Raw genomic sequence first — 72,089 nt, forward strand, 5'->3', positions numbered from 1 at the left:
AAGAGGAGCAATCGGAGTACTAATAAAATCATTGTTGTTGGTATTAGTAAAGTCACACAATTTGGTATTATCTTGAGCCATCGTGACAGGCAAGCAATCCAACACACAAGCAAGCAAGAAAAGGGCAAAAAAGAGGCAAATAGGGAAAAAGAAGGAGGACGGAGAGAGAGAGCAAATAAAACGGCAAGGGTGAAGTGAGGAAGAGGAAAACGAGATGCAAATGGCAAATTATGTAATGCGGGAGATAAGGGTTTGTGATGGGTACTTGGTATGTTGACTTTTGCATAGACTCCCCGGCAACGGCGCCAGAAATCCTTCTTGCTACCTCTTGAGCACTGCGTTGGTTTTCCCTTGAAGAGGAAAGGGTGATGCAGCAAAGTAGCGTAAGTATTTCCCTCAGTTTTTGAGAACCAAGGTATCAATCCAGTAGGAGGCCACGCTCGAGTCCCTTGCACCTACACAAACAAATAAAATCCTCGCAACCAACGCAATAAAGGGGTTGTCAATCCCTTCACGGTCACTTACGAAAGTGAGATCTAATAGATATGATAAGATAATATTTTTGGTATTTTTATGATAAAGATGCAAAGTAAATAAAGCAAAATAAAAACGACAAAAGAAATAGCTTGTTAATGGAAGATTAATATGGTGGAAAATAGACCCGGGGGCCATAGGTTTCGCTAGTAGCTTCTCTCGAGAGCATAAGTATTACGGTGGGTAAACAAATTACTGTTGAGCAATTGACAGAATTGAGCATAGTTATGAGAATATCTAGGTATGATCATGTCTATAGGCATCACGTCCAACACAAGTAGACCGACTCCTGCCTGCATCTACTACTATTACTCCACACATCAACCGCTATCCAGCATGCATCTAGAGTATTAAGTTCAAAAGAACAGAGTAACGCTTTAAGCAAGATGACATGATGTAGACGGATAAACTCATGCAATATGATATAAACCCCATCTTGTTATCCTCGATGGCAACAATACAATATGTGCCTTGCTACCCCTACTGTCACTTGGAAAGGACACCGCAAGATTGAACCCAAAGCTAAGCACTTCTCCAATTGCAAGAAAGATCAATCTAGTAGGCCAAACCAAACTGATAATTCGAAGAGACTTGCAAATATAACCAATCATACATAAAAGAATTCGGAGAAGATTCAAATATTGTTCATAGATAAACTTGATCATAAACCCACAATTCATCGGTCTCAACAAACACACCGCAAAAGAAGATTACATCGAATAGATCTCCACAAGAGAGGGGGAGAACATTGTATTGAGATCCAAAAAGAGAGAAGAAGCCATCTAGCTAATTACTATGGACCCGAAGGTCTGAAATAAACTACTCACACATCATCGGAGAGGCTATGGTGTTGATGTAGAAGCCCTCCGTGATCGATGCCCCCTCTGGTGGAGCTCCGGAAAAGGCCCCAAGATGGGATCTCACGGGTACAGAAGGTTGCGGCGGTGGAATTAGGGTTTTTGCTCCGTATCTGGTAGTTTGGGGGTATGTAGGTATATATAGGAGGAAGAAGTACGTCGGTGGAGCAACGTGGGCCCCACGAGGGTGGAGGGCGCGCCTGGGGGGGTAGGCGCGCCCTCCTACCTCGTGCCTTCCTGGTTGCTTTCTTGACGTTGGGTCCAAGTCCTCTGGATCACGTTCGTTCCGAAAATCACGTTCCCGAAGGTTTCATTCCATTTGGACTCCGTTTGATATTCTTTTTTTGCGAAACTCTGAAATAGGCAAAAAAACATCAATTATGGGTTGGGCCTCCGGTTAATAGGTTAGTCCCAAAAATAATATAAAAGTGTATAATAAAGCCCAATAATGTCCAAAATAGAATATAATATAGCATGGAACAATCAAAAACTATAGATACGTTGGAGACGTATCACCCGCTTCTGTAAGAAGCAAGTCAATAAGTGCATTGTCATAGATGGAGATTTCCACATGCAGGGTGACAAAGGATATATTGGCATCACCACTTGGTTCCCTCTCACCCCTGCTTTATGTGATTTGCAATCTTTTTCTATAGAACAACAACTAATGAACAAATAAATATATAGACGTAATGATGGGACATGCATGGGCAAGTGCAGTATTGTAGCGACCTGACCCGAATGGATCAAGTCTCTGTGCTTAAGTGTCATCCCTGGATCGGTATGCTGACACACACAGTACTCGAGGATTTATAACAGAGGTAAATCACATGTGTAAAGTAACGTAAATACTATTACCTCAATCCAAAAAGCGGAAGTAACAAGGTTGTGGATTCCCATCAACACCAACGGCAAAGTTGAGTGTAGAAATCGTAACCCTAACGTATCACTTACTCGTCGTAAGAAATCCTGCAACATGAGATGTTGCAGTCACAGAGGGTCAGTACATTGAATGTACTGGCAAATTCACACCATAGAGAATGATGAATAAAGGCTATCACTACATGCATATTTGGCTGGTGGAAAAGCTCTATGGTTATAAGGTTTTTGCGAAAAGCTAATTTTTCCCTACTGCAAAGGAATAAATTTTATTTAACTATCATGGTGGTCATTAAACATTGAGAATGGTTGACAGCATTCTCAATCCCAATTAAGTAACATCATTAAACCCAACAAAATTAATTTAAAGTAACGTGATGAGATTCACATGATAATCCAAGTACTAGATACTCAAAACGTCCATAACCGGGGACACGGCTAATCATGATTAGTTTATACACTCTGCAGAGGTTTGCACACTTTTCCCCACAAGACTCGATCTCCTCCGTTGGATTTCTCGCACTACATGGTGTTTGAGAAACGGATGACCGAGACATAGTCTTTCAGAAGCGTTTGCACCTTACGATGGGTAGACCATACCACCTACAACCCCTACATCTGCTAGTCTACCACTGTAAGAGTTCACACGACTTAATCAACTATGCTAGAGCCCATAATAGTTTGTGGCTGCACACGGAAGTTTCTAGTATGAATAATCTCATGATCCCTTTGAGCCTGGGTGGCGGTCCATAAAAAAACAGGCAATCCTGGAATACCCAGGTGCCTAAACAAGCAATCGCTGGAATACCCAGGTGCCTCAATCCACCCAGATGTGTATTTAAGTTGCCACCTTAAGTTGAACCATTAATTAACAATCTCACATCTGTCATGGATTTCACTCACCCAAACCACGTCTACGAGCATAGCATAGCAATATAAGCAATTCGGATAAGTAACTCCCAAGGGTTTGAATGTAACAGAGCAATAGGTTCTATTAAAATCACATCCTAACCATGCAATGTTTGAGGATTGGAACTAATGCATAAAAATTGGGTGATAAAGGGGTATGATCAAAGTGTGAACTTGCCTGCAATGTTGGTGAAGATAATTCGCACTCAAAACTCCTGATAGTTCTACTCGTCACACTCCGGTCAATCTATCGTAAGCAAGCAATAGTAACCACACATAAGCAATCGCTCAAAAGATCAGGAAGAACGAAGAAGACAATTCAAAAAACGTCAAAACCAAGCAAATAACTCTTGCAACATAAAACAATTTCTAACATTACCAAAATTAAGTGAATTTGGCCTTATCAGAAAGTTTAGGTCAAGAGCTTCGATTTGCAAAAAGAATCAACTAAATCGGATTTACGAAACTCAAGTTATGTTCAAAAGAAGTTTGAATATGAATCTGAACAAAATTCGAAATTTGAAAATTTCAAAAGTTGATGTGACAGGTTCACTGGATAGGTGAAAACGAGACGAAACTATAGGCGCTGGTTTCATCTAATTTGGATAAAAGAGTGAAAATTTATGGCTATTTGAGAAATCAGGGCCAAACTGTTTTACAGAAGAAAAATAGCTACGGTTAAGGTCTAACGTATAAATACGTAGACTAATTGATAATCTAATTATTCTATCGTATTATCTAAAAAATAATAAACTACGAAAGTATAAGAAGAAGAAAAAAACAAAGAAAGATACCTTTATAAGGCAGAGAAAAAACGACTTTGGAGAGAAGAGACAATTTTCAGAAGTCGCGCCGGAGAGGAGAAAAATATTTTTCTTAAATGAATCTAGTCTAACCAAAATATTGATTTAACCGGAATCGGATGATTTTCGGAGGCTCTATGAGTCTATATTTATTGGTGGAAAAGAGGATTAGGGGTTAAAGGCTAGGCAATGTGGGACTAAACATAGACGAAAATATACGAAACAGAGAAGAAAAGAGGCGGATGGGCATAAAGGCCTTCGGCCGGCCGCACGCGCACGCTGCGGCTGCGGCTTTTTTTTTAAACAAAATTGGCTTAAGAAAGAAAAAAAAATAAAAAAGCTGGCTGGGCTGGCCCATTTAAAAGAGAAAAAAAAACAATGGGGTGCCAGAAGCTATTATACTGCGCATGTAGGCGATAAATAAATATGGGCCGCACATACAGTTTTTTTAAATAGAAACAGAAGGAAAACCGAATAACAAAAATAAAATAACACTTTTTATAGGCATATTACATATCAAAATTTCCAGAAAAAGATTTTCCACGATATGATCATTTTTCTAGAATTAAATAAAATACACACAAATTCTAATAATTCCAACAGTGCTCCTGCTCTAATAAGATCCAACAAAAATCATTTTAAAAATACCAAAATGAAATCAAATTTATTTCTCTCTGATTTTCTACTGTAGGGAATCATGTTACCCTATTTTCCATAAATTTTATTTTTGGAGAAAAATAATTTGAATAAAACTCGAATAACTTCAAATTGAAAATAATTTCAAAAGGACTTTGAATTTAATTCTTTTAAAACTTCCAACTCATATTTCATATATTTTGAAGAAGTCATATTATCTTCTTTCGTGAAAATCATCGAGTTGCATGAAGTTTATGAATTGGAAATATTTCCGAATGAAATTCAAATCTTTTCGAAACCCTTTTCATTTAAATAAATGGAAGAAGTCATGTCATCTTCTCTCCAGGGTTTTGTGGTGAAAAGAATTTGAATTCACGGAGATCATAAATGCAAAAATGAAAGTTTGGGAAAGTCCTTTTATTCCCTCTCATTTAACTTTCAAAAAGTTCGAATTCACTCACTTTCAGTCAATCAATCAAATCTATCTATTTATTATAACATTCCAAAATTTAGAATTTTGGGATGTGATAAGTTTTTATATACTCCCTTCATTCCCAAATATATGTCTTTCTAGAGATTCCAACAAGGAGAGTGGATGATCTGCATACGGGGGCATCTGCACCCGCTTTTTAAAAATGTACTTTTTACACGTTTTGTAATGTTCAAAAATTCTAAAAAAAAATTATGCATACATATTGGCAAAGGTATGTCCACGGCACAAAGTTTTGTGTAAAAAATATTTTTGTTTTGTTTCAGTAAAAAAGGTAAATTTTAATGCTTCTAAATAGCGTTTCACGGCATAAAATTTTGTCTTTCTTGCACAGGCTACAAAAAAAGTTGTTTTTTTGAAACTTTATGCACACACATAGAATATGGAGATGTCTGCGCGCACCTTTTTTCAGAATTTTTTGACATTGCAAAATGTGTTTTCCAAAGTGGGTTCATATGTACCCGGGTTCATCCATGCACTTCTCTTCCAACAAGTGACCACATACGGAGCAAAATGAGTGAATCTACACTCTAAAATATATCTACATACATCCATATGTTGTAGTCCATTTGAAATCTTTAAAAAGACTTATATTTAGGAACGGAGGGAGTATTTTGAAAGATTCAAAAGTTGCCTTCTCCGGCTACAAGAAAAGCCGCAAAAAGAATGTCACATCATGCGTGCTAACATGTGTTTCATTTAAACAAAGCCCCATGGACAGGTGACTTGGTCTGCAATCTGTACTAAAATGGCAAGAACAGATGGTGGTGGTGGTGGCTAAGGGGAGAGGGAGCCAGAGCGGTGATGTCGGTGGTAGAGGAGCAGTAGGTCACCATGCTCATATTAGTTAGCACGGTCGCCGATTAACTTATGTCAGTGCACTTTAGCTTATAAAGTTATATGATTTTCTAGCGTACTATTATAGCATTACTATTATGTCAATCCAAGGCATTGTTTATTTGTGTCACACTACCTTCCCTATGGATTAAAAGGCTCACGCATATCCGTAAGTCGACAATGTAACAATCCTAAATATGAGTTCTGTATCACAAAAAAAACACCATTACAAACTTCAAATGTTATATTTTTTTGAACTAATAAAATTAACAATTTAGGGATAGGTGTGTGACCTATAAATGGAAGAGGGGGAGTAGCTAAGTAATATTGCATTAATTATACTACATAGTTAAATTAGCTAACAGTTGTATCTCCTCCCCCACTTTTTACACTACTAGCCAGCCCTACTTTATGTAAACTTTCTCCTCCCCTCCTCCACTAGTAGTGTCACATGTTTGAAAATTTTGCATAATTTTGAGATTCTACAGCATGTACAGCCGTATAGGAGGAGTAGGAGATTCTTAATGTGACAAAGTTGGGAAATATACTTATTCTCCAGGTATTATGTTACTAATGAAATTACTTTCTAGTAAATTGTTTGTTTGACAATGATTTACTGGACAAATTGTACAATAATGTGGTTAATGATTGCACTATATACTTGTCCTTTTGTTAGTTAAACTTACTTTATTTCTACTTCGAATATATCAACTAAAAATGGATATGTCCCTCTCAAACCATGCTTGTTTGTATGGGATGCCGTATTGAATACTGATTTGGCTCTGACATGCCTTCAATACGCAAATAGTATAGGTGATTAAATGAAAAAAAGAACTCTTTTTATTAGAGGTGCATGATGGATACCTCTTCAATACATTTTTTTATATGCCTCAGCCCATGTTACTAAGCAACCCTAGGCATCGAGCATTTGATACCCGTGTACCATGGTGTCCATTAGAAAGTGACATGTGGGCATGCCCGGAGGTGCCCGTCTTTGAGCGCCCTTACTAGTAGTAATTGCAGCCATCCCGCTACGCCACGCAGAAAACAAATAAATTTATATCAGTTAGCCCATCAAAACTTTTCACTCACCGTCATCCTAGCCCATTGATGACCCAAGTATAGGGGATCTATCATAGTCCTTTTGATAAGTAAGAGTGTCGAATCCAACAAGGAGCAGAACGAAATGGCAAGCGGTTTTCAGCAAAGTATTCTCTGCAAGCACTGAAATTATCAGTAACAGATAGGTGTGTGATAAGATAAATCGTAACGGGTAACAAGTAATAAAAGTAAACAAGGTGCAGCAAGGTGACCCAATCCTTTTTGTAGCAAAGGACAAGCCTGGATGAACTCTTATATAAAAGCAAAGCGCTCCCGAGGACACATGGGAATTGTAGTCAAGCTAGTTTTCATCATGCTAATATGATTCGTGTTCGTTCCTTTGATAATTTGGTATGTGGGTGGACCGGTGCTTGGGTGCTGCCCTTCCTTGGACAAGCCTCCCACTTATGATTAACCCTTCTCGCAAGCATCCGCAACTACGAAAGAAGTATTAAGGTAAACCTAACCATAGGCAGAAACATATGGATCCAAATCAGCCCCTTACGAAGCAACACATAAACTAGGATTTAAGCTTCTGTCACTCTAGCAACCCATCATCTACTTATTACTTCTCAATGCCTTCCCCTAGGCCCAAACAATGATGAAGTGTCATGTAGTCGACGTTCACATAACACCACTAAAGGAAAGACAACATACATCTCATCAAAATATCAAACTACCAAATTCACATGATTACTTATAACAAGACTTCTCCCATGTCCTCAGGAACAAATATAACTACTCACAAAGCATATTCATGATCAAGATCAGAGGAGTATTAATTATCATTAAGGATCTAAAAATATAATCTTCCACCGGATAAACCAACTAGCATCAACTACAATGAGTGATCAACATTACTAGCAACCCATAGGTACCAATCTGAGGTTTTGAGATAAAGATCGGATACAAGAGATGAACTAGGGTTTGAGAGGAGATGGTGTTGGTGAAGATGTTGATGAGATTAACCCCATCTCGATGAGAGGATCATTGGTGATGACGATGGCGATGATTTCCCCCTTCGGGAGGGAAGTTTCCCCGGCAAAACAGCTCTGCCGGAGCCCTAGATTGGTTCTGCCCAGGTTCCGCCTCGAGATGGCGGCACTTCATCCTGAAAACTTCCTTCTGATTTTTTCCACGTCAAAACACACCATATAGCAGAAAATGGGCATGAAGGCCTGTCAGGGGGCCCACAAGGACGGGGTGCACGCCCAGGGGGTAGGGCCCGCCCTCCACCCTTGTGGCTGGCTGGTGGCCCCCCTCGGGTACTTTCTTCGCACAATATTTTTTATATATTCCAAAACTATTCTCCGTGAAGTTTCAGGACTTTTGGAGTTGTGCAGAATAGGTCTCTAATATTTTCTCATTTTCCAGTCCAGAATTCCAGCTGCCGGCATTCTCCCTCTTCATGTAAACCTTATAAAATAAGAGAGAAAAAGGCATAAGTATTGTGATCTAATTGTGTAATAATGGCCCATAATGCAATAGCATATAAGCATGATGCAAAATGAACGTATCACCCATCTTCGGCTGCACCATCATGAGCCATTTCCCAGACTCGCTCACTCCGGCCTCCACCAGACCACTATCGTGTCGCTCCCCTTTGTCAGCCTCTATCGGACCACTGCGCCGTTGCTCTCCTCCTTTGGCTTCCATATCAGACCACGACTGCTACGCTCCCCTCTAACGGCATCCACTAGAACACCGTTGTTCCCTCTGCTCCGCTCCTCGTGATCGCCTTTGACCCGCTGATAGCAGGCCGGCAGCGAGCTCCTACAGGTTTCTCCTCTCCTTCCTCAGTTCTTTCCCCATTCCCCGACTCCACCCTCAGCCCTCTGGTCCTCACAACCTAGGGGCAAATCTCCAGGGTAGACATGATACGTCGTGGCCCACACTTGACTTTTGGGTTGTTCTATATGGGCGGACCTATGTCTCGCCTGACGCAAGCCAGTAGGATGCCTCGCTTCAGATAGCCATCCGATTGGGCCGGCCCTGCGCGGACAGGACTTCGATGCTTTCTTAATTCATTTACATATTTTTTTGAATTTCATTTTGTTTTATTTTTAACTTTCGTTTATATTTCAAAATATTCTGAATATATCTATTATAAAATAACTTCATATACAATAGTTGAAAAAAAGTTAATCCTGCATTAGAAAATGTTAAACGTGTATAGAAAAAAATATTTGTAACATACACCAAAATTGTATAATGTGTATGAAAATAATAGACATCAAAAAATATATATGAAAAAAATGTAGTCGTGTATTTCAACAAAAACTAACGTGTATATAATTTTTTTTCATGACTTATACAAGAAATATAGAATATTTATGGGAAAAGTAAGCATAAATAAATATATGTGTTCAAATCTGATAACTATGTATTTGAATTTTTTTAAACATGTATATAATTTTTCCCTGATGCACACAAAAAATACAATGTGTATGGAAAAAAGTAGACATCAAAAAATATATTTTATATTTGGAAATCTTATAAGGGTATATAATGTTAATCATGTATTTGGCAAATATTAAATATAAATATAAAAAATATTCCTGGCGTAAGCAAAAAAATGTAGAATCTGTCTGGAAAAAAGTAGACATAAAAAATACATGTTTTCAAAAATGTTAATCATGTATTTGTAAATTGTTGAAGGTGTATATAAAAATTGTTGCTGATGTATACAGAAATGGTTCAATGTTCATGGAAAAAGGTAGACATAAAAAATATAAATTTTTCAAATATGATGCACATGTATTTGGAAAATGTTAATCCTGTACATAAAAAATGTTCCTGATGTATACAAAAAAATGTCGAATGTGTGTTTAAAGGGATGACCTCGAAATATATGTTTGAAAAAATATTAATCTATTATTGCAAAAAAGTTCAACTTGTAGATGATTTGTTTAGGTATATGAAAAATGTTTCATGTAACTTCATTTTTTTAATGTGTATAAAAATATATTCCCGTTCTATAAAGAAAGAGAAAGAAAAACCAACAAAAAATAGAAAAAAAACCAAGAAAACAAATGAAAACCATTGAAAAAGAATGAAAACAGTAAAAACCCTAGAAAAAATTCAAGAGAAACATAGGAACCCAATGAAAACTGAGAAATAAACAAATAAATTTGAAGAAAAAAATAAAGAAAATAGGAAACAAGGTAAAAAAAACCATTGAAAATGGAGAAAGAAACAAAGAAACCAAACAAAGACGGAGAGAAAAGAAAGAAAAGTAAAAAAATGCAAAGAACAAGAAAGAGATAGGAAAACCAAGTGAAAAACAAAGAAAACTGAAAAACACAAAAACCGATGAAGAAACAAAAAACCAAGAGAAACAAAAAAGACAAAAAGCGAGAGGAAATTGAAGCGAACAACATATTGGCGGCTAGCAAGTGGGGAATGCAAGAATATTGGCTGGCGTAGGTCGCAGGAAATCCTTCGGGCGAGATTTGCTTGCATCTCTCGTAGAACGAGATATAGGTCTCGCGGTTCTATATTGCGTTTTTTTAGACAATTCACCGAAGCTTTGTTAATTCGTTACAATAATTACATGGACGAAAGGAAGATTCCCCGGATGACCTAACCAGACATGGCGGCCCCCAAGGGTAAGAGCATGCTTCACTAAATTGTGAGGTTCAAAGTTTGAGCTCCGACGTTCATGAACTATTTTACAAGAAGTAAAGGGAGTAGAATAGATAATGATCTCCGAATTACTGCTCCATAACTTGCCAGATTTCGCTACTGAATGTCATCGACCGCCACCTTGCAATCCGATGCAATATGTATTCTTTGTATATAAAGATCGTCCGCTAGGGCCAAAGCCTCTCTGACAGCAAATGCTTCAAGTGTTGTTGGGTCTGAGATGTGCCTGAAAACAATAGCAGACACACCTAAGAAAGCTCCTCCTTGGTCCCTGCAGATCGCTCCTATCGCACCAAAACCGTGACAAGACACGACTGCGTCCGCATTTAGTTTCGAACAGTCAACGCAGGTTGGACCCAGTGTGCTACATTTGGGATCACCGGATTAGCGGGTACTACCGGATGTCTCGCATTGATCACCTGCAACTCTAATACGCATGAGTTGATAAAACCATGTACTGTATGCGGTGACTGCAATATGTCTTCATGAATAGCCTTTTCCCTTGCTCCCCAGATTGCCCTTAGAGTAATCACAACACAAACAAAATCGTAGGTAGGTATTATCTCATGTATTGCAAATAGCCAATCATTCACGATCTCCTCGGTGTGGGTGCACATCAGTTCAACAACGTGTTCTGGAGCGAGTGCCCAAGCACTCCTCGCCTTCGAGCAGGAGAGTAGGGCGTGCCTCCAACTATGCCTAGCCCCGCACAACATGCAAGTCTCCGTTGTTGCCATCTTCCGGTGATTTAACAAAATCCCATAGGGTATTGGTTGCCTTGCAAGCCCTCATACAAAAACGCGGAGTTTAGAGGGCACTTGAATGTGCCAAATGGAAGTCCATTGATTATGCTCTGACTGTGCCATCGAAGTTTCTTCCTCGATCCAGTTTTCTCTGCTGAGCTTGGTTCTATATTGCCTAGAAGAATATATATTTTTGAGATTCTGAAGAATAGTAGATGCATCCGCAAAAAAGAAGAAGAATATCAGATGGGATGGACGTGAAAAAAACCAGCATGTCGTCCCGGCCCACAAGCAAGCTGCCATGGCGTCCCAGCCCACAAGCACTCGTCCTGTCCCAGTCCATTCCCCCACCCCGACCCGTCTTTGCTCCCGATCTGAACTCGCCGCCAGCCGCCTCCCGCCCGCCTCCGCGCCTCGCCGGTTAATAGCTGTCGACGCCTCCCGATCTGAACTCTTTGTATTTTGTAGCAAAATTTGATCATACATTTAACTAACAAAATGGAATGCATGTAACCAAAAACTATATCGTTGAATTTGTATTTAAACATAGCTTCCGATGATATTATTTTTTGCTATGTATAACTTATATTTTATTAGTTAAAATTATGATCAAAATATGAGTATATGACCCTAAATGTGAGGGGCTAATAAACCAAAACCGAATGCTCAATGCAGTACAGTTGAATTGTCTAGAATTGTGTAAATCTGCTCCACAGAAAATGATGTGTCAAATCATGTTTGCACTGATGTACTCGATAGCGTCCATTACTGTCTAGTTGATATGAATCATGGGACACGGCTGGTGATCGGAGTTCAGACGGCTTTGAGCTTCTTGACGGTGCCGGCAAAGTACTTGCCCTGGTGCGCCGCGAGGGCGAGCTCGGCATCGCTGGGCACCCTGCTGCCATCGGCTCCAGCGAAGGTGCCGGCACCGTACGGGCTGCCACCCTTGACCTCGTCCATGGCGAACATGCCGGCGCCGTGCGTGTACCCGACCGGCACGAACAGCATGCCGTGGTGCGTCAGCTGCGTCACGGCCGTGAGAGCCGTGGTCTCCTGCCCGCCGCCCTGGGTGCCCGTCGCGAAGAAGACGCCCGCGGGCTTCCCCGAGAGGCTCTGTGCCTGCCAGAGGCCGCCGGTGGAGTCGAAGAAGGCCTTCATCTGCTGCGCCGCCATCATGCCGAACCGCGTCGGGAAGCCGAACAGGATGCCGTCGGCCTCGGCCAGCTGGCTCGCCGTGATGATGGGGTGGTCCTCGCGTCGCGCCCCGGTGCCGCGTGCATCTTCCCAAGCACCTCCTCTCGCAGCGTCTCCGGCACCCGCCAGACGGTGACCTCGACGCCGGGGACGGAGTCGGCGCCCTTCTTCATCTCCTCCGCCAGCGTCGCGACGTGTCCCCAGGTCGAGTAGTACCTGCAGAGATTATAAACAGAAATGGCACAAATCAGATCAATCTGCTAGCCACCGGGGCAATTGATAAGAATTAACAAGACTGAGCGAAGGCGGATCATTACACTATGTAGATCTTGGTCGCCATTGCTCATTGCTGTCTTCTCCTTGATCTGTGTTTCTAATTTGCTCTCCTTGTTGTCGCTGTATGGCTATGGCTGGTGAAGGAAGAAGACACGGAGGCACTGGTATTTATAGAGAAAATTGAGAGGCTGCCAGGTCCCAAGTAAACTGATTCAATACTGTTAAGATAATCCTCCTCACGCTCTCTTCCAAAGATCGACTCTGCTAGGGCGATCATTGAATATTGGGTTGAGAAATGAGTGTGGCCGGTGGAGAAAGAACCTGGACACTTCCAAAGCATCAGCTGGTTGAGCTGCGCGCGTAACCATGGCGTCCGTACTGACGTAAGCACGCCCTCCGTCCTGGCAAGCTGCTTTCAAAAGAACAAATGTAGAGAAAATACACTCTCTTCGAAAAGGGAGAAAATACTCCTTGTCCGAGAAATGATAAAAAGTGAGACACCAAATTAATACTAGTAATTGGCACGTGCTTTGCACGGTTTATAGCATGCATGTCAACGATTCATGTTGACTTCTTCAATTTTTAAATAGCTATAACTCATTATTTATTTTTCCTAGTCATGCAACCATTTATGCTTTCCATTAGCTATAACTCATTTTCGGGATGTTGCTTTCCATTAGCTTTAGATGTTTTTAGCAACTATTTATGTTTTTTTAGCAGCATCAACGCGTCAGACATCATCTTATTTTGTAAAATATATATATGCTTGATAAACGTGTAGCACTTGACTATAATTATCCTTTTTGCTTATATACAATTTCTTATGTCACATTTTCTGTTTCTTTGAGTGTATATTGTGGAAAATATTATGTCGGTGCGGATCTTTGAAACATGGCGGCCAATGCATCCGAATTAAAAAATCAATTAAAAAATGAAGATTTAAATTTTTCTGAATTTATTTAACTAACACGACCTAGCATAATACTCGTGTAAAAAGTTGCACGGGGGAATGACTGTCGTGGTATCCTCAGCAATAAAAAACTACAAGTCCAAAAAATATGAATAGTAACTTTTATATAGTACGTATCAGTTTTGTTTTTTCCCGTCCAGGACACCACGCTTACACGTGCAATGCACGTCTTACATTTGTTTTTTTGAGAAACTTGCCCAATGTAAGTATTGCTTTTTTTTAGGCAATTTAGCAAGTATTGCTGATGTAGAGTACGGAAGCCCAGCTTCATGACACGGAGAAGAATTTGCAAATTCTGCCTTGGGCTTAGCACGTCCTCCAATCTGCAACATGGCCCAAGATGTATCACGTATTGGGCCTCTTTTCTGGGAAGTGGGAGGCAATGGTTCCAGAACATCGTGGAGGTTGTTACGGTCTATTGTTCATCACGAATCCCACTGCTGTCAGCCGTTAGATTTAGCACACCAACGGTTATGATTGATGCTGCAGATCCAATTCAAAACTGGTACACTATATAGTAGTATAGATTCGTACGGTATAACAACTCAGCATGACGCTTGCACCACGTATATATATATGAATCACCAACTCATACGTGACTGTCCGAGGCTTTCCGCCGGCGGCCGCGGCTCCCTCACCAACCTTGAATTTGCGTTTGATTTCGAAGTTGAGCGATGCGTCGATGATGCACACTATGCATCACAGGATAAACCGTATGTACTCTCTCCGTTTTATAATATAAAAATATTTTTGACATTAATACAGTGTAAAAAAATACTCTTATAGTATTATGTCAGCACGGCAATGGTTACCAACTACCCGCGAACCCGACAGGTAAAAACCTTATTAGGGTAAGGGTTTGGAAAAATAATTACCCATGGATTTATAAATGGGAAAAAAATTATACGTAAGCCGGGTACGGGTATGGGAAGGCAATACCAATATCCGTGTGCCCGCATACCTGTATGCTTATTTGTGTCATGAACCAATTTGTCATTTCTATGTTGAACCTATTTGTGGTCTCTAAGTTATATGTTTGTTGATTTATTTGTGTGTCAAACTTTAAATTGCTGAAATGACTAGGTGTGTGTGCTGAAATGTTAAAATGTGACATGTTTATGTGTTGCAATATATGTGCTAAAATGTCGTGATGTTGTGTATATGTGGTGAAATGCTGAAATATATATACATATATACGTTTAACTGCTGAAATATATGTGCTGAAATGCTGGAATGTGGTATATATGTGTTGAAATGCCGAAATGTTATGTTTTACATACTAAAATGCTGAAATTATACATGAAAAAATATGAATTGAAAGATCATCGAGATGGGTATTTTTACCCGCGGGCATTACCCGCCGGGTACGGGAACAATATGAAACCCAAGGTGCGGGTATGGGTATGGGTTTGGGCAAAAAATATTGAGACGGGTGCGGGTTTGGGCAAGCATTACCCGCCCCGAACCCTGCAGGTGCCGTGTTTATTTATGGGACAGAGTGAGAACGTGATAGATAGATTGCACATTAAGTCGACTTGGCTTAGTAGTAGGCTTGCTGTTGTGCATTCTGATCACCTGGGTGCAATTTTTAGAATTGAAATGTGATGCGTTTTCTTTTTTACATTTTACGTTTTTGAGGACCAAGCTTGGCGCGTGATGGGATCGTACGTTAAGATATTCTTTTGGGTATTCATAAAAATATCCATGAGGGACAAGCTTGATAGTCGAGAGAAGTGAAATTATCTCCCAATTTTGAGGACTGCACGAGCGAACACACGCACGCCTGCCTCCTGGGTTGGTCCTACGATTTCGCTGCTGAATGTCATTGACCACCACCTTGCAATCTGATGCAATATGTATTCTTTGTATATAAAGATCGTCCGCTAGGGCCAGAGCCTCTCCGACAGCAAATGCTTCAAGTGTTGTTGGGTCTGAGATGTGCCTGAAAATAATAGCATATGTGCCTAAGAAAGCTCCTCCTTGGTCCCTGCAGATCGCTCCTATCGCACCAAAACCATGACGAGACACGACCGCGTCCACATTTAGTTTCGAACAGTCCAACGCAGTTTGGACCCAGTGTGCTACATTTGGAATCACCGGATTAGCGGGTACTACTGGATGTCTCGCATTGATCACCAACCCTAATAGGTATGAGTTGATAAAACCATGTATTGTATGCGACGACTGAAATATGTCTTCATGAATAGCCTTTCCCCTTGCTCCCCAGATTGCCCTTAGAGTGATCACAATGCAGACAAAATTGTACTAGGTGGTATTATCTCATGTATTGCAAACAACCAATCCTTCGCGCTCTCCTCGGTGTGGGCGCACATCAGTTCAACAATGTGTTCTGAAGCGAGTGCCCAGGCGCTCCTCGCCTTCGGGCATGAGAGTAGAGCGTGCCTCCAACTATCCCTAGCCGCGCACAACGTGCAAGTCTCCGTTGTTGCCATCTTCCTGTGATTTAACAAAACCCCACAGGGTATTGGTTGCCTTGCAAGCCTTCATACAAAAACGTCGAGTTTAGAGGGTACCTAAATGTGTCAAATGGAAGTCCATTGATTATGCTTCGACTACTGTGCCACCGAAGTTTCTTCCTCGATCCAGTTTTCTCTGCCGAGCTTCGTTCTATATTGCCTAGAACAATAGTGTTTTCTTTTTCGAGATTCTGAAGAATAATAGATGGATCTGCAAAAAAGAAGAATAATAGTAAAAAAAAATTTGAGACAAGGAAGAATAATAGTAGATGGGCTGCAGGTGGAAAAAAACCAGCATGGCGTCCCGGCCCACCATCATTCGCCCTGTCCCAGTGCATTCCCGCACCCCGATCCCCCTCTGCTCCCGATCTGAACTCGCCGCCGGCCGCCTCCCGCCTGCCTCCGTGCTCCGTGCCTCGCCGGTTAATCGCCGTCGAAGCCTCCCGCCTGGATCCGTGCCTTGCCCTGCCCTTCCCCGCACGCTGGACGCGCGCCGCCCCCCCCCCCCCCCCCCCCCCCCCCCCCGCCGCGGCCGCCCGCCGGTGTGCAGGCGTGCACCTTGCCCTGCGCTACAGAAGCTACCAAACACCCCAGTTTCTGATTCAACCCTTATATTGATCGATTCATTTTCTGTTGTTCAATGATGATTGACTCGATAGAATACCGTGACTGCTAGAGTGTAATTTTTTTCTAGTAGACTTGTTGAAGAATTGGTATGTATGTACTACTATGTAGGCTTCTTTTATGCAAAACTGAGGCTTAATTGAGAACTTTAATGTGCCTGTAAGAACATATTGATTTATTTATCTGTTTGGTTAAATAATGAGCATGTTCACATGTCATATTTGTTGTCAATTTTTTCAGGTGGACCACCACGTTTTAAATTCTTAGATCCACCATTGTCTCAAGCAGCAGGCTAGTCAGCAGCCATCAAGTGAGGCACAGAGACAGGCAGGCTAGTCAGGAGCCAGCAAGCGAGGCACGGAGGCAGGCAGGCAGGCCGGCATATTAAGTTTCTACTTTGCTGTGCCGTCCATCCGACCGCTCCATAAGCCGCACTTCAGCGGAGATGCAGAGGCCGGTGGATTTCAAGCTCCCCCACTTTTTCAACTACCCGCCATACTTTACGTAATCTCACTCCCCCTCCTCCAGCAGTACTGTCACATGTTTGAACATTTTGCATGTTTTGCGGTTCTGCAGTATGTATAGCCATATAGGAGTAGGAGATTCTGGTGACAAAGTTGGGCAGTCAGCTTCTGCTCCAAGTGCTATGCTAGTAATGAAATTACTTTTTAGTGAATTATTTGTTTGACAATGATTTATTGGACAAATTGTACAATAAAGTGGTTCGTGATTTTGGTATATACGTGCCCTTTTGTTTGTTAAAATTATTTATTCCTACTTCAGATATATCATAAAACCATGTGAGCACATTCTAAATCATGTGAACTTCCTTTAATCTCTTCCCTTGTTTTATTCTGAGCTACCTTGTTAATAAGGCATAAAATGGCACTTTATAGATTCGAAATGAAAAACACGGGGTGGTTAATGTTATTTTGTAAGTGAAGAACTGAATATGTATGAAGGATTTGTACATCAGGATCACTAAAGGAACTATGTTAGTAAGCTTAAGCACAGGGAACAAACCAGCAATCTTACTCGAGGGGGGCAATGGAAGATATAAAATGTTGAGCGGGGCCAAACATATAAATTTAAAGCACTTGGAACTAACAACCTAACACGCCCCCCACTGGCTCTGTCCCTGCTTAAGCACTTGTTTCTTCAAAATCTGCCTTTGCTTAAATCTCAATTGTCTCTCTTCACAAATCTCTACTTTATAGCATCCCATTATAACACAGTATCAGGTTCAAAGTGTGAGACCTGGCATCGTTCTTTCATATCCCAACAGTATGTGTAACAGTTGAAGCATTTCCTTGCTTTACTTATTCTTACATTTGGTTGAGTAATGTAAGGGATCTTTTGTGTATGTCATCTTAAAACTAACTCTGAAAGCTTCTGTTAAACACTTATTTAGATATGTACATGGGCTGATAATAATATCATGACAATATTTGTTACCAGTTTGCAGCCTGTGAGAGAAACATGTGAAAAGCAAGTGCAGCTATGGAAAGAGCTGATACTTGATTACTGTAGAAGTCAAAAGATGTATATAATCTCCCTGGAAGAAGATTTTCCGTTGTTCTCCAATACAAAGATTGAGAGTAAGTCGTATTTATCTGAACCTTGTGTTTTGACTACTACTCTTCTGCATTTCAGAAACAAAATGTCTTGCTGTGCTAAAAATGTTATGTCATAGTGATCTGGCATGATGGTAATGTGTTCCTAAGGCCTACCATGGAGCCTTTTGAGCATGGCAGACTAGTGTATACATGAAAATTTAATTTACTCGACTAGTTTATTATGCATTCGGACATTTCTATTGACGTTGCACTGAACTTACATGCTTTATATTATTCAGGATCTCTAAGCTATGAAGCAAAGGAAGCTTTCCTTGCAGCTCTTGTTAGTGGAGGTTTATTCTGCACAACATGAAATCTTTTAGTTATTGTTTTAGCTGTGTGTAGTTTTGTTTTTCTAGATGAGGGATGCTTTTATTATCCCTGGCCTGTGTTTAGTTTTGTGTTGTGAAACTACTTAACGCTAAGTTCAACCTGCAGGTCGCGCAGAGTGGATGGACAAAGGTCACAAGAAGTGTCTCATCCTTTGGCTGCGGATTCAAGATTGGGCTAACTACATATTAGACTTTGTAAGACTTTGTATGCTATTAAACATGCTCCTTTCGAAGCTATCAGGTTATCAATGAATAGTGGCAGTGACTTAATATTTGTCTCTGTGTTATATGCTTGTAGGTCAAGGAAAATGGGTTGGAAGTAACAACAATTGAAGATATACGTTCTGGAATTGAAACACATGGGACCGGTAAGTATACAAACTTGATGGTGATGAGATTAGATTTACCATTTTTAATATTTTTGTTATGCTAATGGTTTTGCTTGATGAAAGCAATTTGCGGTAGAAACGGTAATATACATATAGGATATAGACTTAGTTGTTGGATAAATATTTTAATGTTTACCCAACTTGTCATGTGGATTTCGCATTATTGTAGCCGCCACCAGCCTCAGGAGGAGCCGTCTAGCTAATCCTAGTCTTAGTGATAAGTTTTTTTTTTTTCTGATTCCCTGGTTGGTTAATTTGACAAGAATCTATTGGAATTATGCAGTTACAGTTTTCCTTTTAGGTATGACTGTTCTATAAAGCCAGGGATAATCTGTGTTATACAAGAATGAATAAACCAGAGGTTATCCTCTGAAAACCCTATTCCTGCTTGTATCACGCCATGATGCAACCGAAGCTTATGCCATAACATAAGTTGGCGGCAGTGCCTCGTCAGTAATGCATAGGCCATACATAATGTGCAAAAAAGAGGAGTGATACATAGCATAGGCCATGCCTGCCCCTTGCTCATAATAAATAAAATTTGTCTTATGGTATTAATTGTGGCTAGTTTGAATCCTCATTTTATCCTGTGGCATGTGTTGCAGAACTTGCGGGGATTGATCGCGGTGTCCTGATGCGAGCTTTGAGGCTGTTGGAACAAAAGGGAAAGGCGGTTATCTTTAAGGGCACTTCAGCGGACGATGAAGGCGTCAAATTTTCTGTTTAAACTTTGTGCCAACTAACAGATGGATAATAATCTTGCTGGGTGTCCTTGAATGATACATCCCCTCTTACCCGTATGTACGTACACTGATGACATCTGGCCGGCATCGTTCAAATGTCAGTCAATATTTTATTTATCTTCCCGGGCTGTTGTAATTAGCCAGCCTTTGATTCATTTCTTGAGCAGCATATATACCTATAAAACCACATGTTGTGTGTCTCATAAGGGGGCTCAACTAGTGCCTCCAATCATAATCAAATTTCAGATATATTCAGAACCAACTGATGTTTGATATATTAGGGTTTGTTCGAATTTGAACAAAAAACCGAAACTTATCAAGAGAGCACGCGTCATATGTGGAAGAATCTGGGAATACATGTGAATTTCTTGCACATTGCAGCAGATTCTTGTGACGACCTCTTTTGAACCATTCCCCCCCTCTCCATCTAACAGTAGAGCCTTAGTGTTTTTTTTTCAACCAATGTTATATTTGTGTCCAGAACACTGGCTATATTAGATCTAACGAGGCCAGGTAAAGTCCCTTTCTTATTTTGCAGCGACAGCATCATCTTTTCAACTTGATGACACCAAAAAATTGAAAAGAAAAGAGACATATTAAGTTGTTACTTATAGTTCTAGATAAGTTGTATAGATGTAGAGTGAAAAATGTAGGGTACAATCTCACCCATGTACGTAATAGACATGCTACACGATGGATGCTACAATTTGAATAAATCGGTTGGTTGTGGATGGGCGGAGTGTGGAATTCGGCTTCTCTGCGTGCCATTATGTCTGACAGAAAATTCTTTGGATCACTGTAAACGGGAAGAGTTTGCTTGGAAAAAAACAATAGTTCAGTGACAGCTGGCCAGCTATAGTCCAGTGTGAAACTAATTTTCTTGACATCGTATATTTTTTCTTCTTATGAACCAGTGGAGCATTATTTGAGCATCGTATATATCAGTTGTATGACCTTCTAGGGTAACTTAATTATCTGATCACCGAAGGTTTCGTGGTGTAGTTGGTTATCACGTCAGTCTAACACACTGAAGGTCTCCGGTTCGAACCCGGGCGAAGCCATCCTAATAATTTTGTTTTTTTTCCGCACTTTCCATAGTGTTAGAAAAAGAAAATGGCCCATACAGGTCTCGAACCTGTGACCTTCGCGTTATTAGCACGACGCTCTAACCAGCTGAGCTAATAGGCCTTTTGCTCCTTTAAATTTTATTCAAGGGCTATATTATACATTACTTGTAGACATTTATATTTGTATAACCTGAGTAAAACTCGTACACCCCCGTGGTGAGAAGAAGGGAGTAAGAAAATCACTAGAGACTCTTTTGGGATCTTATGAATCACCAGGAAAGAAAACATCTTTGATCCAAACCGATCTGCGTAACGCAAAAACAAATCTTGGCCTTTGGCTATCTAGATTCCCATTTTCACTGCCCACGTTTGTAAGTATTCCTAGCTGTTGTGGCATTTTTGTCATTGTTTTTGTGATGGGATGGGTATGCAAATCATCTTGGAACAGCTACGTAGTGATAAAAGCAACTATATATGCCCACTATAAGTGATTCAACAGAAAATAATAATTCTCGACTTCTGCATCACACGATGCACATAGCCAAATTGCATTATTATTATTTTTTGACTGAGTACACTTTTATGGAAGAAGAGCAACCTTTTTCGCGGTATTTCTCCATTTGTATTCCTGGACAGGAATATAACGGCTGGCATGGAGCACCCAAGACACTATATGGAATACTGGTCACCTCACTTAATCGACCATCATCATGTCAATTTTTTGTTTGCGCCGTTTAAAATCATGGACGTATGCATGGGGATAAAAACAATTATATCGATCTTATGATGAGAAGAAAAAATTAAGAGGATGAACCAAAAGAAAAATCACCGGAGGGAGCAAGTAGGAGAATCATATTTGCTTGTAGGAGCCATCTACAAAATATAGCAATAAATCTTCGTCCTTGTCTTGTTTCCCATTTCATTGCCCATGCTTGTGAATTTTTGTCTTTGTTGGAATCTTTTTTGTCACTGTTTTTTATTTTAATGTGATGTGTGCGCAAATCATTATGCAACCATTACATAATAATAAAGCCATATATTATTATACAAAAAGAAAACAAATACACAAGATTCCTTTTTTAATTTCATTTTTGTTTCTCTGGCGGTGATGAGCCAGCTAGCATGTCATGTACAACTGAGAATTGTTACAAATTTTCTCCCTTACATTGATTTTTGATCATATACTGATGTGTCATGTGGCGCTCAAAGTCTTACCATGTGTGTATGTATTTTGAAAAATTATGCATTGTATATGTTGTTGTGCTCGGTTTGATTCTGAAGAGAAGGGATACCCCATATGTATCAAGATCCAATGCTCTAGCCCTTCCCGTCATCGTTGTGTCCCCTCTAATGATGTCTTTGCGATTGAAAAACACGATAATCTTTCCATGAGAAAGAAGCAGCACCGGGAGCGCGTGTTCTAGAGTTAAACAAGCAGAGCGAGGCGAATCAATCGGTGTTCATGCCAGCCAGCTTGCCAACCTGCAATCTGGAGGTTTCAACTTGGTTGTCAAGACCTGAGGCCTGCCTGAGTGGGTGCAGCTATGCGGGTGTTGTCTTGCCAGCTTCAGTTTGCAAGGAAAAGACTCGCCCTGCTACAGAGCAGCATGAATGGTGCGAAATTCGTGCAATTACACACGAACAAGCACCAGACCTGCTACAGGTTTAGAAAAATCAGCGAGTGAAATCTTTTTATTCCAGAACCAGAAGAAAAATAAATAAAAAATGTCCAAAAATGGAAAATTTCAACCTGCTACAGGTTTACAAAAATCAGCGAGTGAAATCTTTTTATTCCAGAACCAGAAGAAAAATAAATAAAAAATGTCCAAAAATGGAAAATTTCAACCTGCTACAGGTTTACAAAATTCAGCGAGCGGAAATTTTTATTTCAGAAGAAAGGATGGTTGGAGGAAAAAAGTTTAAATAAAAAAACTCAATAAAAGGGAAACCTTCAAAAAGTTTAGGGCGAGAGAGGCTCGAACTCTCGACCTCAGGATCACTCGCTTTAGCTATAAGACCTACGCGCTAGCCAACTGCGCCACCGCCCCTTGTCATAGATTTTCAAATCTATCCTTATTGTACCTTTAAATTGCTTGGTCGATCAGTTCATGGAGGCATGGAGCCTGCTTCGATACAGATCAGGTGTTCAGTTTCACGTCCCAGCAAATTAAAACAGATAGTGGCCGGCAGGCTGCAATAACAAAATATTTGCTCATAACATGATCCATTTGTGGATACATCGATCCCATCTCACCTCGCCACATCAAGATAAACATTAAGCAACGACACGATACTCACCTGGAAGCGGCAGGGAGCTTCGATTTAGGGTTGTTCTGTCGATTTAGAGGAGGAGCTCGGAATGATTTGGGTTGTGCTTCGACAATCCTTTGTTTTATTGGTCTGGGAACTCCGCTATGCGTGAGATTCTGAATTTTTATAGTTTTATGCTTATGTTCAGAGTGCAGTCGTCAATGCTTTGAAGTACTTGGACATCCACCATCAACTTGAGATTGAAGAGGGGGAGAGGTGTGGCTGCTCCCGGGAGTAGGAAATCCAGTCTCGAATTACAATCCACTCAAAACTTCTTTTTCAAATTTCTGTGACTTCCCTATGATGCATCAAACATTACTTGCTGATTCCTACTAGCTACTCCCTCCGTTCCAAATTACTCGTTGTGTTTGAACTAAAACCATGACGAAATTTGAACTAAAACCACGACGAGTAATTTGGAATAAAGGGAGTACAATCTTGTAGGATTAAAGATGTCATGACAATAAAATCATATGAATCAAAGAGGCCTTAATTCAGGCTGTCTCCGTTCGGCAGGAGAAGATAGTATAAATTACCTGTGGTGGGGCGTCCTCGGCCGCACGCTGGATGGCGTGCTGGCGTACCTCGACGGCGACAACAACCCGCCGTTGACCTATCCTGCGATGGGGCCGCCCCGTCGCAACACCGACCCGCATGGGCGCCAAGGAGGTTCGCCTCCTCCTCGTCTTCCTCCTCTCGCTCATCTTCCCACTCCTCCGGTTCTCCGGCGCTTCTCGGCGTCAAGGCCGAGCCCGCGACGGAGACGCCAATCGGTCGGCGCACTCGCAGCGTCGGCATCGTCATCAACGAGGGCGGCCGGCGTGCCTCCTCCTCGTCGGCTCCTCCGCGCTTCGTCAAGTCAAAGATGGAGCCGGGGCTGGCGCCGGTGAAGACGGAGCCGGGGCTGGCGCTGGTGAAGGCGGAGTTCGACGACGACGACGCGGCCCTAGAATGGGCGCGCCAGAACTCCATTGCGATGGAGAAGGCGTGCCGGGAGAAGGAGAAGGAGCGCCAGCGCGCCGCCCTGCGCCGCTTCGAGGAGCGCCGACGCGGCCGCGATGAAGACGGGGTCATTGTCTTATGCGACAGCGACGACGACGCGCCGCCGCCAGTCCGCCATGGCGACGCCGGGCAGGGGTCCAGCAGGGGCGCCCGCGTCAAGGAGGAGAAGGCCGACGACGACGATGGCGGCGACGACTTCAGCCCCTTTCTTTTTTAGATTAGGTTAATGTAATGAAAATGCGCGAATTTCATCGAAATTTGCCATGTTTGGCCGAAATTTAACTAGTTTTTATCATAACTTTGCCGAACAGTCCTTTTTTTATTTTAATACGCGCCTGGGGCGGCCCTGGGGCCGACGGTTGGGGACCGACTCGCCCACAGGGTCATTTTTTGCGCCGGCTCATCCCTAGGCGGCGCTTTTAGACGCCCCCTGGGTGGCCAACGGCTGGAGATGCTCTTAGGAGCAGCAGATTTTTTTTTGAATGTTCACGCGGGGGGGGGGGGGGGGGGGGGGGAGTTTCCCCCACCTGAATATATTGATTTGATGGTTGGGCTAGGGCTATTAGGAGGAGCAGCAGAATTATTGGAAACAAGTCAAGTAGCATGAAGCGTTGATTCATCTACCTGCTTGAAACATCCAGGTAAGTAGTGGGCCCTGATGTAAGTTGGACACGCTGTTTGACCCTTGCCAACGTTGAAAAAATCGATCTGACGCAGCACCGAGGATGGTGTCGCACCACTCGTGGGACGACAGCTCTGTGTCGGGCCTCGGGTACGACTACGAATCAAGCGGCAGGAAGCTCCGATTTTGGGTTGTTCTGTCGATTTAGAGGAGGAGCTCGCCGGTCGGAATGATTTTGTGCTTCGACAATATTTGTTTTATTGGTCTGGGAACTCCGCTATGCGTGAGACTCTGATTTTTTTATTGTTTTATGCTTATGTTCAGAGTGCAGGTGTCAATGCTTTGGAATACTTGGACATCCACCATGAACTTGAGAGTGAAGAGGGGAAAGGTGTGGCTGCTCCCAGGTCTCAATTACAATCCACTGAAAACTTCTTTTTCAAATTTCTGTGATGTATTGGAAGATTACTGAACACATAGCTGTCGTAAAATTTAGAGGCATAAAGGTTTCGTGGTGTATTTGGTTAGCACGACGCTCTAACCAGCTGAGCTAATAGGCCTCTTGTTCTTATGAAATTTTTTCAACTTATACATTAGAAAGAACTGAATACATTATCTCCCTCCTGGTCACAGGAAAACCGGAGGCCTTTTTTGGACATTACTTATACTGAAGTTCAATAATTACTAAGGAAATTGATCAGTGGCGGATTTTGCGCCCGTCAATCATTATCTCCTTCCATTTTTAAGTACTCTGCGTATTAGTTTTGCCTAAAGTCACATTTATTAATCAAGTTTATAAAATAGTTATTAACATATACAATACCAAACCAATACTATTAGATTCATCATTGATTATTTTTCCGTATCATATACATTTGTTATTGTAAATGTTATAGAATACGTATTAGCGCACTCCCAATGCATTATCTCTTAATGTGTCCTCATATGTAGCAATCCTTTTTCTTAGAGACAACCACTTCAATGCATTGTCTCTTAATGTCGTATCTAGATAATATTGCATTTAATTAGTGTAGGTATCTTTTTGAATCTTAGTATTGTGGCCTAGTTATGGATAGAAGGGAAGAAGAGAAAAATAGTAGGGAGATAAGCGAGAAATTATCAGAGCACTAATTACACTTCATAGGGAAACAAGCCCAAGAGCCTTACCTCCACCAACATACAATACCCCTTCCTGTTTTCCATAGTTACAGTGTCATGCCATCATTTTGCCCATTAGAACATGCTAAGAGGAAAGCATTGAGAGTGACCCATACAACACTCCTTTTTCTTTTCCATAACTACAATGCCATATCATCATTTTGCCTATGCAAACATGCTAATAAGAGCCAAGCATTAAGAGTAAACTTAACACAGTTGGTATATTTGTTTTTGTTGCCTCCAGGCCCTCTACTACCTCACACGGTCTCCTTACCCACATCGTTTTTTTCAAACTGACATCGCACATCCTCCCCATTTCTAGCTTTTATTACTGTTTTTACATTATACGTTGTTTTTTTGCCATTTACCTACACCGATTTCTTGGCCCCTAATGACTTCCCACCTCCTTCTCGCCGCCTTTCCTTTTGAGCGCTCGTTCACCCCCAAGTCGCAGCTAAGAGCAACTCTAGCAGAGTTATCATATTGGCAGCCTTCGTAACACATATGGAGCACGCTACATAATGTTTAGGAGGCTACGGAGGCTGTGCGCAAACACATAGTCACCATAAATCAGCATGCATAAATTCCCCCCAAGTAAAGCCCACATGTCATTGGGTCATAGATTCTTCGGCAATAATCCAAATTTCTAAAGAACACATAAAGAAGCATCGATTCCATCCCTATAAATAGGGTAGTAAATTAGTCGCACTACAACACTAACTAGCTGTGGCCATGAATACGGTGGCTGGGGCGGGATTGGTGAGAAATTCGGCAACTTGGGCCTTGATAGCCTGGAAACTTGCCTGGATGGCGGCGACATTGCGAATCTCAATGCCCGAAAAAGGGCATCGGCGCTCTTGTCCCAGGCCCACCATGCATCGGTAGGGGCAGGTACGCGGTCCCAAATCCCTCTCTTTCTTTCGACGTCTTGCTTCCGACCCTCCACTAGTAGAAAAAGGGTCAAATGTTTAGCTCATTAGTCCCGGTTTGTATTTGAGCCGGCACTAATGTGACCAATAGTGCCGGTTCCAACGACTAGGCGGGCGGCGCTCATTAGTACCGGTTCGTGGTGAACCTTTAGTACCGGTTCGTGCCACGATCCGGTACTAAAGAGGAGGTGGCTGATACGTCTCTGTCGTATCTACTTTGACAAACACTTTTGCCCTTGTTTTGGACTCTAACTTGCATGATTTGAATGAAACTAACCCAGACTGACACTGTTTTTAGCAGAATTGCCATGGTGTTATTTTTGTGCAGAAATAAAAGTTCTTGGAATGACCTGAAAATCAACGGAGATTATTTTTGGAATATATAAAAAAAATACTGCGGAAGAATCCACATCAGGGGGCCCACACCCTGTCCACGAGGGTCGGGGGCACGCCTACCCCCCTGGGCGCGCCCCTGCCTCGTGGGCCCCCTGGTGCTCCTCCGACCTCAACTCCAACTCTATATATTCGTGTTCAGGGAGAAAAAAATAAGAGAGAAGGATTCATCGCGTTTTACGATACGGAGCCGCCGCCAAGCCCTAAACTCTCCCGGGAGGGCTGATCTAGAGTCCGTTCGGGGCTCCGGAGAGGGGAATTCCTCGCCATCGTCATTATCAACCTTCCTCCATCACAAATTTCATGATGCTCACCGACGTGCGTGAGTAATTTCATCATAGGCTTGCTGGACGGTGATGGGTTGGATGAGATTTATCATGTAATCGAGTTAGTTTTGTTAGGGTTTGATCCCTAGTATCCACTATGTTCTGAGATTGATGTTGCTATGACTTTGCTATGCTTAATGCTTGTCACTAGGGCTCGAGTGCCATGATTTTAGATCTGAACCTATTATGTTTTCATGAATATATGTGAGTTCTTGATCCTATCTTGCAAGTCTATAGTCACCTATTATGTGTTATGATCCGTTAACCCCGAAGTGACAATAATCGGGATACTTACCGGTGATGACCGTAATTTGAGGAGTTCATGTATTCACTAAGTGTTAATGCTTTGGTCCGGTACTCTATTAAAAGGAGGCCTTAATATCCCTTAGTTTCCAATAGGACCATGCTGCCACGGGAGGGTAGGACAAAAGAAGTCATGCAAGTTCTTTTCCATAAGCACATATGACTATATTCGGAATACATGCCTACATTACATTGATGAACTGAAGCTAGTTCTGTGTCACCCTATGTTATAACTGTTGCATGATTGATCGCATCCGATATAATTATCCATCACTGATACAATGCCTACGAGCTTTTCTTATATTGTTCTTCGCTTATTTACTTTTCCGTTGCTACTGTTACAATCACTATAAAACCAAAAATATTACTTTTGCTACCGCTCCCACTACTATCATATTACTTTGCTACTAAATACCTTGCTGCAGATATTAAGTTTCTAGGTGTGGTTGAATTGACAACTCAGCTGCTAATACTTGGGAATATTCTTTGGCTTCCATTGTGTCGAATCAATAAATTTGGGTTGAATACTCTACCTTCGAAAACTGTTGTGATCCCCTATACTTGTGGGTTATCAGTGGCCTTTAGTACAGGTTGGTGGCCCCAACCGGTAATAAAGACCCCCCCCCCTTTAGTACCGGTTGGAGCCACCAACCGGTATTAAAGGTGATGCGCTGCCACCCGTAGTGCACAATGTTTAGTCCCACCTCGCTAGTTGAGAGGAGCTAGCACCGGTTTATAAGGCCCGCCGCGGCTACCGTGTCGAGCTCCTCTCTAAGCAGGCCTTTGTGGACCTATTGCAAGTCTTCTGCCCTGTGGGGCCTACTGGGCTGTACGGGCCTGCATCCTGGCCCAACTAGATGTTGGGTTTCTAGTCGTATGCAGGCCGTGTCGGCCCAGTAGACGGGCTGTTTTTGCTTTATTTCAAAAAAAGAAAATCAAAAACAAAACCGGGACTAAAGGTCCCCCAGACCACGGCGCGCCTCGTGCCATGTGGTGGGCCTTTGGTCCCGGTTCGTGTTGAACCGGGACTAAAGGGGGGAGGGGGGACCTTTAGTCCCCACCCTTTAGTGCCGGTTTCAGAACCGGTACTAAAGGTCCTGATGAACCGGTACTAAAAGTTGTTTTTCTACTAGTGCTCGTCCATGGCCACTTCGTGAAGTCCGAAAAGGGGCCTGTGGATCCAGCTTCTCCTGCTCCCCCTCATCCCCAAAACTGAAGATGAGAGGGATCACCTTCCGGTGGGCCATTTATGAGGGAGTGGTCGATTGGAGGCGATCGAGAGGGGATTGGGAGGCATCAATGAAATAATTGGATAAGGGAGAGATCGCCACCATTTTTTAAGCCGTCGCAGGCTCAATTAAGTGGGCAGTTTGGGAGGCAATAGGCGGCAGGCAACCATCTAGGTGTGCGTTTTCTAATGAGAAACATTTCCATGCTGCTCACATGCTTCTTGACCTCACAAGCAAGCTAGAAGATGATGTCGCGTGGTGGTCATTCGATGGTCTACTAAGCGAATTCTAGAGAGTGATCGCGCCATCTAATGGATGCTTGGTTGATGGTCACGTCTCCCACCGTCGGCGGTGGTGCATGGGGCGGGGGGGGGGGGGGGGGGGTCACACAACTTCAAATTCCACCTATAAACCGAGGAGGAATAAGATGAAATATCCATCCCCCGCTACCAGTTGACTTTGGAGCAAGCTCCAAATGACACCTCCACAACCTCCAGATATGGAGGAGACCACATATGGAGGGAGCTCAAAAAATATGGCGATTGGGGTGGATGCTTTTATTACCCGTGGCCTGTGTTCAACTTTGTGTCCTGAAACTACTTAAAGCCAAGTTCAAAGCAGGTTGTGTAGAGTGGATTGACAAAAGTCACGAGAAGTGTCTCATTCTTTGGCAGCGAATTCAACGATTGGGCTAACTACATATTAAACTTTTTAAGAGTTTGTATGATGTTAAACATGTTTCTGTCGAAGTTATCAAATTATCAACGAAAAATATTTTTCTCTGTGTAATGCTTATAGGTAAAGCAAGAAGTAACAACAATCGAAGATATACGCTCTGGAACTGAAGCATGGGATGGGTAAGTACAAACTTGAAGGAGATGAGATTAGATTTACCATTTTCAATTTTTTTGTAACGCAAAGCTTATTTTCTTGCTTTAAAGAAACTTGAGATAGAAACAATAATATACATGTAGGATTTAGACTCAACCATTGGATAAATATTTTCATGTTTACCCAACTTGCCATTGAAACAATTCCTTATATAACACTATCTTAAATTTTGTTTCCTTATTTGACACTGAATTTTTTTTTCTTCCTTATCTAACAACGAGTCTAAAATTTATACCCTTTATGACACTTTCGTTCATTTTAAATCTAAATGACATCTGAAAAGATCCTTTTGCCCCACATGTGGTATGTCTGTGTGCGGGACAGTAGTACACACACAACATCAGTACGGGGCAGTAGCACACAGACGCAGCGGCAACACATACACACATCAGCACATACACATGCAGCGGCAGCACATACACACGCATCAGCACATACAAAAGAACACAACACGCACGCACGCAGCACACATCAACACACCCACGCATCAACACACATACAGCTGCACGCACGCACGCACACGCAGTCACGCAACAGCACACACCAAGCAACATGCGCAGCAGCACACACGCACGCACGGACACACAAACATGCAGGCACGCAGCAACACATACGCATACGCGCACACACACAACATTAGTAGAACACATGTGTGCGCGCTCACACACACAGCAGAACACGCACGTGTGCACAAACATACCACATGAGGGGCAAAGGGGTCTTTTCAAGTGTCATTTAGGCTTAAAATAGACAAAAATGTCGTAAAAGGCATAAAATTTAGGCCGGTTGTTAGATAAGGAAGAAATCATTTGTCAATTTCAAATAGAGCATAAAATTTAAACACGGTGTTAAATAAGGAATTCTCTCCTTGCCATCTGGGTTGGAATTATTGTAGTCGCCACAAGCCTCAGGACGAACCATCTAGCTAAACCTAGGCTTAGTGATGATTAGCTTGGATAAGAATCTATTGGAATTTTCCTGTTAGAGTTTTCCATTTGGGGATGGATATTATATAAAGCTAAGGATAAGCTATGTTGTGCGAAGAATGGATAAACCAGAGGTAATCCTCGGAAAACCCCACTCCTGCATGTATCAACACACGATGCAACCGAAGCTTATGTCGTGACATAAGTTCGTGGCGATACCTCATCAGTAATACATACACAGGCCATATATAATTCATAAAAAGAAAACAAAGTAACACATAGCAAAGACGATGTATGCCCCTTGCTCATAATAAATAAAAGTTGTCTTATGATATATCATTTTTTGCGGGTGGTCTTATGATATTAATTGTGGCTAGTTTGAATCCTCATTTTATGTTATGGCTTTTGTTCCAGAACTCGCGGGAATTGATCGTGGTGTTCTGATACGTGCTTTGAGGCTGTTGGTACGGAAGGGAAAGCGAGTTTATTTAAGGGCACTTCAGACAAAGGCATTAAAATTTCTTCTTAAACTTTGTGCCAACTAACAGATGGATAATAATCTTGAATAGATGTCCATGAAAATAATACATCCCGTCTTACCCGTATGTATGTACATTGATGACGTACTTCTGGTCAGCATCGTTCAAACGTCAGTATTTATTTCCCGTGCCGAACTATTGTACCTCATAAGGAGGCTCAACTAATTCTAATCAAATATCAGATATATTGAGAACCATACTTACCTATAAGGAGGCAGATTCTTGTGACGAGCTCTTTTGAACCTTGATCGAACCACGCTAGTAGTACTAAAATGTAATTCGTACAGAAGAGAGGTTTTCTTCTTGTGTTATTATTATCACTATCACCCAAACATAGAAAAGCTTCATTTGGTTTGCATGAATTTGATCTCTCTATCACCCGTCACTGACTGATCATCCGCACACACACACAACAGTAACAAATTACCCACTGCAGGAATATATCGATACACATCTTGCATTGATCAAACATTAATTGATCTCACAGATTTCAATAAAAACTAACCAGCGTGACAAATCCATCTCAGGCTTATTATTACATAATCCATCAAACGCGACAAACTTCAATTCAACTAACCCTTGGCAACCCTAATCAAAACATAATCTAAGGTGTTGCCAAGCCAGAGATGGACAAATGTGCGGATGATCTAGTTGGGAGCAAAGAAGATCTCAGAGTCGAGCCTCTTGGAGCGGAACATCTTTTCCATCTCTGGCGTGGTGTTGAAGGCCGTCTCTAGCACCTCCGGCGATATCGCCTTCCACACCGACGTCCTACCAGCCAAGTGGCTAAAGATCGGGGAGAGAAGTGCATTTTTCAACCCCGAACTCTTGCCCTAGTCTAATTTACAACCCCGAACTTCAATACCATCTAAATTACAACCCTCAACTCTCAAAACCGGTCAGGATTCAACCATCCCCTCCTTGTTGACTGGTTTTGACCAATCATCGGGTCCAATCAGCATGCCACATCAGAAAAAAATTCAAAATTTCAAGAAAATATAATTAAAAATCTGTAAGATCGAGAAAAAATCCGAAATAAAATTTCCTGGGGAAAAAGTTTGCGAAAAAAATTCAAGAACTTTTCCTGTAATTTTCAGGAAAAAATAAAAATAATAATTTTTTTGGAAATTACTTTTTCTAGAAATTTTAACTTTTTTATTTTACATTTTTAAATATTTTTCTTGGGAATTTGAAATTTTTCCCTGGAGTTTTTTTATTTTAAGTATTTTTTGGTTTTTCATGGAAATATTGATAATTTTGTTTTCGGAAATTCGTTTTTTTATTTTTCCCTGATTTTTTCCTGCAAATTTGATTTTTTTATTTCTTTTCCTGGATTTTTTTCGATTTTATAGATTCAAATTTTTTTGCTGACGTGGCATGCTGACTGGACCTGTTGACTGGTCGAAACCGGTCAACAGAGAGGAGAGGGTTGGATCCTAACCGGTTTTGAGAGTTGGGGGTTGTAATTTAGACGGCATTGGAGTTTGGGGTTGTAAACTAGACCAGGGCAAGAGTTCAGGGTTGAAATATGCACTTCTCTCAAGATCGGGCTGCATTTGTTTTGCACAACACAAACATTAGTTGGTCAAATCGATCGATATAACTAGATAAATGCAAAACTATTGATTAAACTTGAATATGTAGGAAAATTACATTTTGAGAAAATGCAAAACATGCCACAATATTGTGCAACTAAGGGCATATACAAAAATGATAAACAAACGGGAGGAATCCAGTCTATAAGAAACTTTCCTAGTTGGAACTAGAAATAAGTTCATACTTGATTGTTGCAAAACTAAAACAGAATATGTGGAACAAAAATAATGCATCAGATCTGATATACGCATGCATGTTTACCTACATTTTTACTATCAAAATGCGGTCAGAAAAGATACAGTGGCATTTTTTAATCCACAACTACTGAATGAACTTGAATATGTAGCAGGAAACTTTAATGTCAGACAGGGCAACGAATGACACAAAATTGTGCAACTAATTAGGGCCATATATACTTGAATTTCGCAAAATTGAAACATAATATACCGAACAAAAATAATGCTAGAAAATATGATGTACACATGCATATCAAAAGTTCTAGCTGGTCAACTACTAGAGTAAAATACGTACTTTGGCGTGGTGATGATGGAGAACCACTCCATGCCGGTGTCGTCTGCGATCTTGGAGACGACGAAGAACCTAGGCACGATGAAGAGGCAGCCCGCCTCGGCGCGGGTCTCCAGTACACGGGTGCCGTCGATGCCGACGACCTGGACGCGGCCGCCGCCGCGCACTATGTAGGTGACCTGGTAGGCCGAGTCGCAGGAGAATCCCGGCGAGCACATGGAGCGACCGTCGATCCTCACGAGGTCAGAGCCCAGCCCAACGTCCTTCACCGGTGGCAGGTTGGCCGTGTTGAGCACCACCACGCGGCCGCCGCCCGGGATGTCCACGTCGAGCGGCGCCTCGAGGCAGTTGAGCACCACGCCCTGGCGGTCCTCGGCGCGAGGCTCCGGCATCCGGTGCCCCGCGGCGATCTTGACGATGCCGGAGCCAGGCTGGGTGGAGACGATCTTGGCGGCGGCGTCCTGGTCGAGGTCCCAGGCGCGCGCGACGAACTCGGTGGAGAAGCCCGTGAAGATGCCGGTGGCGCCGGTGAGCTGGAAGTTGGCGAAGCGGCCGGGAGTGTGGCCCTTGGAGGTGTCGCCGAGGAAGAGCACCACCAGCTCCGCGGAGGCGCCCTCGGCGTTGTGCCACCAGGTGACGGCGCCGAAGGGGAGCGCCAGGGTGTCGCCCTCCTTGACGGGGATCACCTTCTCGCTGGCCGCCTCGGGGAGGACGAGGCCGCAGGCGCCGGCGCCCTGGAGCACGTAGGCGATCTTGGACGAGTCGGAGTAGCTGGGGAGCGCGAGGCCGCCGGCGGAGAGGTGCAGCTTGGCGGCGCCGATGGAGGCCCCGCCGAGCATGGGCAGGTCGGCCGGCGACCAGTCGTAGTAGGCGCCGCCGTCGCTGCCGTAGGCCTTGGCGGGCTTCTTGGGCGACAGGTCCATCGACATGACCTCGGCGTTGGAAGTACGCTGCACCATGGTTGTCAAGATGAGATTGTACTACGTGGGCGAGGAGAAAGATCGATGTGAATGGGATGGAGGAAGTGGATGCGGAATGGTGCACATTTATAGTTGAGGGTTAGATCGATAACGATTAGTTGTTGGAGCTAACTGATCTTGGAGATAACGATTAGATGGATAATGATGAGTTTCTTGCGGGTTGGATATGCAAGCATGCAGGAACGGATATGCAAGGAAGCCGGTGCGCGCGCGCACGAATGGGTCTAAGCATGCACGTTGTACCACTGAAAGTCAATCAATTAATTTATTTATATATTAGACTAGTAAGTGTGCACGTGCAACGCACGTCTATTTAAACTAATAAGTGTTTACGTATAACACGCGTCTATTTGAATTAACACATTATACTAAACTTAATACAAGACAATTTATTCATAAATTTAAATTTTCTTTATAAAATACACAATCTTGTACTCCCTACTCGTACAAACAATTTGAAATATCGTTTCTCCTTAAACAACATATCTCCTGTATTAAAAGACCACCCAGTGTTCCCAATGTATAAAACTCAAAATTATTTAGAAGGTTCATCATGATTCTTCATATGCACACATTTATGCAAGTATAATCACACATAAAAATGTCACTTAGGACAAGCTAAGGAGCCGTTTCAGTGCCAACAAACTCCAGTCAAGAATTATTATTACAAGACAAAAGCATTAATACGACAACTTGGAACAGTTACTTGAGTACTACACATTTCTTTAAGGGCTCAACATTCTAAAATTTTGACAATATAACAAATATCCTCTCAGTTTGTAGTAATAATGATACGAAGATAAATAATTTGAAAATGGTCTTCAACATGCGTAGGCTACCACTTGTAAGAATAACAGTGGCAAAAAAAGCCAACAAATGCCGGTTTAGAAAGAAAAAAACTGCAGACATACTTCCAATTTTAGCAACTCTAGTGGATAAAACATACCTTACCTCTCAAGTCAGGAAATAGTCAAATGAAAAAATGTACTTCTTATAAGTAGTAGAGATGAAGTCATAAGGATCATGATTCAAGATATTCGGAGAAACATGGTTGGTCTCTCTGTATGATGTGAACTCGTCACCTCTACCAAAGTGGTCGTGCGTAGTATTTAATGTAGAGTGCAATAATGAAATAAAATAAATGATATGAGAATTTACCATGACCACAAAATATCCTACATTCGCCATGGTCATAATCAACATGCATTTTTTGTTTCTCTTGTATGTGGTCCAAGTTTTCTATCAGGAAAACATGTTAACTCAACTGTAGATAGGGACGGTATGAAAATGCTCATGTAAAATTACAATTGCCATGTATCTGCTAGACAAACAAATACACTTATGCAAACTTTAGGGTTTTTAGTAAAACTTATGCGAACTTTATTTTTTTTTCACTAAAACTTATGCAAACTTCTGGGTTTTTTTCATGTAAGTTCATGACTGCAAGTAAGGTCTTGGTTCAGCGAATTTGTCTGTGAGTTCACTATGTAGTCGTGAGTTGGCCATGTAATAACCGGTAGTCAGTACTTAAAAAAACAGGGATGTCTGTTGCAAGTACGCAAAAATCAGTGAAAAAATAAAGAAAGAAAGAAGGCATTGGTTGCCTGAAACCCAACTGTGTGTGCTCCAGCGCGCCTCTGTTTCTCATTGCCTCATCTTTAGTTCATGTACTTCTAGATGTGTCACCACCGGCGAGGTAACAATGACAGTAAAAAAACAACACTCAGTGCTTATCTGATTAGTGTGTGCGTGTGGCGCGTTGGCGTGAAGGCAAGCATCTCCGTCGTTCAGGCCTGCGAGCCGCCGCGGCGACCGTGTCCTCTCACCAGCTGGGCGGCGTTGTTGACGCAGGTGAATCAGTCGTCCAGCTTTGAGGCGACGCCCTCCATGCACCGGGGCGCCCCCCACTCGATTTTTTTGGCCCGCTTATACTGTTCCAGAATACTCAGCGTTGCCCCCACTTGAAGGGCGTCTGCGGTGGGTGGTTGTCAGCGTGGGTATTGTGGACGGAGCTGAAGTCGACACGGATGCCGACATGTCAGGACGTGAACGAAGTCGTTGCAGTCAGTAGAAAAGTGACCTGGGCTCCAGGCAGAAGACAAAGCGGCGACGGCACGTGTGTGTGTTCGGAGGAAGGCGCAACTCCTCCTCGCGTGTCTCCCACTATGGCTCGCGTGGGTGGTGGGCTGGTGACGGCAGGTGACTCGCGATCGCGATTCCCGAGACGATAGGATGCGCTCGCGATTAGTTTCCTAATAATTAGATGCCTTCATGATTAGTTATCTAATAGGAATTGTTTGTGATTAATTTCCTAATAATTAGTTGCATCCATGATTAATTTCCTAATAGGATGCGCGCGTGATTATTTTCCTAATAATGGATGCGCCCGTGATTAGTTTTCTAATAATAAGATGCGTTTATGATTAGTTTCTTAATAATTAAATGCGCCCGTGATTAGTTTCTTAATAGGAGTGTTCGTGATTATAGTTTCCTAATTGACCGGACGTGGACTTTCATATTTTCCTCCACGGTGAAGTACGGTCAGTCAATTTAAATTGCTAAGTGCACACAGAGAATAAATTAGGTTAAGGCTAGCCGTTAGATTGAGTTTAGTGGGACTAATCATGCGTTGGTAATGTATTCGTGTACATTTTGTGGGGTGCACTTAGAGAAGATAATGTTTGCTCTTTTATAAGTAGTATAGAAAAAAGAGTATAGAGAAATTCGGGCACGGCATAAGGCCTTCTTCGGTTAATCCTCCTCCCAAGGAGATTGAAGAAGATTGGAGGGGATTTTGGCTTGTAGAGGGTTTAATCCCCCTCAATCCCTGCCAATCCCAATCAAAATCCACCTCAACCGAACAAGGCCTAAAGGAGTAGCTCAAGAAAACAAAATGCAGGAAAAAAACTAAAAACGCTCAGGAAGAGTAAAATAGTTGGAGTACAATTCACTGAACATTTTCTCTTTTTTTGAGAAAAAATAAAATAGTCACTGACAATTGATTTTCTTCGGTGGAAAAGAGACCATTGGTTTTCTATATGATCCAACAGTTACCTTTGATTTTCTATGTGATCCTACGATTTTAGACGCTCCTACATGCTCCATCGTGGTCTCGATGTGCCCGTCCCGTCCCCAGAAAGTGGAAGAATTCCCTGACCTCACAACTGCACACCAAGCCATCATCGAAGGGCCAAAAACACCACTATAGTGTTTTGAACACCCATGGGTTAAAAATGCTAACACTAGTAGAAAAAGGGTCAAATGTGTAGCACATTAGTGCCGGTTTGAATTTGAGCTGGCACTAATGTGTCCATTAGTGCCGGTTCCAACGGCTAGGTGGGCGGACATCATTAGTATCGGTTCGTGGTGAACCATTAGCACCGGTTCGTGCCACGAACCGGTACTAAAGTGAGTGGTGGCAGGATGTTGTCAGTCCGGGGCCCCTCCAGCACCTTTAGTACCGGGTCGTATCACGAACCGGTACTAAATGTCGTCCTACATAGACCCTTCGTTCACCCGAGCTCGCTCTGTTCTTCCCCTTTCCCCTCTCCTCTCTATTCTTTTCCCTCTTCCTCTCAAGCTCATCACACATTTTGCCCAAAATTTGTCAAGATTTGAAGGCCCCCATCCATTCAAATGATCCCAAAGGTTAGCAACTTTGTCCTTTCATCTCTCATTGCTAGATTAGCTCGTGCAATGCTTTATATAGTGATTGATTTTTGAGTTTAGTAATTTGGGAGGAATTATATATATGTGCTAGTATTTGATTTATATGCAACTTGAGGTCAAAAATAACACTTAGTTTACATATGTAGGTGTGGTTTACTTAGTGCATTCTAAATCTCCGTCGTAACCACCGTCGATCGCCCGCAACGTCCCATCGCCGGCACCACCTTGTGGTGAGCCTCTTGTTCATGAAGTTTTATATAAAAAAAATTGATGTTTGTGTGATTTGGATATATAGTTACTCGTATAATTATCTTACCCATACGTTGTTTGTTATACATAGTGCCATGGTTTTGATATCCGTCCCCGTCGGCCCTCGTCCGGGTTATGATTCGGATGTGGTATATTCTCTTTTAAAACTATTCATTGCATTTCGTGTTTATGACAAATTATGCCCATCAAGTTGACATAGATATTTGTATGTAGGAGGTAGTTGAACCGGAAATTCCAACCGACCCTATTGTCGAGAGGTTAAATTTAGTTGAAAGAGAAAACAGGGATTTGAAGGAAAAAATGAAAAGAATTGAGGGGGAGAAGATGGAATTGGAGTTGCATGTTGCCGATGTCGTCGATGATCACAAGATTAAGATGGAGAAAATGTGCTTGAAAATTAGAAAGATTAGAAAATATGCCATTCATAGTGAGGCTTGGTATCATTATGCTGTTGGATCAATTGTTACCGTAGTTGCGATCTTGATCGCATTTCTTGTTGCATTTAAATTCTTTAGCTAGAGAGTTATTTGTTTGTTGCATTTAAGTGTTGTATGATCTTTATGTATGAACTTATGTATTGTATTAATTTGGTGTTTTCGGTGCTGTGTATTGAAGATGAGCCGGCAATGGATGTACGATGACCGATGCTCTCCCAAGTTCATTAATGGCGTGCGTACTTTTCTGCTTGCGGCTGAGGCAAACAAGCGGGCGGATGGTTTTATGCCTTGTCCATGTGTTGGCTGTAAGAATGGTCACAATTACTCTACGTCAAGAACCATTCACGTCCACCTGTTTGAGTCCGGTTTCATGCCCCACTATAATGTTGGACCAAGCATGGAGAAAGAGGGGTTATGATGGAAGACAATGAAGAAGAAGAGGACGACGACAGCTATCCAGGCCATGGGTTCCCTGAATACGATGATACAACAATGAGGGAAGAAGCTGAGCTAGTAATGCGGGAAGAAGCTGAGCCGGCAATGCGGGAAGAAGCTGAAGAAGAGGCATCGGATGAGCCCGTTGATGATCTAGGTCGGGCCATTACCGATGCAAAGAGAAACTGCGCAAGTGATTTGGAGAAGAAGAAGTTGCAGCACATGTTAGAGGATCACAAAAAATTGTTGTACCCGAATTGCGTAGGTGACAAGAAAAAGCTGGGCACCACACTGGAATTGCTACAATGGAAGGCAGAGAATGGTGTGTCTGACAAGGGATTTGGAAAGTTGCTGGTAATGATAAAGAATATGCTTCCAAAGGACAACGAATTGCCCGAGAGTACGTACGAAGCAAAGAAGGTTGTCTGGCCTCTAGGGTTAGAGGTGCAGAAGATACATGCATGCCCTAATGATTGCATCCTCTACCACGGTGAGTACGAGGATTTGAACGCTTGCTCGGTATTCGGTGCATTGCGCTATAAGATCAGCCGCGATGACCCTGGTGATGTCGAGGGCGAGTGTTGGAAATATGCCCTAGAGGCAATAATAAATTAGTTATTATTATATTTCCTTGTTCATGATAATCGTTTATTATCCATGCTATAATTGTATTGATAGGAAACTCAGATACATGTGTGGATACATAGACAACACCATGTCCCTAGTAAGCCTCTAGTTGACTAGCTCGTTGATCAATAGATGGTTACGGTTTCCTGACCATGGACATTGGATGTCGTTGATAGCGGGATCACATCATTAGGAGAATGATGTGATGGAGAAGACCCAATCCTAAGCCTAGCACAAGATCATGTAGTTCGTATGCTAAAGCTTTTCTAATGTCAAGTATCATTTCCTTAGACCATGAGATTGTGCAACTCCCGGATACCGTAGGAATGCTTTGGGTGTACCAAACGTCACAACATAACTGGGTGACTATAAAGGTGCACTATAGGTATCTCCGAAAGTGTCTGTTGGGTTGGCACGAATCGAGACTGGGATTTGTCACTCCGTGTAAACGGAGAGGTATCTCTGGGCCCACTCGGTAGGACATCATCATAATGTGCACAATGTGATCAAGGAGTTGATCACGGGATGATGTGTTACGGAACGAGTAAAGAGGCTTGCCGGTAACGAGATTGAACAAGGTATCAGGATACCGATGATCGAATCTCGGGCAAGTATCGTACCGCTAGACAAAGGGAATTGAATACGGGATTGATTAAGTCCTTGACATCGTGGTTCATCCGATGAGATCATCGTGGAACATGTGGGAGCCAACATGGGTATCCAGATCCCGCTATTGGTTATTGACCAGAGAACGTCTCGGTCATGTCTGCATGTCTCCCGAACCCATAGGGTCTACACACTTAAGGTTCGATGACGCTAGGGTTGTAAAGGAAGTTTGTATGTGGTTACCGAATGTTGTTCGGAGTCCCGGATGAGATCCCGGACGTCACGAGGAGTTCCGGAATGGTCCGGAGGTAAAGATTTATATATGGGAAGTCCTGTTTTGGTCACCGGAAGAGTTTCGGGGTTTATCGGTAATGTACCGGGACCACCGGGAGGGTCCCGAGGGTCCACCAAGTGGGGCCACCTGCCCCGGAGGTTTGCATGGGCCAAGGGTGGTGAGGGACCAGCCCCTAAGTGGGCTGGTGCGCCTCCCACAAGGCCCAAGGGGCAGCTAGGAGAAAAAAAGGGGAAACCCTAGGCTTAGATGGGCCTAAGGCCCACCCTAGGGGGCGCCTCCCTCTCTCCCCCTCTTGGCCGCCCCCCTTGCTCCCCATCTAGAGCTGCCGCAGCCCCTCCCCTTCCCCTATATATATGAGGCCTAGGGCTGCACATAACACACGCGATTCAATCTCTCGTTGGTGCAGCCCTGCATCTCTCTCTCCCTCCTCTTCTGTGGTGCTTGGCGAAGCCCTGCAGGATTGCCACGCTCCTCCATCACCACCACGCCATTGTGCTGCTGCTGGATGGAGTCTTCCTCAACCTCTCCCTCTCTCCTTGTTGGATCAAGGCGTGGGAGACGTCACCGGGCTGCACGTGTGTTGAACGCGGAGGTGCCGTGCGTTCGGCACTTGGTCATTGGTGATTTGAATCACGACGAGTACGACTCCATCAACCCCGTTCACTTGAACGCTTCCGCTTAGCGATCTACAAGGGTATGTAGATGCACTCTCCTTCCCCTCGTTGCTGGTCTCTCCATAGATAGATCTTGGTGACACGTAGGAAAATTTTTAATTTCTGCTACGTTCCCCAATAGTGGCATCATGAGCTAGGTCTATGCGTAGATTCTATGCACGAGTAGAACACAAAGTAGTTGTGGGCGTTGATTTTGTTCAATATGCTTGCCGTTACTAGTCTTATCTTGATTCGGCGGCATCTTGGGATGAAGCGGCCCAGACCAACCTTACACGTACTCTTACGTGAGACCGGTTCCACCGACAAACATGCACTAGTTGCATAAGGTGTCTAGCGGGTGTCTGTCTCTCCCACTTTAGTTGGATCGGATTCGATGAAAAGGGTCCTTATGAAGGGTAAATAGCAATTGGCATATCACGTTGTGGTCTTTGCGTAGGTAAGAAACGTTCTTGCTAGAAACCCATAGCAGCCACGTAAAACATGCAAACAACAATTAGAGGACGTCTAACTTGTTTTTGCAGGGTATGCTATGTGATGTGATATGGCCAAAAGGATGTGATGAATGATATATGTGATGTATGAGATTGATCATGTTCTTGTAATAGGAATCACGACTTGCATGTCGATGAGTATGACAACCGGCAGGAGCCATAGGAGTTGTCTTAATTTATTTATGACCTGCGTGTCAACATAAACGTCATGTAATTACTTTACTTTATTGCTAACCGTTAGCTGTAGTAGTAGAAGTAATAGATGACGTGACAACTTCATGGAGACACGATGATGGAGATCATGATGATGGAGATCATGGTGTCATGCCGGTGACGATGATGATCATGGAGCCCCGAAGATGGAGATCAAGAGGAGCAATATGATATTGGCCATATCATGTCACTATTTGATTGCATGTGATGTTTATCATGTTTATACATCTTGTTTACTTAGAACAACGGTAGTAAATAAGATGATCTCTCATTAAAATTTCAAGAAAGTGTTCCCCCTAACTGTGCACTGTTGCGACAGTTCGTAGTTTCAATGCACCACGTGATGATCGGGTGTTTGATCCAAACGTTCACATACAACGGGTGTTGACGAGCCTAGCATGTACAGACATGGCCTCGGAACACATGCAAACACTTAGGTTAACTTGACGAGCCTAGCATGTACAGACATGGCCTCGGAACACAGAAGACCGAAAGGTCGAGCATGAGTCGTATGGTAGATACGATCAACATGAAGATGTTCACCGACGTTGGCTAGTCCGTCTCACGTGATGATCGGACACGGCCTAGTTGACTCGGATCATGTAATCACTTAGATGACTAGAGGGATGTCTATCTGAGTGGGAGTTCATAAGATGAACTTAATTATCCTGAACATAGTCAAAAGGATTTTGCAAATTATGTCGTAGCTCGCGCTTTAGTTCTACTGTTTAGATATGTTCCTAGAGAAAAAAAATAGTTGAAAGTTGAAAGTAGCAATTATGCGGACTAGGTCCGTAAACTGAGGATTGTCCTCATTGCTTCTTAGAAGGCTTATGTCCTTAATGCATCGCTCAGTGTGCTGAACCTCGAACGTTGTCTGTGGATGTTGTGAACATCTGACATACACATTTTGATAACTACGTGATAGTTCAGTTAAACGGTTTAGAGTTGAGGCACCGAAGACGTTTTTAAACGTCGCGAAACATATGAGATGTTTTGAGGGCTGAAATTGGAATTTCAGGCTCGTGACCACGTCAAGAGGTATAAGACCTCCGACGATTTTCTTAGCCTGCAAACTAAGGGAGAAAAACTCAATTGTTGAGCTTGTGCTCAGATTGTCTGAGTACAACAATCATTTGAATCGAGTGGGAGTTGATCTTCCAGTTGATATAGTGATGTTTCTCCGAAGTCATTACCACCAAGCTGCTAGAGCTTCGTGATGAACTATAATATATCAGGGACATATATGATGATCCTTGAGATATTCACGATGTTTGACACCACAAAAGTAGAAATCAAGAAGGAGCATCAATTGTTGATGGTTAGTGAAACCACTAGTTTCAAGAAGGGCAAGGGCAAGAAGGGATACTTCATGACACGGCAATTCAGCTGCTGCTCTAGTGAAGAAACCCAAGGTTGAACCCAAACCCGAGACTAAGTGCTTCTGTAATAAGGGGAACAACCACTAGAGCAGAATTACCCTAGATACTTGGTAGATTATAAGGCTGGCAAGGTCGATAAAAGTATATTGGATATACATTGTGTTGATGTGTACTTTACTAGTACTCCTAGTAGCACCAGGGTATTAGATACCGGTTCGGTTGCTAAGTGTTAGTAACTCAAAATAAATGCTACGGAATAAACGGAGACTAGCTAAAGTGAGCCAACGATATGTGTTGGAAGTGTTTCCAATGTTGATATGATCAAATATCGTACGCTCCCTCTACCATCGAGATTGGTGTTTGTGTTGAGCATAGACATGATTGGATTATGTCTATCGCAATACGGTTATTCATTTAAGGAGAATAATGGTTACTCTATTTATTTGAATAATACCTTCAATGGTCTTACATCTAAAATGAATGGTTTATTGAATCTCGATCATAGTGATACACATGTTCATGCCAAAAGATAGTAATGATAGTACCACCTACTTGTGGCACAGCCACGTAAGTCATATCGGTATAAAACGCATGAAGAAGCTCCATGTTGATGGATCTTTGGACTCACTCATTTTTGAAAAGTTTGAGACATGTGAACCATGTCTATTGGTGTGTATGCATGAAGAAACTCCATGCAAATGGACCGTTTGGACTCACTTGATTTTGAATCACTTGAGGCATGCAAATCATACCACATGGGCAAGATGACTGAAAGCCTCGGTTTCAGTAAAATGGAACTAGAAAGCAAATTGTTGGAAGTAATACATTTTGATGTGTGCAGTCCAATGAGTGTTGAGGCATGTAGTGGATATCGTTATGTTCTTTCTTCACAGATGATTTGAGTAGATGTTGAGTACATTTACTTGATGAATCACGAGTCCGAATTATTGAAAGGTTCAAGTAATTTCAGTGTGAAGTTGAAAGATCGTCGTGACAAGAGGATAAAAGATCTATGATATGATCATAGAGATGAATATCTGAGTTACGAGTTTGGCATAGAATTAAGACATTGTGGAAATTGTTTCACAACTAATACAGCCTGGAACACCATAGTGTGATGGTGTGTCCGAACATCATAACTGCACCCTATTGGATATGATGCATACCATGATGTCTCTTATCGAATTACCACGATAGTTTATGGGTTAGGCATTAGAGACAACCACATTCACTTTAAATAGGGCACCACGTAATTCCGATGAGATGACACCGTATGAACAATGGTTTAGAGAAACCTAAGCTGTCATTTCTTAGTTTGGGGCTGCGACGCTTATGTGAAAAAGTTTCAGGCTGATAAGCTCGAACCCAAAGCGGATAAATGCATCTTCATAGGACACCCAAAACAGTTGGGTATACCTCCTATCTCAGATCCGAAAGCAATAAGGGATTGTTTCTAGAATCGGGTCCTTTCTCGAGGAAAAGTTTCTCTCGAAAGAATTGAGTGGGAGGATGGTGGAGACTTGATGAGGTTATTGAACCGTCTCTTCAACTAGTGTGTGGCAGGGCACAGGAAGTTGTTCCTGTGGCACCTACACCAATTGAAGTGGAAGCTTATGATAGTGATCATGAAACTTCAGATCAAGTCACTACCAAACCTCGTGGGATGACAAGGATGCGTACTACTTCAGAGTGGTACGTAATCCTGTCTTGGAAGTCATGTTGCTAGACAACAATGAACCTACGAGCTATGGAGAAGCGATGGTGGGCCTGGATTCCGATAAATGGCTCGAGGCCATAAAATCCGAGAGAGGATCCATGTATGAAAACAAAGTGTAGACTTTGGAAGAACTACTTGATGGTCGTAAGGCTGTTGAGTGTAGATGGATTTTAAAAGGAAGATGGACAATGATGGTAAATGTCACCATTAAGAAAGCTCGACTTGTCGTTAAGATGTTTTCTGACAAGTTCAAGGAGTTGACTACGGTGAGATTTTCTCACTCGTAGCGATGCTAAGAGTCTGTTGGAATTATATTAGCAGTCACTGCATTATTTAAAAAATCTTGCAGATAGGATGTCAAAACATTGTTTCCTCGACGATTTTCTTAAGGAAAGGTTGTATGTGATACAACCGAAAGGTTTTGTCAATCCTGAAAAGATGCTAATAAGGATGCAAAGCTCCAGCAATCCTTCTGAGGACTGGAGTGAGCATCTCGGAGTTGGAATGTACACTTTGATGAGATGATCAAAGATTTTGGGTTTATACAAAGTTTATGAGAAACTTGTATTTCCAAAGAAGTGAGTGGGAGCACTATAGAATTTCTGATGAATATATGTTGTCGACATATCATAGATCAGAAATGACGTAGAATTTCTGGAAAGCATATAGGGTTATTTGGAAAGTGTTTTTCAATGGTAAGCCTGGATTAAGCTACTTGAGCATTGAGCATCAAGATCTATAAGGATAGATCAAAACGCTTAATGGTACTTTCAAATGAGCACATACCTTGACATGATCTTGAAGTTGTTCAAGATGGATCAGTCAAAGAAGGAGTTCTTGCTTGAGTTGTAAGGTATGAAGTTAAGACTTAAAGCTCGACTACGGCAGAATAGAGAGAAAGGACGAAGGTCGTCCCCTATGCTTAAGACATAGGCTCTACAGTATGCTATGCTGTGTGCCGCACCTGCAGTGTGCCTTGCCATGAGTCAGTCAAGGGGTACAAGAGTGATCCAAGAATGGATCACGGGACATCGGTCAAAGTTATCCTTAGTAACTAGTGAACTAAGGAATTTCTCGATTATGGAGGTGGTAAAAGAGTTCGTCGTAAAGGGTTACGCCGATGCAAACTTTGACATTAATCCAGATTATTCTGAGTAGTAAACTGGATTCGTATAGTAGAACAGTTATTTGGAATAGCTCCAAATAGAACGTGGTAGCTACATCTAGGAGATGACATAGAGATTTGTGAAGCACACACGGATCTGAAAGGTTCAGACCCGTTGACTAAAACCTCTCTCACAAGCAACATGATCAAACCCAAAACTCTTTGGGTGTTAGTCACATGGCGTTGTGACCTGTGAGTGTTAATCACCTGGTGATGTGAACTAGATTATTGACTCTAGTGCAAGTGGGAGACTGTTGGAAATATGCCCTAGAGGCAATAATAAATTAGTTATTATTATATTTCCTTGTTCATGATAATCGTTTATTATCCATGCTATAATTGTATTGATAGGAAACTCAGATACATGTGTGGATACATAGACAACACCATGTCCCTAGTAAGCCTCTAGTTGACTAGCTCATTGATCAATAGATGGTTACGGTTTCCTGACCATGGACATTGGATGTCATTGATAACGGGATCACATCATTAGGAGAATGATGTGATGGACAAGACCCAATCCTAAGCCTAGCACAAGATCATGTAGTTCGTATGCTAAAGCTTTTCTAATGTCAAGTATCAGTTCCTTAGACCATGAGATTGTGCAACTCCCGGATACCGTAGGAATTCTTTGGGTGTACCAAATGTCACAACGTAGCTAGGTGACTATAAAGGTGCACTACAGGTATCTCCGAAAGTGTCTGTTGGGTTGGCACGAATCGAGACTGGTATTTGTCACTCCGTGTAAATGAAGAGGTATCTCTGGGCCCATTCGGTAGGACATCATCATAATGTGCACAATGTGATCAAGGAGTTGATCACGGGATGATGTGTTACGGAACGAGTAAAGAGACTTGCCGGTAACGAGATTGAACAAGGTATCAGGATACCGACGATCGAATCTCGGGCAAGTATCGTACCGCTAGACAAAGGGAATTGAATACGGGATTGATTAAGTCCTTGACATCGTGGTTCATCCAGTGAGATCATCGTGGAACATGTGGGAGCCAACATGGGTATCCAGATCCCGCTGTTGGTTATTGACCGGAGAACGTCTCGGTCATGTCTGCATGTCTCCCGAACCCGTAGGGTCTACACACTTAAGGTTCGATGACGCTAGGGTTGTAAAGGAAGTTTGTATGTGGTTACCGAATGTTGTTCGGAGTCCCGGATGAGATCCCGGACGTCACGAGGAGTTCCGGAATGGTCCGGAGGTAAAGATTTATATATGGGAAGTCCTGTTTTGGTCACCGGAAGAGTTTCGGGGTTTATCGGTAATGTACCGGGACCACTGGGAGGGTCCCGGGGGTCCACCAAGTGGGGCCACCTGCCCCGGAGGTTTGCATGGGCCAAGGGTGCTGAGGGACCAGCCCCTAAGTGGGCTGGTGCGCCTCCCACAAGGCCCAAGGGGCAGCTTGGAGAAAAAAGGGGAAACCCTAGGCTTAGATGGGCCTAAGGCCCACCCTAGGGGGCGCCTCCCTCTCTCCCCCTCTTGGCCGCCCCCTTGCTCCCCATCTAGGGCTGCCTCCCCCCTAGGGGTGGGAACCCTAGAGGGGGCGCAGCCCCTCCCCTTCCCCTATATATATGAGGCCTAGGACTGCACATAACACACGTGATTCGATCTCTCGTTGGTGCAGCCCTGCATCTCTCTCTCCCTCCTCTTCTGTGGTGCTTGGCGAAGCCCTGCAGGATTGCCACGCTCCTCCATCACCACCACGCCATTGTGCTGCTGCTGGATGGAGTCTTCCTCAACCTCTCCCTCTCTCCTTGCTGGATCAAGGCGTGGGAGACGTCACCGGGCTGCACGTGTGTTGAACGCGGAGGTGCCGTGCATTCGGCACTTGGTCATCGGTGATTTGAATCACGACGAGTACGACTCCATCAACCCCGTTCACTTGAACGCTTCCGCTTAGCGATCTACAAGGGTATGTAGATGCACTCTCCTTCCCCTCGTTGCTGGTCTCTCCATAGATAGATCTTGGTGACACGTAAGAAAATTTTGAATTTCTGCTACGTTCCCCAACAGCGAGCGCCCCAGGAAGAAGATTCTTGCCAAGGTGATGTGGTATGCTCCTATAGTACCACGGTTGAAACGTTTGTTCCAAAACAAAGAGCATGCCAAGGCGATGCGGTGGCACAGAGAAGACCGTAAGAAACACGGAAAGTTGAGAGTGCCCGCTGACGGGTCGCAGTGGAGAAAAATCGAAAGAAAGTACGGGAAGGAATTTGCAGATGACGCAAGGAACGTATGGTTTGGTCTAAGCGCAGACGGCATTAATCCTTTTGGGGAGCAGAGCAGCAACCATAGCACCTGGCCTGTGACTCTATGTTTGTATAACCTTCCTCCTTGGTTGTGCATGAAGCGGAAGTTCATTATGATGTCAGTGCTCATCCAAGGCCCTAAGCAGCCCGGCAACGACATTGATGTGTACCTAAGGCCATTAGTTGAAGAACTCTTACAACTGTGGAATGGAACAGGTGTACGTGCATGGGATGAGCACATGGGGGAAGAATTTGACCTAAAGGCGTTGCTGTTCGTGACCATCAATGATTGGCATGCTCTCAGTAACCTTTCAGGACAGACAAACAAGGGATACCACGCATGCACGCACTGTTTGGACGATACCGACAGTATATATTTGGCTAATTGTAAGAAGAATGTGTACCTGGGACATCGTCGATTTCTTCCGAGCAGGCATCCCGTAAGAAAGAAAGGCAAGCATTTCAAAGGTGAGGCGGATCACCAGACGAAGCCTCGCCACTGTACTGATGCTGATGTACATGATATGGTCAAGGATTTGAAGGTGGTCTTTGGAAAGGGTCCTGGTGGACAACCTGTTCCGAATGACGCTGACGGACGCGCACCCATGTGGAAGAAGAAATCTATATTTTGGGACCTGCCCTATTGGAAAGAGCTAGAGGTCCGCTCTGCAATCGACGTGATGCACGTGACGAAGAATCTTTGTGTGACCCTGCTTGGCTTCTTGGGCGTGTATGGGAAGACAAAAGATACACCTGAGGCACGGGAGGACCAGCAACGTATGCACGGAAAAGACGACATACATCAGGGTCATGCACGCTACGCTCTTACCAAAGAAGAGAAGGAAATCTTCTTTGAATGCCTGCTCAGTATTAAGGTGCCGTCTGGCTTCTCGTTGAATATAAAGGGAATAATAAACATGGCAGAGAAAAAGTTCCAGAACCTAGAGTCTCATGACTGCCACGTGATTATGACGCAACTACTTCCGGTTGCATTGAGGGGGCTTCTACCGGAAAACGTTCGATTAGCCATTGTGAAGCTATGTGCATTCCTCAATGCAATATCTCAGAAGGTAATCGATCCAGAAATCATACCAAGGTTAGAGAATGATTTGGTGCAATGTCTTGTCAGTTTCGAGTTGGTGTTCCCACCATCCTTCTTCAACATCATGACGCACGTCCTAGTTCACCTATGCGAAGAGATTAAAGTTTTGGGTCCTCTATTTCTACACAATATGTTCCCCTTTGAGAGGTTCATGGGAGTCTTAAAGAAATATGTTCATAACCGTGCTAGGCCAGAAGGAAGCATCTCCAAGGCCATGAAAATGAGGAGGTCATTGAGTTTTGTATTGACTTTATTCCCGACCTTAAGCCGTTCTTGAATCGCGACATAAGGGCAGACTGGATGGAAAAGGCACGCTAGGAGGGGAACAAATAATATGTATGGACGGACATTCTCTCACTGAAGCACACTACACAGTTCTACAGAATTCTGCCTTGGTGACTCCGTATATGGATGAACACAAGAATTTGCTACGCTCCAAACACCCGGAGCTGTCTGATCACTGGATTACACGTGATAACTGGGTGTAGGTCACATGACGATGTGAACTATGGGTGTTAATCACATGGTGATGTGAACTATTAGTGTTGAATCACATGGCAATCTGAACTAGATTATTGACACTAGTGCAAGTGGGAGACTGAAGGAAATATGCCCTAGAGGCAATAATAAAGTTATTATTTATTTCCTTATATCATGATAAATGTTTATTATTCATGCTATAATTGTATTAACCGGAAACATCATACATGTGTGAATACATAGACAAACATAGTGTCACTAGTATGCCTCTACTTGACTAGCTCATTAATCGAAGATGGTTATGTTTCCTAACCATGAACAAAAGAGTTGTTATTTGATTAATGGGATCACATCACCCATTCCATTAGCTTAGCACCCGATCGTTTAGTATGTTGCTATTGCTTTCTTCATGACTTATACATGTTCCTATGACTATGAGATTATGCAACTCCCGTTTGCCGGAGGAACACTTTGTGTGCTACCAAACGTCACAAAGTAACTGGGTGATTATAAAGGAGCTCTACAGGTGTCTCCAAAGGTACATGTTGGGTTGGCGTATTTCAAGATTAGGATTTGTCACTCCGATTGTCAGAGAGGTATCTCTGGGCCCTCTCGGTAATGCACATCACATAAGCCTTGCAAGCATTGCAACTAATGAGTTAGTTGCGAGATGATGTATTACGGAACGAGTAAAGAGACTTGCCGGTAACGATATTGAACTAGGTATTGAGATACCGACGATCGAATCCCGGGCAAGTAACATACCGATGACAAAGGGAACAACGTATGTTGTTATGCGGTCTGACCGATAAAGATCTTCATAGAATATGTGGGAGCCAATATGAGCATCCAGGTTCCGCTATTGGTTATTGACCGGAGACGTGTCTCGGTCATGTCTACATTGTTCTCGAACCCGTAGGGTCCGCACGCTTAAGGTTTCGATGACAGTTTCATTATGAGTTTATATGTTTTGATGTACCGAAGGAGTTCAGAGTCCTGGATGAGATCGGGGACATGACGAGGAGTCTCGAAATGGTCGAGACGTTAAGATCGATATATTGGACGACTATATTCGGACATCGGAAAGGTTCCGAGTGATTCGGGTATTTTCGGAGGTACCGGGGAGTTACGGGAATACGAGGAAGAAGCAATGGGCCTTAATGGGCCCTAGTGGGAAGGACCAGGAGGTGGCGCGCGCCCCTCCCAAGCCCAGTCCGAATTGGACAAGGGGTTTGGGGCGCGGCCCCTCTCTCCCTTCCTTCCTCTCTTCCCCCCTTTCCGCCCTTCTCCTAGTTGGACTAGGAAAGGAGGAAACCTACTCCAACTAGGAGTAGGAATCCTACTCCCCTGGCGCGCCCCTCCTAGGGCCGGCCTCGTCCCCCCTTGCTGCTTTATATACGGGGGCAGGGGGCACCCCATGGACACAACAATTGATCCTTGAGATCTCTTAGCCGTGTGCGGTGCCCCCCTCCACCATAATCCTCGATAATATTGTAGCGGTGCTTAGGCGAAGCCCTGCGAAGGTAGAACATCAAGATCGTCACCACGCCGTCGTGCTGACGGAACTCATCCCCGACACTTTGCTGGATCGGAGTCCGGGGATCGTCATCGAGCTGAACGTGTGCTATAACTCGGAGGTGTCGTAGTTTCGGTGCTTGATCGGTCGGGCCGTGAAGAGGTATGACTACATTAACCGCGTTGTCATAACGCTTCCGCTGTCGGTCTATGAGGGTACATAGATCATACTCTCCCCTCGCGTTGCTATGCATCACCATGATCTTGCGTGTGCATAGGAAATTTTTTGAAATTACTACGTTCCCCAACAGTGGCATCCGAGCCTAGGTTTTATGCGTTGATGTAATATGAACGAGTAGAACACAAGTGAGTTGTGGGCGATATAAGTCATGCTGCTTACCAGCATGTCACAATTTGGTTCGGCGGTATTGTTGGATGAAGCGGCCCGGACCGACATTACGCGTACGCTTACGTGAGACTGGTTCTACCGACGTGCTTTGCACACAGGTGGCTGGCGGGTGTCAGTTTCTCCAACTTTAGTTGAACCGAGTATGGCTATGCCCGGTCCTTGCGAAGGTTAAAACAGCACCAACTTGACAAACTATCGTTGTGGTTTTGATGCGTAGGTAAGAACGTTTCTTGCTCAGCCCAGTAGCAGCCACGTAAAACTTGCAACAACAAAGTAGAGGACGTCTAACTTGTTTTTGCAGGGCATGTTGTGATGTGATATGGTCAAGACGTGATGAGATATAAGTTGTTGTATGAGATGATCATGTTTTGTTGAAGTTATCGGCAACTGGCAAAATCTTTATGGTTGTCTCTCTATTGCATAAGATGCAAGTGCCCAATAATTGCTTTACTTTATCGCTATGCGATAGCAATAGTTGCAAGAGCAATTGTTGGCGAGACGACCATGTGACGATACATTGATATAGATCAAGATGATGGAGATCATGGTGTCATGCCGGTGACGATATAGATCATGACAGTACTTTGGAGATGGAGATCAAAGGCGCAAGATGATGATGGCCATATCATGTCACATATTTTGATTGCATATGATGTTTATCTTTTATACATCTTATTTTTGCTTAGTTTGACAGTAGCATTTTAAGATGATCTCTCACTAATTATCAAGAAGTGTTCTCCCTGAGTATGCACCATTGCGAAAGTTCTTCGTGCTGAGACACGACGTGATGATCGGGTGTGATAGGCTCTACGTTCAAATACAATGGGTGCAAAACAGTTGCACACGCGGAATACTCAGGTTAAACTTGACGAGCCTAGCATATACAGATATGGCCTCGGAACACGGAGACCGAAAGGTCGAATGTGAATCATATAGTAGATATGATCAACATAGTGAAGTTCACCATTGAAAACTACTCCATCTCACGTGATGATCGGACATGGTTTAGTTGATTTTGATCACGTGATCACTTAGAGGATTAGAGGGATGTCTATCTAAGTGGGAGTTCTTAAGTAATATGATTAGTTGAACTTTAATTTATCATGAACTTAGTCCTGGTAGTATTAGCATATCTATGTTATAGATCAATAGCTCGCGTTGTTGCTTCCCTATGTTTATTTTGATATGTTCCTAGAGAAAATTGTGTTGAAAGATGTTAGTAGCAATGATGCGGATTGGATCCGTGATCTAAGGTTTATCCTCATTGCTGCACAGAAGAATTATGTCCTTGATGCACCTCTAGGTGACAGACCTATTGCAGGAGCAGATGCAGACGTTATGAATGTTTGGCTAGCTCAATATGATGACTACTTGATAGTTTAGTGCACCATGCTTAACGGCTTAGAATCGGGACTTCAAAGACGTTTTGAACGTCATGGACCATACGAGATGTTCCAGGAGTTGAAGTTAATATTTCAAGCAAATACCCGAGTTGAGAGATACGAAGTTTCCAACAAGTTCTATAGCTAAAAGATGGAGGAGAATCGCTCAACTAGTGAGCATGTGCTCAGATTGTCTGGATACTACAATCGCTTGAATCAAGTGGGAGTTAATCTTCCAGATAAGATAGTGATTGACAGAATTCTCTAGTCACCATCACCAAGTTAGTAGAACTTCGTGATGAACTATAGTATGCAAGGGATGACGAAAACGACTCCCGAGCTTTTCATGATGATGAAATCGATGAAGGTAGAAATCACGAAAGAGCATCAAGTGTTGATGGTTGACAAGACCACTAGTTTCAAGAGAAGAGCAAAGGGGAGAAGGGGAACTTCAAGAAGAATGGCAAGCAAGTTGCTACTCAAGTGAAGAAGCCCAAGTCTGATCCTAAGCCTGAGACTAAGTGCTTCTATTGCAAAGGGACTGATCACTGGAAGTGGAACTACCCCAAGTATTTGGCGGATAAGAAGGATGGCAAAGTGAACATAAGTATATTTGATATACATGTTATTGATGTGTACTTTACTAGTGTTTATAGCAACTCCTCAGTATTTGATACTAGTTCAGTTACTATGATTAGTAACTTGAATCAGGAGTTGCAGAATGAACAAAGACTAGTTAAGGGTGAGGTGATGATGTGTGTTGGAAGTAGTTCCAAGATTGGTATGATCATCATCGCACACTCCCTATACTTTTGGGATTAGTGTTGAACCTAAATAAGTGTTATTTGGTGTTTGCATGAATATGATTTGATCATGTTTATTACAATACGGTTATTCATTTAAGTAAGAGAATAAATTGTTGTTCTGTTTACATGAATAAAACCTTATATGGTTACACACCCAATGAAAATGGTTCATTGGATCTCGATCGTAGTGATACACATATTCATAATATGGAAGCCAAAATATGCAAAGTTAATAATGATAGTGCAACTTATTTGTGGCACTGCCGTTTAGGTCATATTGGTGTAAAGCACATGAAGAAACTCCATGCTGATGGACTTTTGGAATCACTTGATTATGAATCACTTGATGCTTGCGAACCATGCCTCATGGGCAAGATGACTAAGACTCCATTCTCCGGAACAATGGAGCGAGCAACTGACTTATTGGAAATAATACATACTGATGTATGCGATCCAATGAGTGTTGGAGCTCGCGGCGGGTATCGTTATTTTCTGACCTTCATAGATGATTTGAGCAGATATGAGTATATCTACTTGATGAAACACAAGTCTGAAACATTTGAAAAGTTCAAAGAATTTCAGAGTGAAGTGGAGAATCATCGTAACAAAAATAAAAGTTTCTATGATATGATCGCAGAAGTAAAATATTTGAGTTACGAGTTTGGATTCAGTTAAAAACAATGTGAAATAGTTTCACTACTCACGCCACCTGGAACACCACAGCATAATGGTGTGTCCGAACGTCATAACCATACTTTATTAGATATGGTGCGATCTATGATGTCTCTTACCGATCTACCACTATCGTTTTGGGGTTATGCATTAGAGACAGCTGCATTCACATTAAATAGGGCACCATCTAAATCTGTTGAGACGACACCGTATGAACTATGGTTTGGCAAAGAAACCTAAGCTGTCATTTCTTAAAATTTGAGGTTGCAATGCTTATGTGAAAAAGTTTCAACCTGATAAGCTCTAACCCAAATTGGAGAAGTGCGTCTTCATAGGATACCCAAAAGAAAATGTTGGGTACACCTTCTATCACAGATCCGAAGGCAATATATTCGTTGCTTTGAATGGATCCTTTCTAGAGAAGGAGTTTCTCTCGAATGAAGTGAGTGGGAGGAAAGTAGAACTTGATGAGGTAACTGTACCTGCAACCTTATTGGAAAGTAGTTCATCACAGAAATCTGTTCCTATGACTACTACACCAATTAGTGAGGAAGCTAATGATGATGATCATGTAACTTCAGATAAAGTTACTACCGAACCTCGTAGGTAAACCAGAGTGAGATCCGCACCAGAGTGGTATGGTAAATCCTGTTCTGGAGGTCATGTTACTTGACCATGACGAGCCTACGAACTATGAGGAAGCGATGATGAGCCCAGATTCCGTGAAATGGCTTGAGGCCATGAAATCTGAGATGAGATCCATGTATGAGAACAAAGTATGGACTTTGATTGACTTGCCCAATGATCGGCGAGCCATTGAGATTAAATGGATCTTCAAGAGGAAGACAGACGCTGATAGTAGTGTTACTATCTACAAAGCTAGAATTGTCGCAAAAGGTTTTCGACAAGTTCAAGGTGTTGACTACGATGAGAGTTTCTCACTCGTATCGATGCTTAAGTCTATCCGAATCATATTAGCAATTGCTGCATTTTATGATTATGAAATTTGGCAAATGGATAAACAAAACTGCATTCCTTAATGGATTTATTAAAGGAAAGTTGTATATGATGCAACCAGAAGGTTTTGTCAATCCTAAAGGTGTTAACAAAATGTGCAAGCTCCAGCAATCCATCTATGGACTGGTGCAAGCATCTCAGAGTTGGAAGATACGCTTTGATGAGTTGATCAAAGCATATAGTTTTATACAGACTTGCGGTGAAGCCTGTATTTATAAGAAAGTGAGTGGGAGCAGTACAACATTTCTGATAAGTATATGTGAATGCCATATTGTTGATCGGAAATAATGTAGAATTATTCTGCAAAGCATAAAGGAGTGTTTGAAAGGAGTTTTTTTAAAGAAAGACCTCGGTGAAGCTGCTTACATATTGAGCATCGAGATCTATAGAGATAGATCAAGACGCTTGATAAGTTTTTTCAATGAGTACATACCTTGACAAGATTTTGAAGTAGTTCAAAATGGAACAGTCAAAGAAAGAGTTCTTGCCTGTGTTACAAGGTGTGAAATTGAGTAAGACTCAAAACCCGACCACGACAGAAGATAGAAAGAGAATGAAAGTCATTCCCTATGCCTCAGCCATAGATTCTATAAAGTATGCCATGCTGTGTACCAGATCTATTGTATACCCTATGTTGTGTTAAGCGAGGGAATACAATAGTGATCTAAGAGTAGATCACTGGACAGCGGTCAAAATTAGCCTTAGTGGAATAAGGAAATATTTCTCGATTATGGAGGTGACAAAAGGTACGTCGTAAAAAGTTACGTCGATGCAAGTTTTGACACAGATCTGGATGACTCTAAGTCTCGATCTAGATACATATTGAAAGTGGGAGCAATTAGCTAGAGTAGCTCCGTGCAGAGCATTGTAGACATAGAATTCGCAAAATACTTACGGATCTGTATGTGAAAGACCCGTTGACTAAAATTATCTCACAAGCAAAACATGATCACACCTCAGTACTCATTGGGTGTTAATCACATAACCGATGTGAACTAGATTACTGACTCTAGTAAACCCTTTGGGTGTAGGTCACATGACGATGTGAACTATGGTGTTAATCACATGGTGATGTGAACTATTAGTGTTGAATCACATGGCAATGTGAACTAGATTATTGACACTAGTGCAAGTGGGAGACTGAAGGAAATATGCCCTAGAGGCAATAATAAAGTTATTATTTATTTCCTTATATCATGATAAATGTTTATTATTCATGCTAGAATTGTATTAACCGGAAACATCATACATGTGTGAATACATAGACAAACATAGTGTCACTAGTATGCCTCTACTTGACTAGCTCGTTAATCGAAGATGGTTATGTTTCCTAACCATGAACAAAAGAGTTGTTATTTGATTAACGGGATCACATCATTAGAAGAATGATGTGATTGACATGACCCATTCCATTAGCTTAGCACCCGATCGTTTAGTATGTTGCTATTGCTTTCTTCATGACTTATACATGTTCCTATGACTATGAGATTATGCAACTCCCGTTTGCCGGAGGAACACTTTGTGTGCTACCAAACGTCACAATGTAACTGGGTGATTATAAAGGAGCTCTACAGGTGTCTCCAAAGGTACATGTTGGGTTGGCGTATTTTAAGATTAGGATTTGTCACTCCGATTGTCAGAGAGGTATCTCTGGGCCCTCTCGGTAATGCACATCACATAAGCCTTGCAAGCATTGCAACTAATGAGTTAGTTGCGAGATGATGTATTACGGAACGAGTAAAGAGACTTGCCGGTAACGAGATTGAACTAGGTATTGAGATACCGATGATCGAATCCCGGGCAAGTAACATACCGATGACAAAGGGAACAACGTATGTTGTTATGCGGTCTGACCGATAAAGATCATCATAGAATATGTGGGAGCCAATATGAGCATCCAGGTTCTGCTATTGGTTATTGACTGGAGACGTGTCTCGGTCATGTCTACATTGTTCTCGAACCCGTAGGGTCCGCACGCTTAAGGTTTTGATGACAGTTTCATTATGAGTTTATATGTTTTGATGTACCGAAGGAGTTCGGAGTCCCGGTTGAGATCGGGGACATGACGAAGAGTCTCGAAATGGTCGAGACGTAAAGATCGATATATTGGACGACTATATTCGGACATCGGAAAGGTTCCGAGTGATTCAGGTATTTTCGGAGGTACCGGGGAGTTACGGGAATACGAGGAAGAAGCAATGGGCCTTAATGGGCCCTAGTGGAAAGGACCAGGAGGTGGCGCGCGCCCCTCCCAAGCCCAGTCCGAATTGGACAAGGGGTTTGGGGCGCGGCCCCTCTCTCCCTTCCTTCCCCTCTTCCCCCTTTCCCCCCTTCTCCTAGTTGGACTAGGAAAGGAGGAAACCTACTCCAACTAGGAGTAGGAATCCTACTCCCCTGGCGCGCCCCTCCTAGGGCCGGCCTCGTCCCCCCTTGCTGCTTTATATACGGGGGCAGGGGGCACCCCATGGACACAACAATTGATCCTTGAGATCTCTTAGCCGTGTGCGGTGCCCCCCTCCACCATAATCCTCGATAATATTGTAGCGGTGCTTAGGCGAAGCCCTGCGAAGGTAGAACATCAAGATCGTCACCACGCCGTCGTGCTGACGGAACTCATCCCCGACACTTTGCTGGATCGGAGTCCGGGGATCGTCATCGAGCTGAACGTGTGCTATAACTCGGAGGTGTCGTAGTTTCGGTGCTTGATGGGTCGGGCCGTGAAGACGTATGACTACATTAACCGCGTTGTCATAACGCTTCCGCTGTCGGTCTACGAGGGTACATAGATCATACTCTCCCCTCGCGTTGCTATGCATCACCATGATCTTGCGTGTGCATAGGAAATTTTTTGAAATTACTACGTTCCCCAACAAAACCAAGACGGGAAAGGAAACATATTATGGTTATATACAGGAGATATGGGAACTTGACTATCGACGTGGTTTGAAGGTCCCTTTGTTTTGGTGCAAATGGTTCAATATGACACGAGGCGGGGTAACAGAAGACCCGCAGTACGGAATGACAACAGTGGATCTCAACAATCTTGCGTATGCAGACGAACCATTCGTCCTAGCCAATGATGTGGCACAGGTTTTCTATGTGAAGGGCATGTCGACCAAGCCTAGAAAAAAAAGATAAGGAAGTGAATGCATCATACGATGAGCCAAAGCGGCACATAGTTCTTTCTGGGAAGAGAAACATCGTGGGAGTGGATGACAAGACAGACATGTCACGAGATTATGAAAAGTTTGATGAAATTGCTCCATTCACAGTGAATATTGACCCGAACATCCAGTTAAATGATGAAGATTTTCCATGGCTATGGCGCAAAGGGACAAGCGCGAAGTAAAAGTTTCACACCCAAAGATCTGGGATGTGATCGGCTTCACTATCATCACTTTCTTATTTGTTTCACACCCAGGAGGGAATCTCTGTAATAGTTAGGGTAGCTAGTTATGTGTTTTGGCATTTGAAACGCGAAGAAATTTTATGTGCAAGCAAATTCTTTCATGCATTTACTGATTTTTTCAGCTAAATGACCCTGAAATTGAAAAGAATTTCAAATGAACTCAGAAAAGGTTGAAAGTTGGCATGGTATCATAATTTCACCCACATAGTATGTGCAAAAAAGTAGAGAGGGTTACCGCAAAAACTAGACGCACTTCGCGTACAAAATGGACAATCTATTTCGAAGTATCAGGGTTTCGGACGAAAACTCATCCGTTACAAAGGCATTTCGTTTTTTAAATAACCTAAGCATTACCAAATTGAATATAATGATAAAACACACTGATATTAAACATAAGAAAAAAGAATCACTGAAAAATCTATTTTCAAAGTTAAGTTATTCACAAACTAGTGATTCACACAAATTTCAAATAATTCAAAATTTAAACTATTCAAATTTGTAAACTACCGGTACTAACAGAAAGTTTGTAATTTTTTGTACCTAAAGCAAAAATATTCACAAAGAAACTCTAAATACAGCAAAAAACAATTCAAAAATAAATAAAACAAAAATAAATATAGCAAAAAAATAAGAAAAAAACCCCACCTACTGCGCCACAGCGGCCTGCATACGACTTGAAACCCAACCTGTTGTTGGGCCAGGATGTAGGCCCGCAAAGGCCCAGTAGGCCCACAGGGCAGCACAGAACATTTAGGCCCAGTAGGCCTGCTTTGGAGAGGAGCTCGAGGGAGCTACCGCACTGGGGCTTATAAACTAGTGCGGACGCCCCTCGGCTAGCGAGGTGGGACTAAACATTTCGCACCGCACCTGCGCCAGCGCACCCCCTTTAGTACCGGGTGGTGGCTCAAATCGGTACTAAAGGGGGGGTCTTTAGTACCGTTTGGAGCCACCACCCGGTACTAAAGGGGTGTCGTTCCCGCCGCTTGGCCTGGCCAGAACAGACCTTTTGTACCGGTTGGTGGCTCCAACCGGTACTAAAGGTTGTTCTATATAAGAAAACACTTCAAAAAATTTGTCAGTTTCTCATCTCTCCCTCTGCTTCTTTCTCCTCTGCCCCGTCGCCGCCGCCCCTCGTCGCCACCCCCGTCGCCGTCCGTCGTCGTCGCCGTCCCCGTCCCCGTCGTCCCCGTTGCCGCGCCGTGCCCCGTCCTCCCGTCGTCCCCGCCCGGCCCGTCCCCGTCCCCGTCGTCGCCGCCCCGTCCCCGTCGCCGTCTCCGTCTCCGTCCCCGTCCCCGTCGCCGCCCCCCGTCGTCGCGCCTCGCCGGTGAGCTCCTGCCCCGGCCGCCATGTACCACACATACACACACACACCCACACCCACACACACACACACGCACACGCACAATCTTTCTGTTTTTTAGTTATAGAATTATTAGAAATGTTAGTTATATAGAAATGTTTTTTAGTTATAGAAATATTAGAAATGTTAGTTATATAGAAATGTTAGTTATATAGAAATATTAGAAATGTTAGTTATATAGAAATGTTAGTTATATTAGAAATGTTAGTTATATAGAAATGTTAGTTATATTAGAAATATTAGTTATATAGAAATGTTTTTTAGTTATAGAAATATTAGAAATGTTAGTTTTAGTTATAGAAATATTAGAAATGTTAGATTTAGTTATAAAATTTAGAATTTGCATATATGAAATCACAATCCATCATTTAAAAATGTTACTTTACTTTTGCGGCATATAGTATTTGTTGTCGATGATGCCCGGCCCGCATCCTTGCCGTCGATCCGTTCGCGATGACATCCTGCTTCAGAGGACCCATGTCCGGGACTGGGCTCCGCCGGGCTGGCACTGGGAGGTGCTACCTTCAGGGGCGTGACGCTTGGTGAGGAACCCGGCCCCGGGTCCCGTCGTCAACCCTCATCTCCTCTGATGGCGTTCGCGTGGGCCACTTTCGATGCGTAGGGAGCCGGCCCCGCCGGAGGTGGTACGTCGTCGTGTCAGGGAGGAGGACGAGCACGTCCATCGCTACATGGCTTCTATGGACGTCAGGTTCTCCAATACCTGGCAGGTCTTTTGGGGAGATCACCCGAGCTATGATCCAATGATGGTTCCTTCACTTTGGTTGTCCACCGCCTAGATTACTCTCTAGTATTCGATCTTTATTAGCTAGCTAGCTAGCTAGTGATGTATTCGATATTTAATATTCGAGATGATTTATTCGAGATTATATATATTATTCGAGACGATGTATTCGAGATTATATCTATTATTCGAGACGACGTATCCGAGATTATATTCGATGATGCTTATTATGTACTATGATTGATCCTGTTTTTCCTTATTAATTGACTGCATCCATGCATTGTAATTTGAATATATATCTTTTGGATTAGTTAAATAAAACCTATGGCGGACAATACCGGCAGAGAGGGAGAAGAGGCCCTGTTCAATATCATACGCAATCCTCACGGGCCATATGATGATCAGAATGAAGAAGATTATGACGGCTCCGAATATCTAAACAACACCGGGGAGGGTGATATGATATTCGATCACGATGACCGAATTGATGAAGTCATGAACTATGAACATGACGAAGAAAATGTTGATCTTGAAACAACAAAGAAAAAAGAATCACTGAAAAATCTATTTTCAAAGTTAAGTTATTCACAAACTATTGATTCACACAAATTTCAAATAATTCAAAATTTAAACTATTCAAATTTGTAAACTACCGGTACTAATAGAAAGTTTGTAAATTTTTGTACCTAAAGCAAAAATATTCACAAAGAAACTCTAAATACAGCAAAAAAAATTCAAAAATAAATAAAACAAAAATAAATAAAGCAAAAAAATAAGAAAAAAGCCCACCTACTGCGCCACAGCGGCCTGCATACGACTAGAAACCCAACCTGTTGTTCCGCCAGGATGCAGGCCCGCAAAGGCCCAGTAGGCCCACAGGGCAGCACAGAACATTTAGGCCCAGTAGGCCTGCTTTGGAGAGGAGCTCGAGGGAGCTACCACCTCGAGCTACCACACTGGGGCTTATAAACCAGTGCGGACGCCCCTCGGCTAGCGAGGTGGGACTAAACATTTCGCACCGCATCTGCGCCAGCGCACCCCCTTTAGTACCGGGTGGTGGCTCAAACCGGTACTAAAAGGGGGGTCTTTAGTACCGATTGGAGCCACCACCCGGTACTAAAGGGGTGCCGTCCCCGCCGCTTGGCCTGGCCAGAACAGACGTTTAGTATCGGTTGGTGGCTCCAACCGGTACTAAAGGTTGTTCTATATAAGAAAACACTTCAAAAAATTTGTCAGTTTCTCATCTCTCCCTCTGCTTCTTTCTCCTCTGCCCCGTCGCCGCCGCCCCTCGACGCCGCCCCCGTCGTCGTCCGTCGTCGTCGCCGTCCCCGTCCCCGTCGTCCCCGTCGCCGCGCCGCGCCCCGTCCTCCCGTCGTCCCCGCCCGGCCCGTCCCCGTCCCCGTCGTCGCCGCACCGCGTCCCGTCCTCCCGTCGTCCCCGCCCGGCCTGTCCCCGTCCCCGTCGTCGCTGCCCCGTCCCGTCGTCACCGCCCTGTCCCCGTCGCCGTCTCCGTCTCCGTCCCCGTCCCCGTCGCCGCCCCCCGTCGTCGCGCCTCGCCGGTGAGCTCCTGCCCCGGCCGCCATGTACCACACATACACACACACACACACACACACCCACACCCGCACACACACAAGCACGCACACAATCTTTCTGTTTTTTAGTTATAGAATTATTAGAAATGTTAGTTATATAGAAATGTTTTTTAGTTATAGAAATATTAGAAATGTTAGTTATATAGAAATGTTAGTTATATAGAAATATTAGAAATGTTAGTTCTATAGAAATGTTAGTTATATTAGAAATGTTAGTTATATAGAAATGTTTTTAGTTATAAAAATATTAGAAATGTTAGTTTTAGTTATAGAAATAATAGAAATGTTAGATTTAGTTATAAAATTTAGAATTTGCATATATGAAATCACAATCCATCATTTAAAAATGTTACTTTACTTTTGCGGCATATAGTATTTGTTGTCGATGATGCCCGGCCCGCATCCTCGCCGTCGACCCGTTCGCGATGACATCCTGCTTCAGAGGACCCATGTCCGGGACTGGGCTCCGCCGGGCTGGCACTGGGAGGTGCTACCTTCAGGGGCGTGACGCTTGGTGAGGAACCCGGCCCTGGGTCCCGTCGTCGACCCTCATCTCCTCTTGTGGCGTTCGCGTGGGCCACTTTCGGTGCGTAGGGAGCCGGCCCCGCCAGAGGTGGTACGTCGTCGTGTTAGGGAGGAGGACGAGCACGTCCAGCGCTACATGGCTTCTATGGACGTCAGGTTCTCCAATACCTGGCAGGTATTTTGGGGAGATCACCCGAGCTATGATCCAATGATGGTTCCTTCACTTTGGTTGTCCACCGCCTAAATTACTCTCTAGTATTCGATCTTTATTAGCTAGCTAGCTAGCTAGCTAGTGATGTATTTGATATATAATATTCGAGATGATTTATTCGAGATTATATATATTATTCGAGACGATGTATTCGAGATTATATCTATTATTCGAGACGATGTATCCAAGATTATATTCGATGATGCTTATTATGTACTATGATTGATTCTGTTTTTCCTTATTAATTGATTGCATCCATGCATTGTAATTTGAATATATATCTTTTGGATTAGTTAAATAAAACCTATGGCGGACAATACCGGCAGAGAGGGAGAAGAGGCCCTGTTCAATATCATACGCAATCCTCGCGGGCTAGATGATGATCAGAATGAAGAAGATTATGACGGCTCCGAATATCTAAACAACACCGGGGAGGGTGATATGATATTCGATCGCGACGACCGAATTGATGAAGTCATGAACTATGAACATAACGAAGAAAATGTTGATCTTGAAACAACAAAGACCGGCGAGGTATATATATTTATATAAGCAGGCATCTGGTGATCATCACATGATTTAAATGACTTGAATATAGATTAACGAATCGATCTTTCTTCTTTCAGCCATCCGGATCGAGCAAATCTTCAGGCAACAGGAAACCAGGCCCGAACAAAAAGTTGAAGGAGGGCGTAAAGTACAATATCGAGGCCATCAAACCTAATGGCGAACCATTAGCGCCTAAGAAGATTGCGGACAAGTTCATTCGTCAGTACGGAGTTCTTGTGAAGGACCAACTCCCGATCTCCCTTCAAGAATGGAGAGAGCCAGCAAAGCCACGTCCAGGAGTTACTTTTGTCGACGACAGACAACAGCTTCTGCTTTGGGAAACGCTCATGGAACATTTCACCCTACCAGATCATTTCACAGATGCAGATGTGGAGAAAGTCAAGGACGCTGCTCTTAGGAAGATGGCGGTTGCATTCAACAACCACAGAATCATGAATGGGCCAAGTACGTCAAGGGAGGAAGGAAGACTCCGGTATTCGAGGGAACACTAGAGAAGCAAAGTGCTCATTGGGACGATTTCGTGGAATTCAAGGATTCGGAATTATCTAAGGAACGGTCGAGAATAAACAAGGCCAATGCCGCAAAAAAGGGTAAGTTCCATAAGCTGGGGCCAGGTGGCTATGCGGTGGGAATGCCTAAGTGGGATAAGTCTGAGAAAGAGATGGAGGATGCAGGTGTCACTCCAGAAACATTGAGCTGGCCCCCCAGGTGCAGGACTTGGTTCTATGCGCATGGTGGGGAGTTGGACCCGAAGACAGGCAAAGTTTCGAAGAAGGCATGTCTGGACGGAGCCAAAGATAAGCTACTTGTTGCAATAGAAGAGGCTCGATCGGGGGTGTTCCAGTCCAACAGAAAGAACGACGAGCTTACGCGTGCCCTGGGAAATCCTGAACACCCGGGAAGAACACGAGGCATGGGCGCTATTCCGTGGTATGAGGGGTTTTCGGACTGGAACGCCGACTACAGAACCCGTGCGAGAAAGAAGATTGCGGAGGAGAAGAAGAGGAAGATGGAGGAGGAGCAGAGGAAGCTGGACTATGAACGCCTTCAAGGCCTAGAATCAGCGCACGCGGACTTGGAAGTCAAATTCCAGCGGCGGCAGGAGCAGATCGACTCACTTAGCCAGCAAAGGGGGTCTCAGCAGCTAGCGGATGATCCGGCATTGGATAGCACCGTCCCATCCATGTCGAGAAGCAGCGTGGGTTCCGCCCCGGGCGACGCATTGCTGGATAGCTACCCAGTGGATGACATCATGGAGAACACTAACTGCGAGCTACACTTCAAAATGAAGAACATATCCATGAAGGTGGCAGACGCCCTTGCTTTTACAAATCCCCCTGAGGCAACCTTCCATTGCAACCCGTTTCCAGCGGGCTATGCTCGTGTCTTGGTTGATGAGGTGGTGGACCAATATTCGGGGCTAGAGCTTGACATTCCTGGAGGTGACGATGAGCACACACTGGGAGAGGCCAACCATCGTATCATCCTATGGAGAAAGGATTGCATCATCTTTCGAAGGCCACCGACACCGCGTCATCCGACTCCTCGTCGAAGTCCGCCACCAAGTCAGCAGACTCCCGCTCCTCCAAGTCCACCAATGCGTCAGGCCACTCCTCCTCCAAGTCCGGCACAGCTTCAGGCCACTCCTCCTCCTCCAAGTCCGGCAAAGCGTCATGCCACTCCTCCTCCAAGTCCGGCACAGCTTCAGGCCACTCCTCCTCCAAGTCCGGCACAGCTTCAGGCCACTCCTCCTCCTCCTCTAACTCAGCCACGTCAGCCGTCTTCGCCGCCTCAGCAATCACGGAAGAGAGCTGCCTCAGCTAAGGTGCGTAGCGGTACAAGTCGAGGTAGTACTGGAGGTACAGGCGGAGGCAAGCGATTTCAATATGGTTCAAGCCTCGCGCCTCTTCCGCAGAGGCCTTAGGACAAGCCCGAGGAGGAAAATGTAGCCATATCGAAGGCCGAGGTGGAAACCCATTTTGCACCGAAACCGCCACCGCCGCCAAGGGAGAAAGTGCCTGAGGAAAAGATTGACCACTTCATTCGTATGGCTAGAGCACCAGCTCCCAAGCCTGTTGACACAGACTATGAGCGCCACATCAAGAAGTTAAATCGAGCATGTCTACAGAAAGAGGTGAGCTCGAGCTCGAGCAAATCAGCTAGCAAAAGGAGCGGTAAAACCGTTCCCCAGCTAGGAGAACAGGCGGCGCAATCAATCCCCCCGCTTGTTGTGCCAACAACACATGAGAGTAGGCGCTCCCAATATTATTGTGGGCAAACCGTTAATGTTTCCCGGGCTGGGCGATGTGGTAATAACCGAGGAGCATATTGAGCGGGCTGAAATGCTCATGATCACTGTTGGACAACTCCTCGATATCGAGCCCATGTCTCCGACTAGAGAGTAGGAAATAAAACGGAAATATGTCCGGGGCCAACCTTTGGTCAAGCCAGACGAGGTCAAGAAGCTCCCAACGAGAATGTATGAATTGCATCAATGATACATGGACATTACCAAGATTTCCAATCGAGAGTCCCTCATGGTGAATGTCAAGAAGGATCATTACTACCATGAGAAAGCTATGTCCGTTGAGTATTCAGAACTATTTCAGCTATACAATCAAGACGCACTCGACAAATCTATCGTCAGTTGCTATTGTCTGTAAGTGATTTCTTTCTGTAATTTAAGTCTCAAGCTAGTTGTAGTGATCATTTTGATCAATCATTACCTGTATAATTATCCTCACTATATTCTTTTCTATGGTATTATGCAGGATGAAGATTTATGAAATGAAAAAAGGTGGACGCTATGGCATTGGGTCGACCCAAATACCATTAATGAATACACATGGAAATTAGATCCATATTACGAAAAAAGTGTAGACGAAAGCATGCTAGAGTTCTTCAAGCGCCTCAAATACAATAAAGATATACTAGTTCCTTACAACTTCGAGTGAGTCACACTGTCTTGTACTACAAATTCTATTTTTGCCTACTAGCTAGCTACATGTTTTTGCTTACATATGCCCGCTTAATTAAGACACGCAAAGGTGTGTGCATGCAGATTTCACTGTATCTTGTTAATCATTAAAGTTGATGAAGGAACAGTTGAAGTACTAGACCCACTACTTAAGAAACCAGCTAACTACACCATCGTGAAGGGGATAGTCAACAGGTAATTTCAATCATTATTAACTATATCTCGGCCTATTTAATTAGTTCGTCATTTCCTGATAACAACTATTTAATAACCCATTTATTCATTTTCTTTGTCGGCGGGCAAGGCTTGGTCAAAGTTCATCAGCGTCACTCCAGGCCAATGGAAACCAAATCTGAAATGGTATCGACCCAGGTAAGTAATTAAGTAGTACTAGCTAGCTACCATCTCTTTAATTATCATGCTTGATTAATTATTATCTGATCAAATTCCATTCTCGTAAAGGCCTTGAAGCAGGCGCCGGGGAATAATCTGTGTGCATACTACGTTTGCGAGAACATTCGCATGATGGCGTCCGAAAGGAGCAGATCTCAAAGACAGGAGTGGGTACGTTTGTCAGAATACTATTCACAATTTTTACACCATTATCGATATCTAGTCACACAACTAATACACATGCATATTGATCTCCTTCTTAACAGTTCAAAGAGGTGCGGAAGAAGCTCCTACCCGAGGACCGCATAGAAGCAATTCAAGAGGAAATAGCGGGATTTTTGCTCGACCAGGTCATAGATCCCAAAGGAGAATACTATTACCCGCTATCGTCCCCATGAACCACTTCCAATTGTTATCGTGCTCCGAAGGCACCAATTAGAAGAAATTGTATAGCTAGCTAATTGTATATATATATATATATGATCGGTTCTACTAGAAATTCTATTTATATATATGCATAACGTGTACAATATGTAGTATCGTAAAATACCAGCAAACGAGAAAGAATTAAATGGAAAACACAAAACTAAATGAAAAAGAAATCATAAACCCAAAAACCCACAACCTTTTAATACCGGTTGGTGTCACCAACCGGTACTAAAGGGCTCCCTGCCCCCGGAGCTGGCTCGTGCCACGTGGTTGCCCTTTAGCACCTATTCGTGCTGAGCCGGTACTAAGGGGGGGGGGGCTTTAGTGCCCACACTTTAGTGCCGGTTACCGAACCGGCACTAAAGGGCCTTACGAACCGGTGCTATTGCCCGGTTCTGCACTAGTGTACCCACGACCACAAGGGGTTAGGCTCCGGCAACGCGGAATTCATTAACCTCTCATTCAATGATGAGTAGTTTTAGCTTAGTTTAGCTTTAATCTAGGAGCAGTATTGTGTAATTAAGGTACTTTTATGTTTAATGCAGGAAATATTGTATCCTTAAGCAGTAAGTTATGTAAATCTAGTTTTAATTTGTGTTTTAATTAATATTTGCGCAAATTTTAGCATTCGAGGAGTTAAGAATATGGGGGCAGAGGTAGATGCAAAAAGCTTAAATTTGAGGAGTTAAGTTTTAGGGAATCATTTGAGGGGTAAAGCATAGGAGAAGAGCTAGAGATACTCTTAGCTAGTGAGTAGCCCCCTCAAGTACGGAGGTCGTCTGCAGGTGATCTTGATCTTGTGGAAGTAACTACAACTGGATATGTTGTTTTGCTTGAGACTCACACTTGCACTGTTTTGTTCGGCGGAAAAATTGCACTCAACCGTACTATAAGTTTCGGCCCACGTGCCCTGCCGGGTGAAGAGCTAAAGACGTTCTTTCTTTGCTTTGATAATATGCTCTTCTTTAATTTACCATCTTGAACATTTACCCTTTTTATTTACTTTAAGTTATTTTCATGTTGCTGGTTGGATAATGATCAGTATTCTGATCGATTTTGTTGGAGGTGATAACTGATTAACCAGAGTATTTGCTACCGAAACAGGCCCTAAGTAGATGCTCTCCTTTGAGCACCACCTTTCATCTCATGTTCACCCCCACCCGTCACTGCCTCCCAATTTCTTTGCGGACTATGTTTCCCTATTGAAGGGTCGCATCTCCTCTTCATCCTACTCTTTCAAGCGGAATTAACTAAATGCGCGAGGACATTAAAATGTTTGCTATCACTGAGAAAAAATGATAAGCAATGATAAAATAATCTCCGACCAAAAGCCACCAAGCAAAATCTTATCCAAGGACATCAAAGAACACTTCAACCACACACAAAATCATTCAATAGCTGCTAGCGAATACGATATCTACAACAACAAAATCATCGATGATATATATGAAGGCATTTTAACATCGAAGTACCTTGAAAAAGGATACCCGGCACACCATAAGAAAATATCTCTCCAGTAAAATATTGTTTGACGGCATAAAACGGTTTGCGAACACACAAGAAATGAACAAAAAATAGTTATCTGTGAAATTATCCCGGCTGAGAAAGCGAGTCCACCAAACATAACAACCATGAAATATGGGAAAGTTGCTCGAGGAGATCACATTCTCGGAACAAAAGCATTTCAGAGAACAACATAAAGTATGTGCTAACACGAGAGAAATATGTAAAGAAAACATAAAATATGTGATAATATCCCATCACTTAGAAACCAGTTTATGCAGCAATGCGGAAACACACGAGGACAACAATTGTGGTAGACGCCCAAAATTACTTTACATGGTAGCATGCCACAGATGTGTGCGTAGTATGACATGGACGAGTGTACGATATTGTTAAAACAATGTATGCAACCAAAAAAGTTCATATAACTAGCATCTTATTTTAAAAGATGGCTTGGACTTGATGTTGTTTGAATGCATGCCATGTCAATAAAGGTGGTGCAATTTGCTCATAATTGCTTCCTGTTGAAAGATTTGATGTTTGGTTTTATAAAGAAGCTTGTTGTGACTCTGATGAATATAAGAACTTGTACGAAATTGTAGACCAGAGACCAACATTTGCTCTGTTGAATAGGTTAACCAAGCTGTGTGGTTTTTTTTTTTTTGCTTTGAAGTCTGTGTCATTTTGACATATGATATATCATGTTTATCTACTTATTGGAGATTAGTGTTCTTTGTATAATGATTGGATCCTTCTAGGCTGTTGAGCAAAAACAAGCATTGGATTGTTTCTGAGGTTCTTCACAGAGCTAAGATGTGGAAAATTCTTGTAAGATTAGAGGATTTGCCTGTTTTGTAAGCGTTGAGTACAAAATGGTGACGAAAGAAAAAAAATTGATCTCAGAAAAGTGGAACAGTTGATATAAAGAAGCGTTGAGTTACAGATGTGTTGAGCCAGCTATATAGTGCATTTGAGCTTATACTCCCTCCGTTCCTAAATATAAGTCTTTTTAGACATTTCAAATAAACTATAATATACCGATGTATGTAGACATATTTTTATAGTGTAAATTTATTTATTTTGCTTCATATATAGTCACTTGTTGAAATCTCTAGAAAAACTTATATTTGTGAATGGAGGGAGTACTAAAAGGTTGCATGATTTTCCAGCATCTACGGTGAAAGCCACTGCAAGATTAGTGGGTCTGCATGTCTTCTAAATAGTTTGGACACACTAATCATCGAGGTTTCATGGTGTAGTTGGTTATCACGTCCTTCTAACACACTGAAGTTCTCCGGTTCAAACCCGGGCGAAGCCACTCTTGATTTTTGTTTTTTTTCTCGCGTTTTCCATTGTGTAGAAAAGAAAAAGAAAAAAACAAATTGGCCCATACATGTCTCGAACCTGTGACCTTCGCGTTATTAGCACGACGCTCTAACCAGCTGAGCTAATAGGCCTTTTTCTATGTCAATGGTCGGGTCTCAATGCTCTGGTTCGCTCGTCGAACTCGCCCTCGGTGCTCTAGTTCGTGCCCGTGATCGGGTCGAGGCAGACAACTTTCCATGCTTCGGCGAGGCATTTCTCCTTCTTGGACGCCCACTTGATGCGCGGCTCGTCGGAACTGGCCGCCTACTTCTTCTTCTTGCTCCTCCTCCTCCTCTTCGTCCTCCTCCTCCTGCTCCTCCTCCTCCTCTTCGTCCTCCTCCTCCTGCTCCTCCTCGCCGTAGACGTAGCCGAGCTCGCCTTCCATGCCGCCACTCAGATCCACGGTGTCGTCCGGGGTGGCGAACCTGGGAGACATGGCGGCCGCGGCCAAGCCTGTCGCGATGATGTCATCCATGTCGGCCTCAGTCTCGTCGGTGTCGCCGAGGTGTGAGAAGGGCAGCGCGCCA

The 72,089-nt window shown here is 43.1% G+C and overlaps 2 protein-coding genes, 4 non-coding genes and 1 pseudogene across 10 annotated transcripts; 2 read left to right on the top strand and 5 right to left on the bottom strand.

The window, feature by feature from the left end:
• Positions 1 to 12,002: 12,002 nt before the first annotated feature.
• Positions 12,003 to 13,038, bottom strand: LOC125549552 (quinone-oxidoreductase QR2-like; annotated as a pseudogene). Its single transcript, XR_015599223.1, has 2 exons — positions 12,949 to 13,038; positions 12,003 to 12,847 (listed from the first exon to the last, which is right to left on the bottom strand). The product of XR_015599223.1 is annotated as a quinone-oxidoreductase QR2-like (transcript).
• A 3,627-nt stretch (positions 13,039 to 16,665) lies between these two features.
• Positions 16,666 to 20,213, top strand: LOC125546361 (vacuolar protein sorting-associated protein 25). Of its 3 annotated transcripts, XM_048710607.2 has the most exons (7): positions 16,666 to 16,947; positions 17,219 to 17,482; positions 18,437 to 18,576; positions 18,834 to 18,887; positions 19,033 to 19,121; positions 19,225 to 19,294; positions 19,921 to 20,213. In XM_048710607.2, the coding sequence occupies exons 2-7, from the start codon at positions 17,424 to 17,426 to the stop codon at positions 20,040 to 20,042; spliced, it is 534 nt and encodes a 177-aa protein (XP_048566564.2). In that variant the 5' UTR covers positions 16,666 to 16,947; positions 17,219 to 17,423; the 3' UTR covers positions 20,043 to 20,213. The 3 variants fall into 3 exon arrangements, with proteins under 3 accessions (XP_048566564.2, XP_048566563.2, XP_048566565.2); XM_048710606.2 differs by having other exon boundaries at positions 16,666 to 17,482; XM_048710608.2 differs by lacking the exon at positions 18,834 to 18,887 and having other exon boundaries at positions 16,666 to 17,482.
• An 832-nt stretch (positions 20,214 to 21,045) lies between these two features.
• On the top strand, positions 21,046 to 21,119 carry TRNAV-AAC (transfer RNA valine (anticodon AAC)). The gene has a single exon. It is a non-coding gene; the product is annotated as a tRNA-Val (tRNA).
• Positions 21,120 to 21,172: 53 nt separating this feature from the next.
• On the bottom strand, positions 21,173 to 21,246 carry TRNAI-AAU (transfer RNA isoleucine (anticodon AAU)). The gene has a single exon. It is a non-coding gene; the product is annotated as a tRNA-Ile (tRNA).
• Positions 21,247 to 23,086: 1,840 nt separating this feature from the next.
• On the bottom strand, positions 23,087 to 23,173 carry TRNAI-UAU (transfer RNA isoleucine (anticodon UAU)). The gene is given in 2 exon segments: positions 23,087 to 23,122; positions 23,136 to 23,173. It is a non-coding gene; the product is annotated as a tRNA-Ile (tRNA).
• A 9,021-nt stretch (positions 23,174 to 32,194) lies between these two features.
• Positions 32,195 to 34,896, bottom strand: LOC125546362 (11S globulin seed storage protein 2-like). Of its 2 annotated transcripts, none has more exons than XM_087514445.1 (2): positions 33,881 to 34,896; positions 32,195 to 32,578 (listed from the first exon to the last, which is right to left on the bottom strand). In XM_087514445.1, exons 1-2 carry the CDS (start codon positions 34,834 to 34,836, stop codon positions 32,401 to 32,403), a joined length of 1,134 nt encoding a protein of 377 aa, XP_087370571.1. In that variant the 5' UTR covers positions 34,837 to 34,896; the 3' UTR covers positions 32,195 to 32,400. The 2 variants fall into 2 exon arrangements, with proteins under 2 accessions (XP_087370571.1, XP_048566566.1); XM_048710609.2 differs by having other exon boundaries at positions 32,398 to 33,303.
• Positions 34,897 to 71,580: 36,684 nt separating this feature from the next.
• TRNAI-AAU (transfer RNA isoleucine (anticodon AAU)) lies at positions 71,581 to 71,654 on the bottom strand. The gene has a single exon. It is a non-coding gene; the product is annotated as a tRNA-Ile (tRNA).
• Between the last annotated feature and the right edge of the window lie 435 nt (positions 71,655 to 72,089).

The sequence above is a fragment of the Triticum urartu genome, chromosome 3A, assembly GCF_056163025.1.
Source record: "Triticum urartu cultivar PI428250 chromosome 3A, HENAU_Tu73, whole genome shotgun sequence".
Lineage (NCBI taxonomy): Eukaryota > Viridiplantae > Streptophyta > Magnoliopsida > Poales > Poaceae > Triticum > Triticum urartu.

Bases quoted from the DNA above. Each gene is read 5' to 3' on its own strand.
- LOC125546361 (XM_048710606.2), top strand. From the start codon at position 17,424: ATGCAGAGGCCGGTGGATTTCAAGCTCCCCCACTTTTTCAACTACCCG. The intron at 18,577-18,833 runs GTAAGTCGTATT...TATATTATTCAG, and splicing joins CTCCAATACAAAGATTGAGA to GATCTCTAAGCTATGAAGCA. The intron at 19,122-19,224 runs GTAAGACTTTGT...ATATGCTTGTAG, and splicing joins CTAACTACATATTAGACTTT to GTCAAGGAAAATGGGTTGGA.
- LOC125546362 (XM_087514445.1), bottom strand. From the start codon at position 34,836: ATGGTGCAGCGTACTTCCAACGCCGAGGTCATGTCGATGGACCTGTCG. The intron at 32,579-33,880 runs GTACGTATTTTA...CTAGGGCAAGAG, and splicing joins TCCATCATCACCACGCCAAA to TTCGGGGTTGAAAAATGCAC.